Here is a 53498-nt window from a genome sequence, read left to right on the forward strand (position 1 = left end):
CAGCACAGATTTAACATAGTAGCCTTGAATGCTGCTCAGGCAGCTACAGTTGCAAAGCTCTCCAGACACTGCAATTTCTAGCCAGGATATGAAGCGGTTCGCCACAGTAGACACTGAGAAATCCCAAGCGAAAAAAAAAAAAAACAACAACCAAAAAAAACCCCCAAGCAAAACCATGCTGTACTTTTGTAGAATGGTGTACGTGCTAGAATTACTTTTCACTGTATCGTGTGTTACAGGTTAAACCTTGGAGCACGCCAACAGCAACAAGCTCTCCCTGGCGCGACCAAGTACAGTCGCTGGTTGAGGTCGGTAAGGCATTTCGGGCCGTTAACAGATTTCCAGCACTCCCAGCCCCGAGACCGCCCCACGCAGGGGCTCTGCACCCCGGCTCTCTTTGGGGGTTCCTGGTCATGCCTCAGCTTCCCTCCGACGCTGCCCCCCTGCCACGAGCCGCGCTAGCCCCAACCAGCCGTTTACCGCTCTGCCCCGGGAGTTCCCCGCCCGCAGCTGGTTGTACCGGACCTGGGCCCCGCCCCCACCGGCGCGTCGCCTGGCAACCGCAAGCTGGTGCCAGCCGCATGCGCCCTCCTCCACATGTCACTTCCGGCCTCTCCCGGTGCCTTCCGGGTTGCGCCCCGTTCCCGCCCCGCGGGCAGGTCCTCGCGCGCCGCGGGGAAACTTTTCCTGCGGCGGCGCCGCTGGGCGAAGCTCGCGCGCGCGAGGAGGGCGCGCGACCCTGCCATTGCTGCCCTCGCGCCCGGTCGGGCGCCATGGCCGGGGCCGGCGGGCGGGGCCGCGGCCGCCGCTTTGTCCCAGGCGTCGGGTGGCGGCCGGCGGGCGGGCGCTGAGGAGCGGGCGGGCATGGCCTCCCCGCCCGGCGGCGAGCAGCGGGCTCTGCGGGAGCGCGTGGCGGCGCTGGAGGCGGACCTGGGCGCCTGCCGCGGGCAGCTGGAGCGGGCGCAGCGCCGGCTGCGCCGCACCGAGCGCCTCTACCGCGAGGCGCGGGAGGGCAGCGAGGCGCTGAGGCGACAGGTAGGCCCCCGCCCCGGTAAGCGGCTCTCCCGTCCCTCTCTCCCTCTCCGGGCCGGGCGGCACTCGACCCCAGCCCTGTCAGGCGTCCCCGCTGCCGCCACCCGCGACTGGGTACCCCTCGGCCCCCCTCCCCGCTTGCCGACCCCCCCCGGCGTGCTCCCTCCGCTCGGGCTGAGCTCATGGGGCGGGCGGGTCCCGTGCCTTCCGGAGCCCCCAGGCTCGCCTGGCCCGCGGGACTTCGGCGGCCAGAGAAGGTGCTGCTGCTGCGGCTGCTGGCTCGAGTTTGCTGTCCCGAGTCAACGTTTGGCCGGACAGGTGGTGGGGCGGGGGCGGCGAATGGTAGCGTCTTCTCAGCCAGAAAGGTGGTTTCGCAGTCAGAAGGAAAAACTGTATTTAGCAGAAGGAAGGAAGCTTAATAAACATGGTGAAATGAAGGAAGAGTGGAAGAATTGCTCCTCGGATGCTTATGGCAAAATAGGGAAGTTTCCTAAGTGCCACAGTTCGTTACCACAGAACAGTAGTTATTGCTTGAAATTCAACTTTTCAGGGTGGGCATTGTAAAAATAACCTTTGTTAAGTTTTTGTTTTTCCTCCCAAGTGCTTGCCTTTATTATTATACCCTTCGTGAGCAGAAATTATGTTTTTCATTATGCCAGCCATTCAAGTAGAAAATTATCTCCTGCAAAACAAAGATCAATTGAAATAGCTATGATGCAGTTATGTTTTGTTTGAATAATAGAATGTAAAATAGGCTGATATTCTTTCCTGGCGTCGACCCCTAAAATGCAGCGTTGTATTCTGTAACATGCTGTTTTTCTTTCAGGTTGAAGAGCTCACTAAGGAAGTCCATAATAGGAAGGAGAAGGATACATCTAGCGTAGAAGTACAGACAGAGGACTATGCTGCGTGGTCACAAGGAGGTAGAGAGGGTGGTGATTGCTTAAACAGACATCTAGAACAGTATCTTATTTTGAAAATTTTTTAATATAAAATACATTTCGAGTCTGTATCCCTAGCTGCATTAAACTCAGTAACGTGACATTGTCTTTTGGACCATTTCCTATTTATTTAAGCCATTCCTTTTAGAACAGAATAAAAGGTAGCATGGGCTGTAGCAGAATTCATGCCTTAGTAATCTGTTACATAGTAATCTTGTACATTACACACACATGTTTTACCAATTTTTAAAGTACAGTAAGAGTGGAATAAATGTGAAGCGGAGGCACTACCTAATAATTGAATTTCATTAGACTGCTTATATACATAAATTTCCAATTTAAGATTTAGAATCCTTAAACTGCATTGTGCAAAATACTGCTTTGCTAATTTATGCCACTTCAAGTTTTTGTTTCTCCCCCTGCAGATTATTACTACTATGAAAATTATTACAATCATATTGATACTCAAGATTGTGCATCTGAACTGCCAGTGCAGCACAATCATGGGACTGAAGGCACTGAGCATAATTCCACAGAGGAATTGCACACAGGTGCTAGTATTACTTTAAGGATGGATAGCACCGAGGTTGCTGAAGGTGGAGAAGAGGAAAATTTTATCCAGAATTCACAGGTTACAGAACTGTTTGGGGTTTTACCAATTTTGAAGTCAGCACTCTATTAATAATTAATTTCATGAAAAAGATGAGCTTTTGTTCTTGATGTCGTTTTATGAAATGAATTTTTGTGATGGTGTGGTGCTAATGATAGCAGACAAACACCCTTGTGCTTTGAAACTAATTCATTTTGTAGTATGTTCCAAGCATAACATACTCCTAGATTTGTTTTTAAAAAAAAGCACATTCTAAAACATATGTCCTACATAGCCTGGAAGCGTGGCATTTTTTATCAGCAAAATATGTTCAATATGGCCACGCTGACTGTCCTAAAGTATACTGTTTTTTTTCCCTCCATTGATATAAGGAGGCATCATGTAAGGAGAAGAAAGTTGTTGGGGGGTTTTATATGTTTATTTTGTTATGGGTTTTTTTTTCCCTGCTATCCAGCCTTCTCTTAGATCACTCACTTCATCTCACTTGCTTAACTGATTTCATGCCTTAGCATCTAGCAACTAAAATGGAATGGAGAGCAAAAATCTATTTGAGGAATGTACAGAAAGATATTCACTCTGTATATTTTTGACGTGAACCACTTTTGAATAAAGGTTGTGGAAAATGGAAGGCACAGGATGAAGTCTTGGTCCCATTGAAATCAGTAGGAGTTTATCAGTAAACTACAGCTAGATTTTTGCCTTGTTTAATAGTTCTTGAATCAATCCAAGTCCATAGAGCACTAATTTGTTTTGTGTAAAATAGGGCATTGAAAAATGCTAAAGAACCAAGGAGGTTCTTTTTAGAAGAAAATTCAATTTCTTACTTTCTGGTATCAGGAAGCAGAAGATACTTCAGTACCAGAGGGTTCTTTGGCAGAGAGCTTGAGAGCTGCTGCAGAAGCTGCTGTTTCACAGACCGGATTTATTTACGATGAAAATACAGGACTGTATTTTGACCATAGCACTGGATTCTACTATAATTCGGTAAGGGTCGTTTTCAAAACCCTTGGCATTTTTTCTCTATTACAAAGTTTTAGTAGTAAAAGTTGATGTCAGCAAAGAACTAAGAGCCAAGCTGACTTTATGATTTGAAAAACATGTTATTGAAGACAAATAGTAATGGAAGTTTGTTAATTAGTTGTTGAATTATTTCAGTCAAATTAAAGATAGCAGGCTAAGATACAAATTTAGATTTTCATTCAGTTCTTTTTGATGTCTCCTAGATCTTTAACTTGCTTGATGTTGTAGAAATTTTATACTATAGAGCTGCTCTGTAACTCTTTCAAAATTAAAAGCTTGAGCTAAAAGGTGACCTGTTTAGAAAAAGACAGATTGCTGAACTAAGTCAGTGGCCTCTCCACAGTCAAAAGCATGTTGAGAGAAAATACACGAAATATTAGTACTTTTGCTGGAGTATGGTTACCAATTAGTTTGATGTTACGAGAAAGAAAATAGTTCTTTAAAAAAAGATGTCAGATGGTGGATCGGAATTTCATAATGGTTAGTTTCTGCTATACGTTTTTCATAAGAGAGCTTTTGGGGAGGTTTTCTTCTTGTCCTATGAGGTATGTGTATATGTACATGCATATATAGGTAGATATATATACTGTCACAAATCTCAGTGGAACTATTGTGATGAAAACAGAGGTTTTGTTTGCAGCATTATGTTCAACTCAATTAAAAAAAAGTGCATGTGGTACACAAAACTACTTATTTTGTTTTCAGGGATGCTTCTGGACTTAATTTTTTAAAAGTCTTAAATTATACCATTGCTTTTGACATAGTTTGTGGATATAGTTAGATACTATAGGGCTATAGATTACAGTTTATGGTACAATTATACGAAAGAATGTATTTTATTGTTCAGGAAATCTTCTGAACTACAGGAAAAGTTCTTATATTGGGTTTACTGGCAAGGTTTTGGTAGTGGGGACTGGGGCCTGCAGAGGCAGCTTCTGTGAGAAGAGGTCAGGGGCTGCCTGGACATGACCAGTTCCACTGCAGGACACAGCTGAGCCCATCAGACAAGCTGGTGGTACCTCTGTGAAAGCATGTTTAAGAAAGGGCAAAACGCTGTACAGTGGAGTGTGAATGTGGCAGAGCAGGGGAGAAAGGGGGCGGGGAGTGTGAGAAACAACCCTGCGAACGCCAAGGTCAAAGAAGGAGGAGTGGGAGGAGGTTCTCCAAGCACCAGAGCAGGCAATTCCCAGCCGTCCATGGAAGCAGATATCCATACTGCAGTCTATGGAGGACCCCACAGCGGAGCAGCTCCTTAAGGAGCTGTGGCTGTTGGAAAACCCATGCAGAGCAGGTTCCCCTGGCCGGAGCTGTGGCCCGTGGAGGACCCATGCTGGAACAGTTCTTGAAGGACTGCAGCCCATGGGAAGGACCCCTGTGTTTATCCTGACCCATAAGCTTTTCATCTTATTTTCTCCCCCGGTCTTGTTGAGGAGGGGGATTGAGAGAGCGGGTGTGCACCTGGTAGCTAGCCAGGGTCAAGCTACCACAGTTCTTTAGTATGTTTGAGTATTTTGGTTTTTTTAAACTTAGTATGTGGTTCTTTATTAACTGGGTGTTTCTTTGAACAATGTGTTTATTGAAGTAATGATTACATTTCTTGTAAAGGAAAATCAACTGTATTATGATCCGGCAACTGGAATTTATTACTACTGTGATGTGGAAAGCGGCCGATACCAGTTTCATTCACGAGTGGATCTGCAGTCTTATCAGGCTTCTGGTACTCAGCACACCAAGGATAAAAAAGGGAAAAAGAAGAGAAAAGAACCAGAGCGGATTACTGCAAATGAGTATAAGGTAACTTCAGAACTGACAGATAGGAAATGCAAAACATGGGCTTTTTTTCATGATGCAACTTAATGGGTTGTGTAGTTTGGTTTTATGTAGAGGATGTATGCTTATTTTCTGAAGGATTCAACCATCTTTAAACTATATACAGCAGGTTGCTAACATGTAGTTAGTGTTCAAATAATTTTCCTGGTGAGTGATTAAGGATGTAACTTTAAACTTGGATTCCCTCACTTTTATTTTATTATGTTATTTTATTACAATAGAACTGTATAGATGTCTAAAATTGGGTGTCAGTGAAGCCCTCTGATTAGCTAGAATGAATTCAGGGTACTATGCGGACTGGATTTACGTCAGAAATTCAGTGTTACCTCAGTGTCTTGGTTTTAGGGTTTTGGCTTGTGTTTTTTTGTTGTTGGACTTTTTTTTTGTTTAATTCACGTGATGAATCAAAAAATGACTGAAGGTTTTGAAAATGCATACACACGCACCACCCCTTCTCTGTGACTCTATTCTAAAGCTCATCACGTTGACATTTTACTGTATCTCTACCATCATTTGGGATTGACGAAATACCTGTGAAGTTCTAATTCTTTGCATATTATGCTCTCCTATTGATATTTTATTTCATCAATACATTTTTGTTGTCCACAGGGTGTGGATAAGCTGTACATCTTAATAAATGCCCGTTGTAATTAACTTGTATTTTAAGTTATAAAAAACATAACTTCTTTTCTGTTGTTCTGCTTGCTAAGAAAGCATACCATATAGTACATAGTGACTGCCTTGAAAAAAATTACTCACTCCTAAACACCAGAAGTTTTATTGTAACACAGCTATTAAACCTCAAGAAGTATTTTCTTAATGAACACTATTATTGATGATGAATCAAATTTGTATAGTCCTATTCTGCAAATTTATGACTTAAGATTTAATTGAATGTATTGATTTCTCTAGTTTGCAGTGCTCCTTAGTTTGCATTTTTTAAAGCTATTGCTTTAACCATTGCATAATTTAATTTTGTAGGCCTCAGTCAAGCTGATTCGTTGAAATCTGAAATAATTATGCTAGTGTACAGGTACTCTTACATAATAGTTACGTAGCATCAATACAGAGTTTAAAAATTTTGTATCAGGAGTGAGGTCTTCTGAAAGATTTGAAAATGGAAACTTTACATTAAGAGCCAGTGAAGATAGGTTAAATGGACAGTGGTAGTTGATCGATTACAGATTTTATAAATACATCGTGGCTACTGTGGGAATTTCTACTCTTTGAGAAAACTTCATGTGAACCATTCCATTTTGAAAGCTTGAAGTGGATACTTAGCAACACTAAGTATAATGATCCTTTAGACTTAGGAGCGGGGAGCTAATGCAGTTGAAGCTAGGAGTTTTACCAGCTTCCAAGTTCTGGGCATGCTGTGTGCAACTGCTGAATTAGCATTCTGCCACTCTCAAAAGGCATTGTTAATACAGAACTTTGTTTTCCTAACACATGATGAATATCCTGGAAACCTTGTAGGAATGAGCCTTTATCATACAGTGCAATTAAGAAATGTCTTAAATTTAATTCTGTGATGAACTGTTATATATTGACCTAAATCAACAAGTGTATTTATAAAAGTTCTGTGGCATATAGAGCTCTGACCTAAAAAATAATTTTGACTACTTTTTGGGATCTCATCACAATCCACTTCTGTCATCTGATCATACCACAAATAACTACTTGTCTTTAGCTTATTTTATATTGATAAAATATTTTTATATAGATGGTCTTGTTAACAAATCTTTTGTGTGAAGCTTGCACAGTCACAAGGTAGGAGGTAAACATCCACTTTTTTATGATGTGTTTTATTGATAGTGAACTAAGTACTTTGCTTTATTTGTGAATTAATTTGTTTGAACCAACAAGATAACAGAAAAAACATTTAAAACAGATTCTGTGGTGCACAGATCTTTGCATCTGTGAACAGTAAATGAAAGTTAGTGTCATAGTAAGCATCAAGACCTTTTCTATTTTTTAAAACAAAAAAAGAGAGACTACAAAGTGTCTTTAAACTTTAAAAAGAAAAAACTTTAAAAACTTTTTTGTCAGTGCACTTTTATGTAAATGCAGTGTTAGATTTAGAAAAAACAAAGCACCTTACTGTCGTATTTTACATAGCTAAAATACTTTATTCTTGCTGTGTGGTTCTTAGTCGTATAAGAAATTCATCCATTATTTAAAAAAAAAACATGTTACATTAGAATAAAAGATTAAGATTTAGTAGAATAAAAGATTATAGATTTTTCTGTTATAAAACAGAAAAAATAGTTTATAAGCTGCACAATCCAGTTCATAGATGCCTGGTATTTCTTGGCAATTTTATTGTTGTCCAGTTTGGTCTGGTATTGGTAAAGGCACTAATTAGTTCATGCTAGTTATTGTATTATATACATTTTAAAACAAAACCAAAAATATCTGGTTTTAAGTAGAACTCTGGAGTTGAAGAGTTGTCTGTTGAAATGCTTTACACACTTTATGCCCAGCCTTCTCCCTTTCCCTTCCATTCCCTCTTCCACTCTTGACAAAAATAATACAAAGTTAAAATAAAACCTATCCCTGAATACTGATTAAATTATTAAAGTTGCGACAATTATTTTGAAGATTAGTATTTCATTATTGCTTTTCCCAATTGGTTATTAAATTGTGCTGCTAGCCTGAGAAATGCATCCAAACATTACCTAATTTCTTGACCAAAGTAGGTTTTACTTGACTTTCTTCTTCTACAGCCAGTTCAAGTAGGAGAATGGTTTGGTTTATTGCCTGGTCTGTGGACCACTAATAGGGGTAAATAAAGCAATACCAGGGTCTAATTCTGGGAATGTGTCATACACCCCCTGAACATTATTATTCCTGGGTGAAGATGAGGTGGTTTATAAGAATATGCATGTGAAGCGGGGGAAGACAGTGCACAGTAGTTACAGAACCTCAGGTACATGAAACACTTGTTAAACTTGTTTTTGCTCTTTTTCAGTTAAAGGAGTAAATGTAAACAAATATTGATATTTAATATTACTTAAAAGTTGTCAAATACAAGAAATAAGGGAATTTAGCAGCTGCATATGTAGGTTATCATAGCAAATATTTCTACATAGATGGTACCGGTAGCTATATAGTTTTTTCAAAAATCACATGCAATTTTTTATGACTATTTCTGTTTAAACCAAAGTTAATCTTTCTTTAATCTAAAAAAGATGGTAACTGGGCCAATCTGTTAACTTTCTGTTTCTGGTCACAGGAGGGTGTTTTACTTGCGGTTTAGTTTGTAGCTATTGTGAAGAATTTTATGTGCTCAGCTATCTTACATATAGTATCTATTTCTAAGTAGAAATTTGGGATGCTTAACACTACAGAAATGGCAACTGTATTCTCTGCAAATATTGCAGCGTTCTTGAAAAAGCAATGTAAATCTGAGAAGCTAAAGAATAAAATTAATCTGTTGAAATATTATTGTATTTTTAACAAGCTGAATTACTAAACAAAAAAATACTAGTGAGCATCTGCTACAATGAATGTACTTCTAATTGCAAAAAAAACAGTGGAGGGGAACTCATGTGGTTAGTATCTCCTGAGGAATGTTCCTGACTTATACAAGAACTTTCTTTAAAGAGATTATTTCTTTTCAGTCACCAAACTTCTATATTACAAATAGTTTTCTTTTGACTTGTGAAACTAAGCTTGCTGCCCACATGCTTGCTTTTAATAGACGATCAGGAATTTTATTTGCCAGGATGAAGTATTACATAGCCTCTGTGCAGCTCAGATAAAGAGGATGGGTGGATTACTTTGGAACTTTCAGGCATATAGTTCAGTTCTGATATTTTTTTGTAGTGGTGGGCCAAAAAAAAAAAAGTGGGGTGAGAAATACCATAATTATCTCCTATACAAGAAACACCTTTAAATAAGTAAATTTGGAAAAGTTAAAAAAAAAAAAAAAAACACCCACAAAACAAATCACAAGATGGCATCGATGATAAGGTGATCCCTGGCCTAATATCTAGATCGATGCTTCCATACAGGTTGGAGAACAGATGGTGTGCAATAGCGATCATGTAGTTCTACTTGCTGGATTGGGGCTGTTAGAAAATTTAGATGCAGGGTCTGACATACGCTTTTTTTTCCCAGAAATTATTTTTACAGTTTATTCTTAAACTACTGTCTAAAAGTTTTATTTTATTTCAGGGTGGTGCTCGAAATTAACTTCTATCCTATTCTTTTCCATTAGAGATGCATCCTAGATACTTCTGTAGGAGAGACAAGGCTTTTGTAGTAGTATTTCCCATAGAACTCTTGAAGCAGTGATTTTTTTTTTTATCACGTGTAGTTTACTTTTTGCTGATATTCATCCCATCTTTAGGTACGTCAGTTGACAGAAACCATGGCTAATCTGAAGATTTCTTCTTTTGGATTGGCAGCTTCTGGTGAAGGTAGAGTTGAGACACCAAACACATTAGTCCGTGGATGTTTACCTTTAACCTTGATATTTTTATTAAAGGAAAAATAATATCTAGTAGTTCATGTTTAGATACCTATTTTTCTGAAGGAATAATAATTTTTTTTTAAGCTATTTGATCAAAATCAGTTAATCTACAAAGTAACTTTGAAATATATTTGAAACACTGTATAAGTAAAACATCTGAAGAAAACTTTGATGGCAATCTAGAATATTTGGGAAGAGACATATTTAGCATCACTGTATTAATATAGGGTGTCCTGACGAAACAAACTACGTGTTCTTTAGGTAGGGCAAATTTATGTTCCCTGTATTTCAGAGCTGTCCACCAGTGTATAAAATGGCTTCTTTATGATATAGGAAGAGCTTTACTCTTTTTCTGGCTTTTAATTAGATTTTTTGCATTGGAAATTCAAGTATTGTGTAGGGGGGAAGGCAGAAGTACTTGTGAAACAGTTTTAACAAGTGAAAGCTTAGTCATCTGAATGGAAGAGCTATTTTACACTGTTTGAAAATGTTTCTTTAGTAAAATACTGAATTTCAGATTAATATTTCAAATTGAGAGAATCAGTGCTAAAGATCTAAAATTCAGCCCTTTAGGTGAGGGTGCTGAGTACCCATGATTCCATTAAGTCACCTACTGAACTTCTATCAAACCAATAAGCAACAGACTGTGCATTTCGGAAAAGTTGTATTTGTACATATTTGTATGTTTTGTATAAAATAAATTGATTTAGAAAACAATACAGTTTAAACAGTGCATTTCTTAGAATTAAGCTAATTATGCTCACAGTAATTTTTAAATTCTAATTTGTAGGCATGCTGAAGAATTGCATGAACATGCATGTTGATCAGGCATAATACAGAAAAATGTGAAGTTTTGAAAGACACAATATCTTGCTTTGTCACAGTAAAGCAAAAAGTATAGTTAAATGCTTAAAATATTTTGAAATTTTCATTAAAAACACTTCAGTTACTATGATCATTCATGTATATATTGTAAGTAGGCCAATCTGCACTTTAGAAGGTCGTTGTAATCAGTAGTTTGTGACCTATTCTTCGTAAAGCAAAACCATCCATTCCAGTCACATAACATGATTTGTAATTCTTATAAGATCACTCCTCATGGGATACATAAAAAATCCTGATTTCACTCGCACCTTTGGCTGTCTTTGTAAGGACGCAGAAATGTGAACTGAGTCAACCCTTTAGTTAAGAAATAGTTTATTATGGATCAAATTCATCCCACCTTTCAACTTTACTCATGCTTAGTGAGAGAAAAGCCAGAGATCATGTGGTGATACCCAGTAGATACAAAGTTTTTCAAAGCTGAATCACATAGAGGCAATCCATATCCACATATGACTGTTGGGGTGGGTCTACTGACTATTTAGATATATTAGGCAAAGCAACATACAACGAATGTACGTGCCTGGTATCATGGTGTAACATACATGGTTATAATAAGCACGTACTTGCATACTTTGTGTGTTGTATCATGAGTTTGGGATGAAGAGTTAAATATCCTGCCATTGAGAAATGAAGTGCATTGCTCCTATTTAAGTTATTCCCGATGATATGTACTGAATATTCTGTTTATTGCTGTTTCCTGGTTTTTAAGCAATGCCTGGTTGGAGGCAAGGTATTAGGTGCTGTTTGCATAGTTACACTTTCATGCACGCTACATATGTTTTATGTTAGTACTAGTAGTCATATGTAATGGAAAAGGATTTCTTCAGCACAAGACCCTCTCAAATGCTTTAAGAATACATTCATCTTAATGTTTAGGCATTGTCCAGATGTGCATTTTAGTACAATCTGTGAAATCATAAAGGGCTCAAAATACATATACTTTAGGAATGCAATTTTAAAATCCTCGATTTTGTACAAAGATTTCTAAATGCAAAGATTATATTTTTACCATTACTTAACGGAACTATTTAGTTTATTTGCTTTCTTAACAGTTGATTGTAGTAATGGTGGAAAAAAAACAGAAACTGCTGAGAACAGGCTTAATGGTCATATTGGCAGAATGTATTTACAGAATCCTTGGTCTGTCTTTAAGACTGGTTTTTAAAATTCCTGTTTTCAACCCAGAAGGGAGAGTCTACTCTTTAGCACCTAGGCACTGAAACAGCACCTCTTTATTTTCTAATTTAGAATATCTGAAGTGATGCCAAAAAGAAGTATCACTGGGTTCACTGTGGAGAAAGAGCTGAGTGGTCGGAGTATTATACTTGGGCATCTGTGCATCACAGTCATTTGTTGCTTTGCCTCAGTTCTGATTTGAGCAGACTATTAGTTTCTCTGTTTTCAGATTAGATTACTAAGGAGGGCTAGTGCATTAGGGAGAAACCCTAAACAAACCAATAGTCCTTCAGTTAAAACATGAGGTCTTTTGAAATTTGCTGATTATTCCTGAGAATCTGCTGTCTTATTGAAAGTGTTTCAAAAGTACACTGTAAAGTCCTACCCAACAGCTTGACTGCTGAGCTGAGAGGAATTCTTGTGTTTGTCTTACAGCTGTGCCACTGAGTTTTTACAATTCTGAAAAGTGAAAGTGCTTTAAATTCCATGACAATAACATTCACATTAATTCATGTATCTTGAAATGTAAAATGCTCTATACAAAAACTTATGAAAAAAGTCAATGATATTTTTTATTTTAACTGCTGTGTTGCAATATTTGGTACAATTCAGGGCAATTGAATGCATTCATTCTGAATCCGAGATGGCAAATAACTTACAATCTGAGATTTTTTTTTTATTTATCTTTTAAAGCTGTGTTCTTTTTTTTTTTAATTATTATTTCTTTTAAGGTGGTCATCAGGGCTACTAGATTAAGAATTACATTTTCAAGGTACTCTAGAAAAATTAATCTGAAACTTTAGATTTCTCAGTTAAAAAAATGTTGATGATCTTTTTTCTGCTGATAGAATCAAGTGGCAATGGAAGAACCTGCAATGATCTAATCTGTCTGGTATTCAATGGAGAAATTTGTTGCAGCAGAAAATGGATTCTCAGTAGAACTGTTGCACATAGCATAAATTAAACTTAAGTTCTCTACAGTATCTTGATGAAAGGCTTTGTTAAAGTTGCAGTTTTGAAAGGAGGAAGAGCAGGTCATTAGGTGAGCCTGGGTGGGCGTTCCAGATATTCTGGACCATTATGGAAAAAAATGAGAAGACAAAAACAGGAGGAAGATATGATGAAGATCAATTAAAGAACTTTTAAACAAGTTGCAAGAATTAAGTAAGAGAGGGATAGAAGTAAGTGTCATAAAAGCAAAACTGGAAAATATTCAAGATGCTGTTGTACAAGTTTGAAACTGAGGATAAGGATCTTAAGTTTTGTGTGAGAAAAGAGGAAGGAATAAGTGAAGTTTAGAAGAGGAGTGCAGTCACACTTTCCCAAATACAAGATGGTCTCAGTCATGTCTAATAGGATGTGAAAATATTTCTACTGAAATGTTCTGTTGACTGCATGCGCTAAACTTTCTGGAAATTTAACCATTTCTTAATAGTTGTAAAAATAATTCTTCCTAGTGAAGAATTTACTTCCAGGCTGATAGCAGACTTTAGAATAACTCAATCTGTAAAGAATGTAACATTCTATAACTCCCCTCCAGGATCTGGACACAGAAGAGCAGAAATCATCTAACAGTCTGAATTGCTTTTCCACTACTGAGCAAGTAAGTTCTACTGAAGAAGAAGAGTCTCCAAATGTAAGAAAGAAGACTAAAATGGACACAAAACCACAAAACAGTTTAACAGCCAAAGAATCAATTTCTACAGACAGTATAAATTCACATTCATGCAAAAGTACACCAGATACTGCAGCATATACAGATGACAGTAGAACAGCAGACACAGAGAGTGAGCCAGAAGAAGGTGAAATTACAGATACTGAGTGCGAAGCCTACAGCAGTGAGGATGAAGTAACAAGTGAAGAAACTGCTGATTCAGAAGACTCAGAAGATGAAGGTGAATTATTGTGGATTTTATGTATGATATTACTATATTTTTCCAGGAGCCCATTAAGAACAAACTACAAGAAAAAAGTTTGAATAATTGGGGGAGGGGGGAAGCACGTGACTTGAGATACTTTGAATTAAAAAGTGCTATATGTTACCAGTATTTGTTTCCTTCTCTTCACTTGCAAGTAGCCAGAAGTAAGTAGTGGTGTTTTTGTGAAAGCTGTTTAGGGATGTAACTTCCTGTGCTTGTGTAGAAACCTCAGTGGTAGAATAAGATGTGTTTAGGTTATGATAGAAAGAATTTAGGTTAGGAAAAAAGGAAGTCTATTGCTAAAATAGAGGTTCTAGTACAGACCTCCCAGTAATTCTGTGTATTAACTTTCTCCAATTAATGTATAATATTTCTGTACTGTTCATAAACAATCATGTAGAATTCAATGTAAGATGAATCCACTGTGGTGAAAAGGATGACTATGGAGTACTCAGTACAATTTGAAATCCTATTTTTTGTGTATTCCAGTGATAACATTTAAGAAGTGGGTATAGAGAGGAAACCTGTATGGTGTTCTGTACCAAAGAAAGTGTTCTCCTAGGTTCTTAAGACCTCCTCAAGAATTGAATGGTCTCTTGCAAAAAAAACAAAGTAACCTGTGAGAAGCTTAATGCAATCAATTGGAACTATGTATATGCAAAGGATATTCCAAATCACAGAATGAAATACAACCTATAGAAGTCTGTACTGCAGCCTGTGCCCTGCTCACAGTTAAATAGTCAGTTTGTTTCCTCTGTTTTCATTACTTTACATACTCAAGTACTCAGATTCTGAGTGATTAATGGCATTCCTTACTATTTTCTAATAATCAATTCTGCAGTAATGCTGGAGTAATAAAAACTGGAGACAGTTTCTCTCTCCCTAGTACCTTTTGAGCTAGTGTCTTCCCACCTTACCATGTCTATTCCTAGCTGACATCATTGGAGACTGTTTCTGCAAATGTACACCAAGGAACAGAATACAGCTATTAGAATATAATTACTTAACAGATACTGAGGCAAAACAGCATATGCAACTGTAGGCTCATCTATTATTTTTTCTTATCTGTACTGGTGCATAGTGCTAATAAAAATACATTTGACAGAAAATATCAAATATAAAGTTCTATATGCATTAGGTTTGTAATGTGATGAACAAAAAGGTGCTGTCTTTTCTCAAAGTAAAATTGTATTCTAATCTGTTATGACTAGTGGTCCATAAATGTATAATATGCTAGTAAATTCTGTGAATGTATTTATGCTTTATTGCTGTGTAACTAATCAGCTGTGTAAAGTGAATAACCAGAATTAGGAAAACATTTTTAATACTTTAGCATGTAGTCAGAAAGCCTTTGAAATAGTAGTTTCATCAAAGTTTTCTTTCAGATGTGCTTATATATTTCTTTTTCTGAAAGTTGCATAGGATTCAGCCAGATAATGGCCGAATGTGTATCGGTTGTTTGAAAGCTATGGACTATAGGGGTAAAACTGTAATTTGTTGGTAGTAACAGTGGTGGGTTTTTTTCTTGTAATTATAGATGAAGAAAAGATCTGGCCTCCTTGTATCAGAGTAATTGTAATAAGATCGCCAGTTCTACAGACTGGATCACTTTATATTATCACAGCTGTGAAACCTGCTACAATCGGAAGGTAAAACTGAACGCAATTTGTTATATGTGTCTGAAACTGTACCTTGCTTTGAAAGCTGTGGAAGCTACTTCAGGATTGCTTGTCCCTACCCTTCATGCTTGTCGTCCTAGTGTGCAGCAGTTGTGAGGTACTCTTAATTAGGTTATCCCATAGTAAGAAATATAAGTCATGTCACATAATGTCATGCTTGCTGTGGTAAACAGCAAATACAGTTAATGTAGCTCAGCAGTCATGAAAATTTGTTAGTGATAACTTGATCTTGTGTCTAAGTCCTAATAGTAGCATAACTGCAAGTCATTCTTGGAAAACTTGTTTTCTAGAAAGTGTAAACTTTATTTCTGGGCCACTAAGGTAACTTTTTCAGAAATGGAACAATACACTTCAGAAACTCAGAATCACAAAGAAGCATATCCTGAACTTCCTCACACATTCAAATTCCAGTAGGGTTGGTTCATCGTTTTTAAATAATAAGTTGGGTTTTGTGCTACCCTGTATGCATTCTTCCAGTTCTAATATTTAAAAAAAAAAAAATCTGGTTTGTTCATTGTGAATGATTAATTTAATGATGAATTAATGCTTTCTTCCATGCTTACTGAAAACCTCACCCCTTTTCAGCTGCTTCTATCTAATGCTGATAGATGTGTTTTGATTTGCTCTTATAGGTGGAGTTTTCTAGGTACATTCATGTGAAGATTAACAGATGACAATTCTGCTTGCAATTTGCATATAGGTCCTTTGCTAGCTGCATTGCTTCTTCATCCCCTAGTATAAGAAACTAATCTCTTCCTCCTACTGCAGTGTTTTTGACAAAAAAAAAAGAATACTATACAGATTACTCTTCCATTGCTTGTATTACCTGCCTAGTGCTACCAAGAATTCAACTTCAGCATTGAAGACTGATGCCAAGATGCATTGAAGAGCTTGAAGGATGCAGAGTTCAGACTATTATTTACAGGCCTTATATGAGTATAAAAGTTCAGATAGGAATGTCAGGTTTATAGATAAAAATTTAAAGGTACAGCTTTATCATATATTCATTGCCTACTGTGTATAGTTTATAGACGGAAGAAGGGATGTGAAGCAAGTCTTTACATTGTGTATATTGCAACACAGTGTTTTACATCTGTACAGCTCGCTAATAGCTCAGAAGAGAAACATGGTATTAAGGTTCAACTGAAATACACATTTTGTAAGCCACTTATTAGACCTATTTCTACTTTGTTGTGATTTATGTATCAACTTGCCTTTCCAGAGAAAAAGATGTTGGACACACACTTCAGATTCCTGAAGTTGGAGTCAGTAAGGTAACTCTTGTTTCTGTCTGCTGAAAGGTAGATCAGCCTATGAATAAAGCTTTAGATTTTATGGCTTTAAATTTTGCAAAATCTTATGTTATTTTTTTAAAGAACTTTTAGAATGAGGTGTGGGTTTAGCCACATTTGAAGTTAGAAAAAGGAAAACATACAGTATTTTGCTGAATGGGAATTCAATGCCAACAGCAGTGTGATTGCAAAGGCTTTGAGTTTTACTAATTCACAGTGTAAAGCACAGTAAAAAAATCATACTTTGAACCTTGAATTTCTTAGTTATTGAACTTGAGGAAAACTTATTACTCTCTTAAGTATTAATGGTATATAAACTATTGATGTCAGCTAGTTAGAACTTTGTCATAAAGTAATCCAATACTTGCAGTTGAGCTTAGAGCAACAGGTTTTGTTTTATTTTTCTTCAAGGCAACTGTATAAATATGTAAGTGATGTACAGGGAGTACGAAAATTTAACAGAATTTCTTTCAGTGACAGATTGTAATGGAAAATTTTTCTTCTGCTTAAGAAAGATTAAAGATAAATTACGTGCTCTGTTTTGCTAGCTACTTTAACACAGACCATAAGTACAGCACTTTTAATAAAAGAAAATGTAGATTGACGAAGACATGTCATCCAAACAAAAAAAAAAAGATAAAAACATCTGCAAATGCAAGTATCTGAAATACGCTTTACTACGTCTGTTCCAGATGATAGTTCTGATTAATCAGCCATGTACCATATTTCATACTGAACAATTTCCAGAACAAATCTTTCCCTGCTATTAATGACTTCTTCAGGCATGTATTTGAAATCGGGTGCATAAAGAAGCCAAATGGCTTTTATTTTTCTGTAACGTTACCATTTTAGTACTTCACGGGTACCTGAGTGTTTATATAAGAAGTTACTTCACTTTGCAGATAAGGAGTCAAAGGCAGGGAGAAGATAAATGACATCTCCGTAGAAACAAAAAGTTAACTACCAGTTTGTTTTCCTCACTATTCATAGTTGATAGCTGTGGACCACTTTGGCATTTGCTTTTCTTGAGTGTAAAGTGAGATTTAAAAAAACACCACTACACTCTGCAGATTTAGAACCTTTAGAAGAAGTTTGGGTTCATCCTATTCAATGAAACAGAGGTAGAAATTAAATTATCTATTGAATGAGCTAGTCAACCTTTCCACCATTATGGGAGTATTCCTGTTGTAAATGCTAGCCAATCTACAAAATACTATTTTGATTTTTTTTTTTTTTCATTACTGAATGTAGCAACTACTATTGCTCAAAGATAAGGAAAAATTTGGTTTTAAATGAACACTTTCTTTCCAGATTGATTCTTGTTTTTTTTCTCCACTATAGCAAAAGAGATCTTTGCTTGTCAAATTTGAAACTGTCACTTTTTTAGACTTCTGGTTTTTACTGGGAGTCTTAGTAGGCTGCAGAAGTTGAAATTTTGGGTTGCTCAGTGGCCATTTTTGGAGGTAGTGTATATCGTCGTGAATTTGGCCAGGACTTGTGTTTTCTCTGTTCTATGTGGGCTTGGGAGCAATCCTATATAGAATTGCAACAACAAAACAAACAAAAAAATCAGATTGTTAGTCTCAATATCAGAGAGGATATAAAAGGAACAGCACATGATGGCTAGTCATTGTGTCCTGGGCATTAAGATGCAGGTGAAGGTGAATTACATGAAATTTACAAAAGCATGGCATTTACGGAGCTATTTCAGACATGAAAGACCAAGTAACCTGAAGCTGTAGAATGAGATCAGATTTTTTTTTTAATTGAAAGAGAAAAATTGAAAGTGCTGTAACATACCTTACAAGAAAAAAACCTTTTATTTTTAAGAACAGTTAAAAATGCTGTATTACTGAATCTTGCAGTTCATTAAGTAAAGCATACTTGCCACATTGGAAGTATATACTTTTTCATTGGTTTATGGTCAAAATAGTTGTATTACTAATAGTATACTTTAGCTCATGCTGTTGTGGCCCATTCATTTACATTTCACATGGATGAAATCATGAAGTGTGGCATACTCTATTAACTTAGAGTAGCAGAGCCACTCAGTTAAAAGACCTCAAAACATGTTCTGAAATACTACTTTAAAATAGCATATAAATTGTGAAGTATTTGCTTAATAAGAACATTTCACTTAGGCTTCTATTTATCAGTTCCATGCAGAAGTATATTTTGACCACGATTTGCAAAATTACGTTCTTGTGGATCAAGGCAGTCAGAATGGAACAGTTGTTAATGGAAATCAGATTCTCCAGGTGAGTACCTGTTGCTATAACGCTGTGTACATTGCAGAAAACTGTAGTCATGTGGTCATTTAAAATACGTTATGGCAAATCGCGAACAAGGTCATTATGTGGCTTCTTTCATATACCAGTTTCTTCTTTAGTTCCCTTCTGTTTTTAGGGCCACTTACAATATTTCATTTTTGGGTTATATTAGGAAAAATCCACTCTGGTTGCAGTTGCTAGAGTGAAATATCCACTGTAGTAAAATAGTTGCCTGCATTTGTGAGACCAAATTGAATTACTAAGTTATGAGCAGTATTCATGACAGAGTTCATGCCCTTCATTAGTAACTAATTAACATGGCTGCCAAAACTTTCTGTTTCTGTAGCCTAAAATAAAATGTGATCCCTACATCTTGGAGCATGGAGATGAAGTGAAGATTGGTGAAACTGTGCTGTCTTTTCATATACATCCTGGCAGTGATACTTGTGATGGATGTGAACCGGGACAAGTCAGAGCACATCTTCGCCTGGACAGGAAAAAGGAATCTTCTGGTTAGTCATGTTACCATGGGATATGTTTTTTATTATAGCTCTTTACTTTTATAAATATAATAATTACTTCAGTTTTCTTACAATTTTCTTGTCAACTGGGAATAGTTCTACCATACATAATGATGTATTTTCTTCTTGGTATGTGTGTCTGTGTGTAATAAATTTAGAACAAAATTTCTCTCAGTTGTCGTATGTTTCAAAACATTGTTACATTATTAATTAGAAGTTCAATCCTGTGTTCTTCCTTTTAGTTTGCCCAGCACTTAGCAAAGAAGAGAGAGAGTTAGTCAGAAGAAAAGCTTTAAAACAAATACGGGTAAAATATGGTTTACAGGTGAGTTTACAGTAGAAGTTGATTAAGTGTTTGAAGTCTCCATCTACTTTGTGATTCCTATTTTAAGCTATAGACTTCAGTGAATGAGGAAAGTTTTCAAATGCACTCAAATTTGAGCCTGGAAGTTTAACTCAAGCTTGTCTTTTGTTAACACTAAATAATGATTATTTACAAACCTCTACAGAGAGAGATAATGGTAACAGGGCATGAAGGTTCTGCTAAAAGTTTAGGAAAAGAAAATCCATTCCAATGTGTACAAGATTCCTCATCCTTTTGAGGTTAAGATTTCTTAAGGCATTTCTATTTTTATTCCTGCACGTTAAGTTTGCACTAAATTGCAGTGCTATCTTTTATTTGGAAAGGAAAAATAATGAGCAACTGAAAAAATGACGGAAGGAAGAGGGACTTTTTTAAAGTTTTTAAGTCTGCTTTGCCATAGAAGAATGCCAACATGAATGTACGGGCAATATAGTATATAAGTATTAAAGTTACTTCTGTTTTAGAGATTATGGGGTTACAGCTAGCACTTGTAATAAGTATTGGTGTAGGAAACATTGTTTCTCTCAAATTCTTCAGCTACCAAAAGAATATTGATACAGAATCTATTAACATGCTTAGTTCTGTCATCTATTCTGAAGAAATAGTTGCTGAGGAACAGGCTAAATGTTTAAACAAAAAGCCAGTGGCATGTCCATATGGTTTTGTGCTAATATGGAGAGATTGATTATTCGTACCAAGAGAAGATTCAAGAGAATCTGTTAATTTATTTACAGTCTCTGTGAAGTTAATGAATTCGGCAATATTAGATTATTATGTGATGATGGCAATAACATACCTTACCAAGGTATGGCTGTAAGGTGAAAAACTGCTAAATGAGAACTATAGTTTTTTGTTACAAGATTTAGAATTAACGAAATAGGCTGAAGCTGCCTTACTTTTGGAGGGAAGCAGTGAAGTTACCAAAAATAAAGAATTTAAAGCCTGCTTTCTTTGCCTTGATGGAATTTAATCTGCTTATAAAGAACACAGAGTATGAAGACAATAAAGCAGTGAAGAATCCAAAGTACAAAGATAGAGCAGGAAAACGCAGAGAGACCATTGGAAGTGAAGGAACCTTCCAGAGAGATGATAGTCCAGCTTCTGTTCATATGTAAGTTTTTGCGGGGAGGTGGGGGCGGGAGGAGGGGATGGGAATCCTCAGTGTCCTTCTCTAGTGAATCTTAAAAAATAATTATAAAGTATCAATTAGTTACTAGGATACAGTTTGTTAGATTATGAATTACCTGTATATAATGTGTTAGGAGAGGTAGAAAATAGTAAGCTATTCGCACTTCCAGTTCATATGCTCTTTTTATTAACTCCTCACCCGCCATTCAGAATTCAATTTGGCGGTAAGGATGCTTAGATCACTTTCTTACCAACTCAAAAAATCAAGGAACTCTCCAGCTATTGACACCATCAATAATGTCTATTTTTTAAGTGTCTCAACTTCTAGTTTTCCTATCCAGTCCCAGTAATAGTACACATGCAAATTTTTCACCTGCAGTTTTTTCTGTCAATATCCAGCCTATCATAGGATACGCATTTACATGCCTTTTAAATGACACTTACTTTAACCTTCCTCTTTAATTATTCCTTTGCTTCTGTAGTTGCTTTTTGTGTTTTTTTGAGAAACATGAACTTGTAGGCTGTCGTGGTTTAACACACCCCCCCACTCCCCCACCCCCACCTGGTGCAAGCACCACCCAGCAACAACTAAAGCATCAATGGGCCATCAATGCTCCTTTCACACCAAACCCACAACACAGCACACCCCCCAAGCTGCTGGGAAGGAAGTTAACTCTGTCCCAGCCGGAACCAGGACATAGGCGCTTGTAAGTTAGTAAAAGGAAGTGTGAGACAATGAAATACGTGTGTTAGAATGATTTGGTGGTGAGGTAGCAACGTTGCCTTTTCCCTAGTGTAGTCAATTCCCACCCACCCATGCTGTATCTTTTAACTCCTTAAGTAAGCCATAGTTCAGAAGGAGTTTTAAGAAAGTTGGTATTGACCAGAGGCTTGGAATAGCTTCGGTAACTGAAGATATTCATGGAAGAATTTGCAAAAGGTAGCACTAGGGTCTTCTGGATAGGTCTTGATGGAAGTAGGAACAGCATAGTAGTTCTAGTTTCTAGAGCAGCATATTCGTGCACATTTCTCTCCTTCAGTACTTGAGTAGAGAACTGTATTAACTCTTGCTTATCAGTTATCTTAAATTTTCTTCAAAGTGAAATCAGCAAGAGCAACAAAGGACATAAAATGTTGGAGAAGATGGGATGGAAGAAAGGGGAAGGCCTAGGCAAGGATGGTGGTGGTATGAAGGATCCGGTAGGTGTCTCTGGTTTTTGCTTGGAGCAAAAAGGAATAGAAATGTATTTGCAGTGAAAAATGTCTAATTGGAAGCCACTATTCACTTGAAACGTTTCGAAGTTCTGGTTAGGGAGGAATAATCTCAGTAGGACTAATCTCAAATAATTTTTTGCTTGATTAGTGAAGTATTTTGAAATTTTTCAATGATTTTGTTCTTTCAGTGGAAAATGCCAGTAATGTCTGTGTTTGTTAGGAAACTAAGCAAGGGAGGGCAGCTAGCTTCTAGCCATTGAATTAATAGTTTCATATTTGAACACGAAGTCTGGAGGAAGACTGAAATAATTCTAAGTGATGTGAATTCAAGATGGGTTTATGGTGGAATCCTTCATGTTCTCGGAGGCTGATGTAGCACAAAAATCAAGCTAGATAATGGGCCGTGAGAGAGCAAAAGCTGGCTGAAGTCACTGTAGCCACCACGTTCTGGGCCTCCATGTTAGCCCCATTTTTGTCACCAGAGATGTGTTTGTCTTTTGGCAGTAGTGCTACTCAGAGCCGCACCATACCTTTTGTTGTGAAACTATCCAGCACAGGGATCATACACTATTCACTCGATGAGGAGTACTTCACAGTAATGTTAGTGGCAGGTGACATCATTCAGCTCTCTAGATCATAGTTCTAGAGGTGGTGATTTGCTGCATCATTTTAACAGTACTTTAGATGTCTGTGTATGATCTAGGTATACTGGAGCCTTAAAGAGAAGTGCTTGGGGGCGGGGTGTGGAATTAGTATTACAAAATATGATTTAAAGTATTTCGAATACCTAACTTGCAGTTACAACAATATTTAATGTATTTGACAGATCCACCTTCAGTTACATAGGACCCATGCAGGTTTGGGCACCAGTAGACCAGCCTCAATTGAAGATGTTCAGATCATCCACAGCAAGAATAAAAAGAACTGGGATAAAGCAAGAGAAAGGTTTGCTGAAAACTTCCAAGAACCTAAATCACAAAGGGATACACCTAAGATTACGCCTTGGGTTAGAGGGACTGTAGAGTAAAGGATCTAGTCCCACAGCAGGGTAATTCCTATGTGTAAATAGTTGGGAGAGAATTTATTTTTATTCTTTTTTTCTTTTGCCTAAAGCAGAAGCTTGGTGATGTGTAAAATACAGTTGTGGAAAAAATTATACAAGATTAACTCTATTATGTTAATTGGTTTTCTGTAGTCTTCATGCTTTTATAAAAACACATTTTTAATAAGAAATTAATGGAATTTAGGGGGATATGCGAATTTAACTACTTGAAAATTATTCTCATCATGAGCAGGAAGTTTCTTCAATTGTGTTTTTAACACAATTATTCATGGAAAGTCAAACAAAACATCTGTTATATTTAAATATGATACCTTTAACATTTGAACAGTGGTTTAAAAGCAAGCTGAAACAAACAAAAAAAAAAAAAGAAAAAGAAAATCCCCCCGACCCCTACTAACAGAGTATCATATTGCCTTTTCCTCTCATATGTTTATTCACGATTGCCGTGAGATGCTCAGCAAGAGGTACACCACTCTTAAATCCATACAGTTCAGTACTAGTCACATGCCTCAGCTTACCTTAAGGGGGGAAAAAACCTCATTTTTAAATGATTCATCAGTACTGTTCAAAAATAAATACTGTACTCCATGAAATAAACTACCAGCATTGGTGAAGAAAACAATGTTCAGAGATGGCTTGTAGCAAAATTTTCTTCTGTGAAGAACTTGCTTGAGATTTGTTTAGTAAATCTGTATCATGCCTTTAAAAGAGGAGGTATGTTTAGAAAACTGCTGTCTGTGTGTATTATTTATTAACTTCTTGTTCTTATACATCCATTGCTGGCAATGGAGATTATGCCAGAAAAACAACCCAACCAACCAATTTTTGGGGGGGAAGGATTGCCAAACTGAAGCTAAAAGCTTGGTATTTATTGAATGTTCCTGAACAAAATAAATCATTGTCAATTTAAGCAGTGTGCTTCTTGATACTATCTTGTGCATATGCTGGATAGGCGTGCTCTTCTAAAATGAGAAAAACCTCATCCTATTTTAGTCAAGTTAAAGTTCTGGTACTTGTCCAAAGGAAACTTGGTAGTCTCACCATCCTATTGGATCATGCAGGGAACTGTCAAGCACTGTTGAGTAAAACCAGGACAAGTCGTTAGCTATTGATCTTAATCTATCTTTAGATGCATACAATATAAAGCAAAATACTCAATCTATGTTATTTTAGTAATTAAAGCACACAAGTTTTTTTAACAATCTGAAGCACACCTTACTTCAGCAGTATAGAGTTGAAGATACACTTAGGAGCACTCTGAATGCTTGCAGCAATATTGCTTAATTTAATTAAAATCAGTTCACTGTTTGCCTTTTTAAGCAGTTACTTTTTTACTGTTTTAGTGATAGTTATGAATTATTGGCTTACTTTGCTGTTGCATTCCTTTATATTGACAACTTCACGTTTTCAGAGCTTACCTATTTCTAGCTGTGAAAAGTAAACAGCTATGTTAAGTTTTAGTTTGCCACATATCTAAAAAGGCATTTCTGCTATTAGGAGGGAGAAAAATCCTGTATGCTAAAAGAACATTTTTACCTTTTAAAAAAAAAAAAAGTTGACCTCTGTGGTCTTAGTAAATCAAACTACAAATCTTAATCTGAAAGGAGAGCAAGACATCCTGTACATACCTTAGGAGGACCCTTAGCTTTCCCTCTCCCCAATTATTCAAGTAACAGCTCTAAGAAAAGTCAGTCACTGGTTTATTGTTGCCTTGCAAAGAAGAAACTTGAAAGGATTTAACGGAGTTTGCATTTCATAAAGTTTTTGAAGTAAGACATCATTCGCCTTCTGTGAGAGGCATGGTCTCATGCAGTCAGGCACTGACTGCTTTCAGTACTGCAGCTTTCTCTTTCAATAAACAGTTCCATATAAAGGGTTGAAGCTTAGTCTCAGTTTAGCGCTGGTGTGACAAATCCCTTTATCTCCTGATGCTGCCTAGGAAGTGGAAAAAGCAGTGCCATTAGTACACACAGCATTGTTAACAAAACAAGTGAAAATAAGGTCTGACTAATCCTCATCAAGCAGTTGTGTGCCTTTATTGAGTAGGAAGACTTATATTGAGCTAAACAGGGCTTTTCATCCCCTTCCTTAGTGACCTCTTAAAAAGTTTTAAGTACAAATCAGTTAGGTGAAAGCCACCAATGCTGTGCAAGCCTTATGTGCAAATGCAGTACCGCTTTCCCTCATGTCAGGAGGGGAACATGAGTTGCCATTGCACTATTATAATTTTGGAGGCTATAACCAGTAAGATACAGCATAAAGTTTAACTGTCTTACCTTCTCAGTCCTCCAATCATCCTGTTGTCTTTTCCAACATACGATACTTAATATTCATCACTTAGACAAAGTTGCTTTTCTGTACATCCAGAGTCAAGTTTTAGCAGTTTACTCTGTGTATAAATATTGCTAGTGAATAATCTTAAAGCTACATTAGAACATTACATTCATCCATTTATACAAACAAAACTATTTTTTGTAGTACTAATAGTGAATTTTGCAAAGCACCAACTTACCGAACATATTTCTGAAATTGAGAATAAACTAAGAAAAGTAGGTATGTTCCTATCTTCAATATGAACAACCCAGCTGGCAAGTAAAAAGAGGAGTGTGTTCATCATGTGAAAGCCACTGGACTAAACACCTGTGCCAACAGGGGCTCTGCATACATATGAAATATTTTTACAAAACATACCATAGATGAAGTTGGAGTTTCTGTTCTAGCAAGAACAGACCCTTTGCTGCTGCAACTAGTTGTATGAAGTGTACCTGACAGGGGCTTTCAGCCAGTAGATAATAAATATGTAGCACCAGGAAAAGATGTCAAAAATAGCATCCTGCTATGAACAACACATATTTAGATGTGCATATGAACAGATTTTGTTCTATATGGACTTTTTATAGGTGCTGCCTATCTTTGTGACCACAGAAGGTGGGATTTTTTTCTCATCCAGTTGCTGCCTTACAAATGTTTTTCATCTGCATCTTATTTTAATCTGGCTGTACCTCTCCTGCCTACCGGTTTCCGTGGCCCAGCTGATTTCGGTACAGCCCTACGGCGTAGCAGGGCACTGGCTGCTCTCATCCGTTTGCGCTGAAGTGTCTCGGTGTTGTGTCGGGACTGCAAACGGGGCCCGCGCTGCCTCTTCTGCTGCTCCTCAAGCTCCTCGGTTAAGGCAGGGGGAAAAACGAGGGTTACGGCCTGGCGGGGCTCTCCCTGCGCGCACACGCGGCTCTGTGCCGGGGAGGCCGGGCAGCGGGGAGGCCATGGCAGCACTACCGGCCCCTTCCCCCCTCGCCACTCGCCAGCTACCCGCCTCAGCCCCCGCTTCGGAGCCCGGGAAGCCGCGCCGGCCCGGCCCGGCCCGCCACAAGCGATCTTTACCGCCGTACCGGGCCCGCCGCCATCTTGTCTCGTCTCGTCCCGTCCGGCCAGCGGCCGCGGCGCGGCGCTCTCCCCGCGGCGGCACCGCGCCGGGGGGGCCGAGGGAGGAGCGCGGCCTGCCCATCCCGGCGCCGCGGCGGGCTGGGGCCCGCGCCTCGCGTTTGGCCTGAAAACTGCTTCTCCTCCTCCTCTTCCTCCTCCTCTTCCTCCTCCTCTTCCTCCTCCTCCTCCACTTCCCCGCCTGCCTTCCGCCGGGGCCGCGCGTCGGCTGCCCAGCCTCGCCGTGGGCTGCCCAGTCTTGCCGTGGGCTCAGGAGCTCCGGGAAAGGCAGAGAAATTGGATGTTCCCCCGAGTTGGCAGCTGATGTGGTACCCTGCAGCTCGGGAGGAGCAGAAGGAGTAGGGGATCCATCACAGGAGGACAACATGACCAGAGGCCAAACAGCCACAAAAGAAAACGAGATCCATAGATACCAGTTTAAAAAGACACCTATATGACTTTTTTGAACATTCAGGATCAGAAATTACCCTCAGAAAGAATGAGTGGAGTCTCAGGAGTGATCCTGAGAAAGAAATGCCAGCAGGAGCCAGCGCAACCCGCCAAGGGAGCCAGCATAGCAGTAGCCTCAGCCAGTTCGTGGGTCAGCAGAGCGCCTCATCCCACGAAGAGCTGACTCTTAATCTGCCATTCCCTGCCCTTCTACTGTCAATGCCTTACAGCCCCTGCTCCTCAGCCTCCCTCTGCTCTCCCTCTGTGTTCCCTCCCTTTTCTAACCATGGAGGAGGGTGGACTGGCCTTGTCTTAGTAGCCTTAGGTCAAGCCTGGTTGCTACTCCAGACAGCATGCTTTGGCCAAACCTCAACTGTTGGGCTTAGTGAGACTAAAAAGGTCAGGTGGTCAGGCTAGATTTTCTAGCACCTTGAGTCTTGCGCTAACATCTGTTCATCTCCAACCTTTTCCCCCTGCAGTCCTTCACTTTCTTCCTTTTTGTTTCCCCTGGCTAATTTTTTTCTTTTAGATCATCTTTTTTTTTCATTTAGCTACTTTCTACCCACCAAAAAAAAAAATCAACCAAAGTGCTGATTAAATAAAACTGTGATACTTACTTGAGTTAACCACCATCGCACTGCTCACTGGATTTGTTTTTTCAGCCTTTTACCTTCTTTATTCAGCCTGTACCACCACCAGGCAGGAATAGTCTCTAAAGTACCCAGTGATGTTGAATAAGGCTTAGTGTGAATCAAAATTATAGTTGCAGTTCCTTAACTTCCTTGGCAAACCCCTAATCTTTCTGTTTGATTCTTTATCTGCACAATGCTAATAATAATATTTGTTTTCACTCCCTCTTTAGAGATACTCAAAAACTGTCTAGACACGGTCCTGGGTGACCAGCTCTAGGTGGCCCTGCTTGAGCCGGATGGACAAGATGACTTCCAGAAATCCCTTCCAACCTCAACAGCTTTGCAATTCTGTGATTACCACAGAACATGCGGTGAGCAACTGATTAGCAGTTGGATACTGAGTGGTGGAGGCCATAAACATATAGGCAGGCAGAAAGAAGTGTGAACTAATGATAGCAAGAAAACCAACAAAAAGCCCGAGGAGGGTCGACAGTTTAGGACTTAACAGAAAGAAACAATCTGCTGTCCAGTCTACCCTTCACCAGCTCTCCTTGAGGTCAGGATTCATGACCCAGAAGAGGTTAAGCTGCAAGAAGAACAGCAAGCACGTGACGAGTCTGAATGGTAAATATTAAACAGGAGTTTTGGAAAGTACACAAGTGGCTATTCTTTAGTGTAAATGCCTACAGAGTGGAAAGGCCACAACGAAAATCCATCAAACCTTGCCCGAAGCAGTTGGTGCCGCCATGACGGCAGGCGCCGTAGGCCAACACCTTCCTCCAACCTGGCAAGTCCAGCATTCCTCTGTACAGCATAACAAAGAAAGAGTACGTTAAAGAAAAAGGTGATACAATGCACAATGTACAAGCAAGTGGCACAGCGCTGGGCCATTTTGGCTTTTTGAAACATTGTCACATGCTTTATAAAGAGCAATTCTCCGTTGCATGATGTTGTGCAAAGTCCTGGTGCTCCCCAGCTTTTGCTCAGAGGCAGGTCTGGATAAGACTACTATTCGTAGACGATTGCTCAGTGTGATGTAGGTGCACTGATCCTCCACAAACGCAGTGGCAAGGAAAACACCACTGAGGTGTTTCTGAGGTACGTTTTCTGTTTGGAGACTTTTTTGAAAGATTTTCTGATCCGTGTCAGCCAAGAAGTTGGAGTTTTTTGGTTGTGATTGCTGAGGGAGAGTAGAGCTTCTGGCTGGGTGGGTTATTTGACCATTAGCAGTTGTTAAGCTTTCTACCAAGGAGGTCAGTGTGATGTGGAAATTATAACCAGGAAGCACTAGAGACGGGCTTCTTGTGTTTGTTCTGGTTGAGCACAAAATAATGAGGTCGACAAGGCCCCCATCCAGCTTTTTAGAGCTTGTTTAAGGCACGTCACGAGGAGAGTGAGGTTGGGATGTTCTTGAAAAGTAGGATTTTTTTGAGACAGTAGTTCCATTTTTCATTTTACCATATAAATGCTTCATTTTAGACATCTGTCTTTATACAGCAAAGACTCGACTTGGAAATTCTTCACAGTACACACCAGGAGGAAAATCACAAGTTCTTTAAATAGCTTTATCCACTAGATGTCTTTAGTGTCAAATTTTGGAGGTAAACCAAGTTGGCTGGTTCTTCCAAGGTTGTATATTTGGAGTTGTTCAAGGGATGGTGGAACATTGCAAAAATGTTTAAACAACAGTCTACAAAATGTGATGTGAGCCTCACCTGTTTCGTCACTGTCCTGTGACCTGCATTCAGGAAAGTATTTCCTTTCCCCTAGACACTGCTGACACCTGGCTGTGGTAATACTCCAATTCCCAGTATTCGCCATTAAAACTAATGAACTGTTGAAGCCTAGATAAATCACTTTAGTCGTTACAAATAAAGATTAAGAAGGCTTAACTGAGTGTAAGGCTCATTTTTAAAATGCTGCAGTGGATGCATTGTCAGGAGACCTTTAAGTTGAGATCTCAGTACACTTGAAGAGGCCTCCTGTAACAGCTGGCAGGATTATTAATAGCTGCCACAACTGATTTAGGTAAAGAATGTGTTTTCTTGGGGGATTATAACTAATGAGTCACGTCATTTTGTTCACCTTAATTTTTATTTGTTTTGCTTTGAAAGGAAGAAGTTTTTGTTAGACAAACATGGATACAGACAGTATGCCTGGAGTTGAAAGCTCAAAAGAGCAACCTACAAATTCTGGAATATAAAGGCAGGAGTCTCAACTGGGACGTCACTGTGTCTTCAGTGAGTGTGTGCTAACCTCCATCAGCTAATGATCTGGCCCCAGATGCTCACAGGCCAGTGTTAGTAAATAGATAACAGAGTGGGTGCAGAAGTCTACACACATATACACATGCCCTAACTCTGCAAGCTGGAGGAGAAATTAAAATGTTTCTGTCAAACATCAGAACAACATGACCCCAAACTGAGAAATGTGTTCCTCTTTCACAACATCATCCTCCTGCCAAAATCTGTGTCTGGCACCACAGCAATTAGCCAAGGAATATGTTATGATGTCATTCATTTAGAAGCCCTGATATGTTTGCTCACCTAAATGAAGCATTTACCTCCTGCTTGTATTCAGCATTTCAGGTGACAGCTGCACGAATAGTTGGTGTAATCATAGTGCCAGCCAAATTGCAGCAATGTTACAGGTGTCAGGATGCTTGCGTATTTTCAAAACACTGCATATTTCAGATTGTGCACTTATCATTTGAATAATTACATGTTTTATATTCTTTTACGTGCCGTTAAAAATAGTGTAGAGCCTTAAAATCCATAACTCCTGACAGCTGCAGTGACATGATTTTTTACTGGCTTCAGTTGGAGTGACTCAATCATCTGACAATTAGCAATGATTTTACAAACCATATTTTGGAATCTACAAGGCTCATTTAGAGTAAAAAATCATTTTATTCAAAGAGAAGATAGCAGTCTCCACTCTAGGCTTTCACAGTGGGATCTTTTACCAGCCACTCACCACTTTAAGTTTCTGTTGATTATGTAAGAATAGGATATTATTTCATGGATGCTTGCATCTGTTTTTTTTTATGACAGTGCCTCTTTGAGTTCAATGCAGTTGCTTGGAATTTATGCTAGTATTAATAAGAGAGAAATAGGTCCCTAGCCCTAGATAGAATCCTAGAATCATAGAATAGTTTGGATTGGAAGGGACCCTTAAAGGTCATCTAGTCCAACACCCCTGCTATGGGCAGGGACATGTTCAACTAGATCAGGTTGCTCAGAGCCCCGTCCAACCTGACCTTGAATGTTTCCAGGGATGGGGCATCTACCACCTCTTCTGGGCAACCTGTTCCAGTGTTTCACCACCCTCATCGTAAAAAATGTCTTCCTTATATCTAGTCTAAATCTACTCTCTTTTAGTTTAAAACCATTACCCCTTGTCCTGGTCGCAACAGGCTCTGCTAAAAAGGTTGCCCCCATCTTTCTTATAAGCCCCCTTTAAGTACTGAAAGGCTGCAATAAGTTATCCCCAAAGCCTTCTCTTCTCCAGGCTGAATAACCCCAACTCTCAGCCTTTCCTCATAGGAGAAGTGTTCCAGGCCTCTGATCATTTTTGTGGCCCTCCTCTGGACCCGCTCCAACAGGTCCATGTCTTTCTTGTGCTGAGGGCTCCAGAGCTGGATGCAGTACTCCAGGTGGGGTCTCACCAGACTAGAATAAAGGGGCAGAATCACCTCCCTCGACCTTCTGGCCACGCTTCTTTTGATGCAGCCCAGGATGCAGCTCCTCAGAATGGTAGGTAGTAACCAAAACATGGCTGAGAACACTGATACTTACATCATACAAAAAATCAACATGAAGAGTATGTTGTTAACATTGTAGTCAGGCCCTCAAGTGTTGCAGAAATGCAAGAACTACAGTTGCCTGAACATTTATCAGAATTTCCAGCTGTTGAATGCTTAACTGCATGATGCTAACGGTGTTGTTTCAATACAGTTTTCTTGCTTCATGATTTAATGTATAATTATATTCTCATGCCCTCTTTACTTCCAAAGTCCCTCTACAGCTTTTATTGCACAGGAGGGAATGTGCTTAGCTAGCAAGCAACTGGAACAGATTTTTTCTCTTCACTTTTCCTTTTCCCACTCACGACTCCTCTTCACATCATCTGGCCTGCACCAAAAATCCCATGCTCTTCCTTGGACCATCCTTTCTTTTCATCATTAGGATTCCCATGCTGCCTGCACTGCACCATCCATGCTACAGCAACTAGTGCATGAACATGAGGCTGAAGAAGCTGCAGCAACAGTTGCATAAATTACTCTTTTATGACTTCAAATATAAGTACATCAGTCACCTACTATTTTCAAGTCATAGAATCATAGAGTCATAGAATGGTTTGGGTTGGAAGGGACCTTAAAGATCATTTAGTTCCAAGCCCCCTGCCATGGGCAGGGTCATCTTCTACTAGATCAGGTTGCTCAAAGCTCCATCCAACCAGGCCTTGAACACTTTCAGGGATGGGGCATCCAAAACTTCTCTGGGCAACCTGTTCCAGTGTCTCACCACGCTCACAGTAAAGAATTTCTTCCTAATATCTAATCTAAATCTATGCCCTTTCACTTAAAAATAGTTACCCCTCGTCCTATAACTACACTCTCTGATAAAGGGTCCCTCCTCATCTTTCCTGTAGGCCCCCTTGAAGTACTGGAAGGCTGCAATAAGGTCTCCCCAGAGCCTTCTCTTCTCCAGGCTAAACAACCCCAAATGTTTCAGCCTTTTCTCATAGGGGAGGTGCTCCAGCCCTCTGGTCATCTTTGTGGCCCTCCTCTGGACCCGCTCCAACAGGTCCGTGTCTTTCCTGTACTGAGGACTCTAGAGCTGGATGCAGTACTCCAGGAGGGGTCTCCTGAGAGCAGAGTAGAGGGGCAGAATCGCCTCCCTCAACTTGCTGGCCATGCTTCTTTTGATGCAGCCCACGGTACGGTTGGTTTTCAGGGGTGCGAGCGCACACTGCTGGCTCATGCTCATTTTTTCATCCACCAATACCACCAAGTCCTTCTCCGCAGGGCTGCTCTCAATCCACTCATCGCCCATCCTGTATCCATGCTTGGGATTGCCCCAACCCAGGTGCAGGACCTTGCATTTGGCCTTGTTGAAGCTCATGAGGTTCACACAGGCCCACCTCTCTAGCCTGTCCAGGTCCCTCTGGATGGCATCCCTTCCCTCTAGGGTATCAACCGCACCACTCAGCTTGGTGTTGTCTGCAAACTTGCTGAGGGTGCACTCAATCCCGCTGTCCATGTCCCCAACAAAGATGTTAAATAATACTGGTCCCAATATGGACCCCTGAGGGACACCACTCGTCACTGGTCTCCACCCAGACATTGAGCCATTGACCACAACTCTTTGAGTATGATCATTCAGCCAGTTCCTTACCCACTGAGGTGGTGGTGGTCCACCCATCAAATCCATGTCTCTCCATTTTAGAGACAAGGATGTTGTGTGGGACAGTATCAAATGCTTTGCACAAGTCCAGGTAGATGTCGTCAGTTGCTCTTCCCTTATCCACCAATGCTGTAACCCTGTTGTAGGAGGCCACCAAATTTGTCAGGCATGATTTGCCCTTAGTGAAGCCATGTTGGCTGTCCTTTTGGTTATTCATGTATTTAAAGTCAATCAACACACTCTAGTGCTTTGAAGTCCAAAACCATGAAGGCTCTCCTCAGTATATGGCCAATATCTTACTGTGCTGCAGTCTTCCAGAAGAGGTGAAAATCCAAGATCTTAACTTTTTTGGGCTGTTAAAGTTTCCATAAGGTTTTCAGCACACATGGAAGTATTTTGACAAAATTGCAACCTTGAGAATTGCAACTCCATACTAACAAATTTTCCCTGCGCTAAATTTTCTCTGCGCTTTTCATTGTTGCTTCTTGTCAGAAGTGGTCATGCAGCAGCTATGCACTGGCATACCGTTGTCTCATTCCTGTAGGGCAGTGACAGTATTACCAGGAGTGCATGGCCACATCAATGGGGATTGCGATCAGAGCAATGGCACAGAGGAGCGCATCTGCACAACATCTCCCAGGTGCAGAAGAGATTTCTGTACTGGCCTGACATGGGCTGTTATGGGGAGCTGAGCCAGAGGCAGACTGAAGGGGTGCGGAGGGCCTGTTCTCACCAGTCTGGTGGCTTCAACACCCTTTATAATTGCAGTGGCAGCTGAAAATGCAGCTGCTTGTCTAGCTGATGATCAGGGGCACGAGAGACCCGGGTTTCCTCAGGCTGGAAGAGTGACTTATACATCTCTGCCCTCATGCTTCTGTAGAACCAAAGTCCTTGGTCTGCATGTAGGAAGAATGCTAGAAATTCTGCAAAGGCTGATGTCACCAAGCGAATAGCAATGGTTTTCCCAATTATTTACAGCTTCATCTAAACAGCCTGAGCATTCATTTGGCCTTCAGAAACCTCTTTTTCTGTGCATCCCCACCACCACCTTGTACCATGCCATAAGTTGGAAGTAGTCTGGAGGACCATAGCAAGACTCATTAGAGGACTGGAAAACATGGTTGGGAAGTCATGCTGAAGAATTTGGTTTGTTTGTCCTAAAAAAAAGAAGAGTGAGTAGACATGGACAAAGACTTTGGAGGCATGGTGTTGAAGAGGATGGTAACCAGTTATCTGCCGTATCTATGAGAGAAAAATTAGCCTAATATGCAGTAAAAGACGACTGAGTTTGGAAAACTTTCCTCTTCTGTGGGCCAACATAATGAAATCTCCAGGCAGAGTGCAAGTTTATAACAGCAAGTTTGACAGCTGTCCCCAACGAGTCCTCATCTTGTACCAGGTCTTGCCTCCAGGAAGGCAGCCAGCGCAGGTCTCCTGGAGCTTCTTCCAGCCCTATTCTCCCTGCTGTTTAGGGCTGCAGGGAACATGTTGCAATATTGTTGGATCACTTAGGTAGGCATCAGCTTGTAGGTCAGGTAGGCATCAGATCAGTTCACCTCCTGAAGTGCTCTCTACCCTCAATTGTAAATTTTAAAACACTTGTCTTTGAGGCTTTTTTAACTCTGCACTTCATCCTGTTGTTGGTACATCTCTCAGGTTCAGCCATTACAGCCATTTGCAAAAGCAACAGAAGCTTTTACTTTTCTGAAGACTTTTTCAGAGTTAAATGAATTCATATGATTTCACTGGCTTCCATGCTGTGCAACCTTTGCATCTCGATGGAGTTGGACTCCCTGTTTTGCATTTCATTTCAGTGTGTTCTGTGAGACTAACTAGATCTTACTAGGAAATTGAGTTTTTCTAATTTATCTCCTTTGATCATGTTTTCTATTTCTTCTCGGAGTTCACATCTCTCCATGTTCTTGGTCTCAGTTTTTCCTGCTGAGAAGTGCTGACTGCTGTGCAGCATACATTTTCCTTGTAGAAACAGAGCTGGAATGGTAAATGTTTCTTTTCAGTCTCCTCTTTGCCTTAAGGAAAAAAAAAAAAAGCTCTATCTTCATATTAATCAGAAGAGAACGTGTCCCCAGCAGCCTCTCTTCAATCTGAGCCTGACATAGAGGTTGATATAACAACTTGCAGTACTGATTTAAGTGCCACATCTGTTACTGAGAAATAAAAACCTAGTAAATGAGCATCCTTCCATGAAATGTTAACCCTTTTGTAAAGACCTATTTACACATCAAAAACCCCAAAGGCATCTTTAGCTGATGTAAATCAGCATAGACCCAGCTATGCAGTTTTACGCCACCTATTCTCTTTTACACCAAACACTGTCCTTCATATTGGCAATCTTACCTCTGGCTATGCAGAACTATATTCCGTAGATCTGTGGATTGGCAACTGTGGACATGGCCAAGCAATCCTCAGCAGGTCAAAAGCTCCGGAGCAAGATTTTCTTTTTAAGCAGGTCTCTTTCTCCAGACCTATCCTTTAACATTACTCAGTTTTGATGATTAGTCTCTTAAGATTGCTCAGGGTAAACAAATTGAACAAATTTATCTTCTAATAAAGCTACCAGGACTCATGATGCTGAGGTCCTCCAAGAACCCAACACCCCTTCAGACTGTTTACAGAAAACTGGGAGGAAGAGAATTGCAAGCAGGGGTTTTGCACCTATGGTAGCCTGAAGTCCATCACCTCTATAAGACCTGGGAGCAGGTCCTTCAGCCCATAATTGAGGTGGGTTATTTAGAGCACTGTAAGACTATATGCAGACCTTACTTTGGGCTGAATGGCATATTTCAGCATAAGCCTGTGCTTGTCTGACCTAAACCTAATGAAAATAAGCTGGGTTTAAACTAAGGGAAGACTGATTTTTGCTGGCTTTTGCACTAAATCAGCTACACCAGGTTTTAAATCACATTTTGAAAGAAGACCCTGCAACTCTGCATGCAGGCAAGCCTTTAAGCTTCAATTTGTTTGTGTGATGTACGGACCAGAGAGTACAAAGGGCATCGTTGTTCTCCCCCCAGCTTTGATCCATGCATCTTTCTTTCTTTCTTCACTTGTTATTTTCTGCTGGACCCATGAGGTCATCTCTGTTTGATGGTTCATTTGTGACTGCAATAATAATTTTTTAGGAGATGTCACATGTGGTGAAAATACCTAATACTGTTAACAGCATGGTGAAAGACAGGCTGATCTTTACCTGATCTTCTGGGGCTGGAAGCAGACTCTGGAAGTGCTGTTTTCCTTATCTGGAACTGATTTCAGTCTCAAGCCTGTTTGCCAGCATGACATGCCATCAGATTTCCAAAATACTCAGAGGAAGGATTTGCACTTACAGCTGCACACTGCTGAGTGCCCCCTCTGATTCTCTGCCCCCACCTCATTAATATGCATGTCTTCCCTTATTAGTGTTTGTCATTATGTGAACAGCTGGTAACTGTTCTGTTTTCCTTCTCATCAAAAAGAAGGCTTCACAGCCATGAGGAAAATTAGTATTAGGTACAAGCAATTTTTAATACTGACTCCAGGTCCATTAATTTTTTCATTATCGTTATCATCATCATCATGGCAAGGGTGGGCAGGTAGGCTGTGGGCCTGATTCTCATCTCAGTTGGAGGAGTGTAAAGGGAAAGAAACTCTTCCAAAGGCAGCAGGGTTACACCAATGCAAACCAGGGTAAGTGTGGATCAGGGTCTCACGCTCATTACATTTTTTTCATGGCTGCCTTTAAAATATGAGCAGTTTCTCTTCCAAATCCATTTTAACTGTAATTAACTGTAATGAAGATTTTTTTTTTTTTCCTGCTTGTATTTCTCAAATACATGCTTCACCAAAGATTTTAAATGACCCCTCTGGCTGCGTATCTTATGATCAAGGTAAAAATTATTTCTCTCACGTATGTAAGGAGAAGATGAAAAAGTAAGAGATAATTGGAAACTAGACATATTTGCTGGGGTCCTCACTTTGATTTTTCCCTCAGAAGATGACTGGTTAAGATGGAATATGCATTTTTAGTGGATCATGGCTGTATTCAGGACTCTGAGCAATAGTCAGGTCACAAGACTTTGTGAACTGTCTGAAATATTCCAGAATTTAGATCTCCACCTTCCAGGTTGAAGACAGTTTTGGAGTGATATTTTACCCGGGACTTTTTAATTACTTAGGAGAGTAATTATCCTCCATGCCTTTCATCCAGGACATAACATCTTTTCCGTTGTCTCTTCTCAAGCCATAACCCTGAGAACACGTTTATTTTCCATAAGAATCAACAGCAATATACTCACCAACAATTTTTTCCCTGGTGTGAGAAGCTCGGTTAGGTAAGGGGTGGTAGAGGTGGAGTGTATTTTCCACACTGCCCATAGAGGAAAAAAAAAGAGGGGGTGGAAGCAAGAGTCTCGGCACTGAGGACAAAGCCTGTTGAGGGTAAGGGATGTCTTCAACTATGTGATTTAATAGAGGTACGCCTCCATTCACATGACCTCACACAGGCCAGGAGCCCTTGGTGACGTGATCTGACAGAGCTTCCTTTCCCCTTCTGAAGCCACCATTTTTTGTTATTGCTGGCCAAATCCAGTCACTTGGCAAGACAGGTGCCCAAGAGAGATATCTCAGCTTCAGAGAGCTTTACCTGTGATCCTGTCTTTCTTCGAGGAGCCTAGGCCCTGCTGTGGGACTGATTTGATGCTCCAATGTGTTAAGCCTCCCCATAGTTACAGATATCCGTCTTCCTTGAAACTGTTCCCTTCACGTAGGCTAGTGCTGCCATGGAGGAGATCACCCACAGTCCCTGAGGTGGAGACTCAGGAGAACATAAGAGCTGAAGTTTTGTCTGGCACCACCAGTTCGACTCTTCCTGATGACAGGTGCCTTCACTATGGCAAAGTCTCCAGGAGTAATGTCTGGTGGACCTAGAAATGTTGTACGTATAGGAGATTTCCATAGGAAATAAGAGATCTCCCGCTATCGGGGATGAATGATTTTTTTACAGTAGAAATAATTCATAACTATATCACCATGGTCTTAATAGGGTACACTTCTTGTATGTTGAACTCAACTGATAACGGACTATCAGTCAAAACAATGTGGAAAAGAGCAAACATGAAGCATATTCTGTGCATATATAAAATTAAGTTTAAAATTTTCCTGAAAAACATTGAACTATAAAGGTATATAAAGCTGTGATGTGTGATCACTGCATGATGAGATCAGTCTCCACTCTTTTTCCAGGTTAAATACAAGTGCAAAATAGTGAATAGCTTTGTCTTCAAACCGATACTTCAGTGTGTATCTGCAGTTAAGTTAAAATATACCTTGGTGCCACAGTGATTGGAAATCAGTTGGATTGACTTCTGTTCCCTCCATGTATTGTTACACTGGCTTATTATTTTTCATTTGACTCTAATCTCCCATTCCACAGAAAATTAGTTTAAAACAAATAAATAGAATACTTTTAAATGAACAAAAGCCTTTAACCAAAAAGAAAAGAGATGACATAAAAATTAAGGAAGTGCTGGGAACACAATGCCAGGAGATAAATAACAGAATTGTTTTTGAATGTTGAGTTACTTCCCTGTCTTCCAAATGGGAACACACATACAAAGTTAATGAGACACTACGTCTTCTGCTTAGTTTTTTCCCCTACGGGATCACATTTTCATCTCTGGAGCTGTTTATTCTCAACCGTGTACCACTAGAGGGTGCTCAGATAGCAGTATTACTGGGAATCTATAAATAATCGTTTCTGCGGTTTTGGGCTTTTATGCAGCTAGTTGTAGCTTTAATTCTCAGCTTCCTACTTGCTCTGGCTGGTTTGTTTGTTTGCTTGTTCGTTTTCTCTCTATCTATTTAGAGCTTCTGCAAGCTGAGAGACGCTTGCTGAATGAGTTAGTAGTTCATCATCTTGATGCTATTTTAATGGCATTCGTCAGCACAGCACAAATAGTCTCACTGCGTTGCTCCTCACATCGTGGCCAAACATGACTTACCACACCACAAACGTGAAAGCAGCATTAAACAACAGCTTCCATTAAAATACATATGGTAGAATCCGGGAATCTAGGACCATTTTAGGCTAAGCAAACCTGTAGTACTTGGCTGACTCCCTCCTCTGTTCTCTGCCAAAACTAAGCATATTTGTATTCTCTGGACTTACCAACTTCCATTTCCCATGCAAGGAGACATTCCATATCCTAAAATTACTCACTTTGTCACCCATACTAAAAAGTCTAAGCAAATACACACCACTTGCATAACCCTCATGCATGATGAGTGTTGCAACTCTTCCAGTAAGTACATTTCACTGTGCTATGTAATATCACCATCCCATGTTAAAAAACCTCCACCAGGTGGGAGCCTTTGTGGTGACTCTAAAAACCTTGCATGTAGACTGTTTATACACTCTCCAGGAGCAAGGAGAGGAAATTTTCTGTAATCAGAAGAGCTGAATAGCTAGCAACCAGCCTTGTAGCTGAACTAGGCTTTAGCAGTGATTAAGTAATCTGTGGAACACCACATACCTACACAGTGCCAACAAAACCCAAACAATGTTACATTTTTCCATTTCTGCTCCAGTCTACAAGATAGGTTGAGACATGGTAAAGAACAATTCTTTAATTAAAGGCAGGTTTGAGAGATTACAGCTGAAGAAAACCAAGCCCACCTTTTAGGGGATTCCTGGAATGAATGGATTGGAATGAAAGAGAGCACCAGATGGACAAGAAATGCGTGTGTGACTCTAGGCCATTCACAACATTCAGATGTTGGTCGGAAAAAGGAGATAAAGTCTCTGTAAGTAAGAGGTCAGGAAAAGTGCCTGACCACCCTGTGGATACAGAACTGAGTGCCTTTGCTGTATACAGCTCTGCAGGCATGTTGTGGATGAAAATGCTCCAGAGTAAACCAGAGTTTTTACTTATTTGGGCTAAGAATGTAATCTTTCAGGGACAAAGACAAGGAGTTTTCTTGGAGTTTCAATGAAGTCAGTCCCTTTGATACCGGACCGTACCTCTGATCCTTTTCTCCATTGCATCTCTGTAGAACAGGGTATCACATTTCTTCAGGGAGGTTTTGTTGACCTTCTGCTGACGCAAGCATATCTGTATAATGGTGGTCTTATTAACTACTAGCTGATGCTAAACTACTCCTTGTAGAAAGGATGATGAGAAGGCAATCCATCTGCCTTCAATATTTCCTATCACCAGATTCATTTCAGAGCTATGTGAGTAAAAGAGCAGCAGTAGCTGTAGATTATGACCTTCTCGCAATGGACAGGAGTATCATATGAATGCTGTTAGATTCATTTCAGATCATCCTGCTACTCTTGGCCATGAGATAGGATGAGCATACGATGATGTTCACAGATAGGAAGAGGCAGAACTGCTTCGGGATAGTTTTGCTCCTGTGGTTTTATTTGATCATTCCTTGTTTCTAGTTGATCTTTCCTGTATGTAGAATCGTAGTTCTGGTTGTGCTGAGGCGACCGAGCAATCCCGATTGCCTTGTGAGTGAATGGTCACTATCGCTATTTACTCTTCCAGCAGTATGGGGGACTCAGATAGATTGACAACATGATCAGCCTTTAAAAGAACAATTTGGTGGGAGAGAGACAAAGCATAAGCCAGTGACCTGATTTAAGGGGTGATCATTTAATTACAGGAAAATTAAGCAGAGAAAGCATACAGCATAGTCCACAATCTTAGAGGTGAGAAAAGGATGGTGAGAGAAGGCAGTAGTTTGAAAATCAGTTATAGCCGAGAAAAAAGGGGGGGTTGGAATGGAAGACCAAGGTGTATCCCTGTAGGCAGGTGGGGGAAAAGGGCAAAAACTGTAAGAGAGAAACTGCTTAAAGAGAGAAGAGGCAAAAGGTACAGGGGAAGGGAGAAGTAATGGGATTAATTTGGAAGTTGGAAGGGAAACTGAGGCAGGATAGTCTCTGCAAAAGCACATCTCTTTCTTAATGAAAATTAACTGGTCCTGTCATAAGTCTAAGGCAGTGTGATTTTTTCCTGGAGTTTGTTTCCTTCTTTAGCTGAAGTTGTGGTATTCATTATTATCTGAAATTACCCACTATGGAAAAATAATCACTCTCATACAATGCACTGAGAAACCCATTATGTCATTTTAAAGGTCAGATTTTAAAATAGATTTGAACTTGGTTTATTGATATGAGCCTGGAAACGTTGCACACAGTGATTTCTGACTGCAAATAAAGAATATTTTACCTACCTGACCTGTGGTAGGTAATGGTCTGAGTCAGCAAACAAGTTGCAAATAGCTGTATATTGTTGCAAATGATCGTGCACTCTAGATTACAATGGAGAATGAAAAAGCCTGGTTTTTTCACATTTGGAGTTCTAGAAGGTGTTTTCCAGAAGTCAGTAGGACTGCCCTCTGACCTGCGATTTCATGTGCTCATTCTGTTACCAGATAAAGAGTTGGGGAGGAGTTGGGGAGCTTTCGTACCCTTTGTCCTTACATTGGAAGCCTTCACTCAATTGAGTAGTGACTTCTGTGACTTCTGTCAGGAGTGCTTTGCTTCGGAGATCTCACAGTCTGTGCGGTATGACTAGCATATAACCTTCCCAACCTAAGGGCCCTGTGAGCAGGTTGGTCAGTACGCCTCTCCTAAAGGAGGACATAAAACTGCTGTATCCAGAGCAGCCGATAGAGCCCAGAATGCTCTGCCATCTTCCCAAGAAGGAACCAGATATGTATCTCTACTACACAGCCATGTAGAGCACATACAGCAACCCAGCACAATGGCAAAGAAGGAAGCAAGGTAGGTAGAAGCTGATCGCCACCACTCCAGCGATTCATCCACACTCCTGTGGAGTCTGCAGGTTGGATGAGCCCTTCGCTTGGTGCCACAGTTACGGATATCACATTGCCACTTCGTGACTAAAACTGTTGGTATGCAGCCGTTCATTGATCCGCACTCCCCAGGTTTATGAATTTCAGGCTGCCTTCAGGATGGAGGGACTGAGGTGCTGTGCATGGGGTGACTGCACCTCTTTGTTGCTGCACTTGCAGCACTGTGCCTTCAACCCACCGCAGTCTTTTGTACTCTCTTTTGCCCTGTGTGAAAGACTTCTCTGCCCTTTGTACAGGTACAATTTTAACACCCCTACTACCACAGCTGGGAAGAGAGGCTAAGCTGTAGTGAAGATTCTTGGATGCTTCTTGGAGGACGACACAAGTCATCTTCGTTGCTTGTGGAAATTAGCAGATTGCAGCTGCTGTGCCTTGGACAGGGCTGTGCAGCTCAAAGAAAAATGTGTAGTTCTGCCACCATGTCCCTTCAGGAACTGGTATGTTTTATTATGACTTTTTTTTAAAGTGTTGCTGCTTTTCTATTCCTGATCTGGAAATTGTTTTTCTCCAAGCCTTCCATAACTACAGCTAACTTTGTAGACATCATGAGACAAGCATAGGTATTATAATAAAGGATATATAATTTCATTGACACATGAAGTAGAACGGTTCAGTGATTTTCTTTCTGTCAACTGCTGGATCTAGCGGATCTTCACTACAAGGTTTTCTAAAATTAAATTGCTCTAGTTATTCCTAGAGTAATGTAATGTTACTCTTTCTTGTATATGCTTACACCAATTCATCCACATGTATAATAGAAAGCAAAAGGGCTAAAAAGAGGGTCAAAGTTTCTAAACTGAGACTGTTTGTAGACAGCCATGACTTGCAGATCTGAATACCAATATTTTGGTGCAATGGCTCTGGGTTAGACACTGGCATGCAAAGAAAAGGATTCTTCTGCTGTGTCCGTCTCCTTGTTGTTCAGGAGTAATTGTGTTTGTGCAGGTTCGTTGCATTATTGCAAAGAGATAAAAAAATCAGATTATTTCTATACGATGAGCTGGGTAATGGTTTCTCAGAGCTATAACACTGGAGAGGTTTCAAATGCACCTGTTAAAATATTTGTATTTTAGCAGGTGCAGAAGCATCCATTTGTAAACACCATATTAACACGTTTTGCACATATTTGCATATTGTCTTTTGTCCCATAACCCCAATGAGCTTTACAAATTTTAGTGACTCATGTAAAGTTTGTATTCATCATAGCTGCCTTAGCATAAGTCCTGTGCCTCTTCATCCATGCATGGGTGTTGCTCAAGTACGCAGTCTGTGATGTAATCATCATCTTTGACAAAGGGTTGCTTGCAATATAGTCCTGCTGTGGAGTGCTCTAAAATAGTGGAATTCATGTTTGTGTGTTTGAAGCATTACCCTGAGAGTTTACAGGCACATAACTGTTCATGTTGCTTCCTTCTTTTCTGCCCTGGCCAAGTAACGGGGTTCTGCCAACTATTGTAGCTCTTGAAAGCCATACTCATGTCTTTCCAGGAGGGAAGATATCTTCAGTAAGTACACAGCCTGCCAAAAGGAGTAGAAGAGGAACTTCCCTGTGATGGCTAAGATGAATACTCCTAATACTATTTTATAGCAAAATTTATGTCAATGGATATTCAACAGCAAATCCCCAATGGTATTATTTAGCGTTTGTTTGTGTGAGACAGTAAAAAGGGTAAAGAACTTTGCTTGATCTAGAGAAAATTTTTATTTCACACTGCTTTTAATACGAGTTTGCTCTGCAATGCCTTATTTTTTGAAGACAGAGCAGTATAAGTCAGGAATTACTGGGTTCCTTAAGACTGTTTTCCAATTAGAGAATGTGTCCTTCATCTGGTTTTGTTAGTGGCACAGCTTATTCCAGAGTTAGGAGAGGACCATATGATCCACCAAAGCCTTCTGTTGCCCCATGAGGAGAGAAAAAGACAATGTCTTCATGTGAACTTCACTGACAAAAGGACCTGCCCTTAGGTGCCCTAAATATACTCAAGAGAGAGAAAATCTCATCTGAAATACGTGATGAGGTGTATGTTCCATATTCTAGATACAAATGACGTAGTGCAGCTTAATTCTGCTAGACTGGCTCCTTGAGTTGAGTCTTTCAGTATCTTTAGTTCTTCTCCACAGCATGGTGTAGTGTTCTCCTCTGATTTGTGGTAAGTCTAGAGAGAAATGATATCCCTCATGAGTGTTTGCTTTGTGTGATGTTTGCGGCTTTCTGGCTTGTGGTTTACAAATTTTCCTGTGCTATTTTTATACTATTTTTATAGTTCATTACTTTTTATTTACTTTGTAAGAACATGAAAGAGTCCAATCAGACTATCAGTTGAGGACACATTTAACAATAAATTGATTGTCTACCAACCAAATGAACCACTCCAAGCTACTGGACATATCAACTGATGCAATTTATAGCATCAGCTGATACATACTTAAAATATTATGGCATTGACTGCATACAAAGTTTACACTGTGAAAGATTAACTAGGGCAAATTAAGTAATTGATACACTCTGAAGCCTATATATAACAACAGGATTAATGAAGGATCTTGCAGACTTTTGCTCATGGTAGCAGTCCCAGCAAAGTCAAAGGCTACCAGGACTATCTGAAGCCTGCTGGAAACTCTTTGAACTGAGACCTCTCACTCTCAAGTGACCAGTGACCATTTTGTGCCATCCTCTTTTCGGCAGGCTGGGCTCAAGAAGTGGCACTGGGAGTGACTCAAGTCTTTTGTGCTTTTTTTTTTTTTGGTCAAAAAGTCCATGGAGATGGGTGGCAGTGTGGGGCAGAATTAGCCCTTCACTTCCCCTGAAGGCTTTTGAAACAGCATCAAGCAGGGAAGAGCTTGGAAATACAATGTGTGTCCAAGAACCAGGCACCTAAAATGGAGCATAAAGCCCACAGCTTTATCGGCTTTATCTTTTATATAAAATGGCAGTGAATTGTTCAGGAATGCAAATCTATTACTATTGTTATAAATATTTATTATCATTATTATTATTACTATTATTGAATGACACTTCCTTCTCTAAAGATTGGTTCTTTCTTAGCCAGTGACAAAAGCAACGCTTTTTTGACTACACATCACATGACAAATCTCTGTCAGGCAGTGTCCTGTTCACCCAGCTGTGCTCTGCCAGAGAGTATTGTTAGATATGTATTTGCCTCAGCTTCTAACATCAACCTTTAATGATTTTTTTTCTCTTTGTCCTTGTGATGACCTGAAAACCTGAGGAAAGATAGTGTATAAGGATTGGATAAAAAAAATAACGAAACTGTGTTCTGTGCTCCAATTTGGCTTGCAGTCTGGCAAATCATGGCCTTTTCAGGATTAATATTCTAACCTACACGTAGGTTATATATGTTCAGAGATGAAAATTGTTTGTTCATTTTAAGCACTGCTAATTTTAAATGATTTCTTATCTATTGAGATCTAGCAGCATTTTCAATGCTGGCTAAGTATATAAAAGAAGAAAGCTTCTTGTCTAAGTGGCAAAGACATCCTACTCCTGCCTACTGTGAGATCAGAGGAGGAACTTCTGATGGCAGAGAAGTGAGTGAGGGTGGCATGCATGGGACTGGGTCCGTCTGCAAGACCAGGAATGTTTTATCATGTGCTTTGCTAATGCCAAACAAACGGTCAAGTGCAAACTTAATCTGAGCTCTGGGGTTTGCCTGAGCCTAGGAGGACCAAGCTCTGGTCCTTGCAGTTGGGGCAGGAAGGAGTGTCTGGGCAAGCACACCTCAGCCTGACCACCAGCAGGTACCTAGATCTTGTCTCTTCGTAAACTACATTGTGGATGATGTGAACTGAAGCTACAGCCAGGCTGCAGCCAGCTAAGGAGGCAGAAATAAATTATGGACTTTGCCGTACCCAGACCTACTGGTCTGCTGCTGGAGTTTGTCATTTGCTTCCATGGGCTGGGGAATTCACGCAACAAAAGCAGTATCCTGGGTCTTATCTGTGACATGTCTTGGATACCTCTTTCAAAATTTCCGGAATCATGGATTGGGCATTTCACTTGCATAAGAAACATGAACTGTATTGCTGTCAAAGTAAAATTCAGGCACAAACGATGTACTCAGAAAAGTCAACTCAGAGGCATACGCAAACACCCACTTCCTTACTATTTGTATGATTGTAATAACGTCTCAGGAACGGGCCCCTCACAAACAGGTTTGTGGATGAGAGAAATTCTAATGGCAGATTTTTGCACAGCAAAGAAAATCACAAAGGCCAAATGTTCAGAAAAGGCCAAATGTTCAGAACCTAACTGGTTGTGTGCAAGAAAGAGCAAAGTGAACAGCATAGGAAAGAAGCGAGGGACTTCCAGAGTGATAAAAATGTAGAAAATTACCTCCTTGATACAAACAGAAGGAAGTCCCAAGAAATTAGCATGAAAATGCAACCTGAAGGCGAGTTTAAATCCGTATACATTACCCACTAGGAGGCACAGTGTTTGCATACTAGAACTTAAAGATGTCATTCAAGACACTGGAGTGTACTTATGATGTTCTCAGAACACAGCAGAAACGAATTAAGAATTATGACATAGATTAATAAAAAAAGGAATAAAAAAGCTATAAAGTTCAAATGAAGGGCCTAATTCCATCCCTGTTAAAATATAAACAGCCACATTCCCATTAAATTCAGTGGGAGTAGTATACCGAGCCTGAAGTGGGGTCCTTAGTGCATGCTAAAATCTACATGCATGCAAAACATACTAAAAAAAGCAGACAATTTACTTTTTATTTTACTTCTACATCTAAAAGAAAAGTAGGCAGAATACATTTGGGCTGTTTCTCCAGAAACAAAGACCGAGTTATTTTTTATCTTCTATAGCGCTGTAGCTAATGCCAGCAGCCCGGTCCCGAGTCACAGGTGAATAAAACGTGGGTCTGTGCCTGTGCTCTTTGCTCAGGGAAAGCCTTGCTGACAGCACGGTCGCTGCAGGATGGCGTCCTCCTTTTGGAGTGCCTGCAAAATGCCGTTTGTCTGCCACACACAGAGTGTGGTTGTTAGCAATGGGGCTGAGCCTTCTGCGTTTCCTATGTCAGCTTCTCAGTGCTTGCAAAGAATTGACGCTCTGGCTGGTCTCAGCGTTCCTTCAGTGAGTCCTCAAAAGCCACGTCAGCTCAAAGGGGATGATGCAAGGAGAAATGCAGGGAAAGGCCTGTGTGGGAACTGCAAAAAGTCTGTGTGGCTGTATCCAAAACTTAGCTCTGTGGGCACTTCTGACCTGTTGTGTCCAGGGGAGCACCTTGCCCTGGTCATGATGCTGTGTCTGGGTGAGATCCTTCCTCCTTCTCCTGGGTCTTTGTTGGGAAGGCAGCCTGGCTGCACCGAATGGCAAGACTAAGAGGCATGCTTTGATTAGTCCCTAATTTGTCCGCCTGGGCAAAGTAGAGTCCCAGGGCAGGCTGTGATGCTTGCTTGTCTGACAATCCTTTGAAATAACTGGGCAAAGCTGATTCTGAGGTTTGCAGTTAAAGGCTGGTTGACACCTGACACTTGTGCAGCGATACTGAAGAGGAAAGGTTATACCTCCTCTGAGACCATACCAGGGCTGTGGTCCCAGGTGTCCAAGAACGTGGCTGTGTGCAGCTGATGCTGTAGCAAACCTCCTGTCCACCTCATCCATGCAGGATCAGGACCTTTGAGAGAGTGCCAAGGACATGAGCTCCCAGATAACAGCTCTTACAGATGGGGGGATGTTCTGATCTGCTGTTGAGGACATTTCAATATGTGTGCTGTCTAGGGTTTCTGGGGAGCTCAAAAGGATTGTGTTTGCTGACTGTGTGTCTTCTCCCCTAAAAGTAGGGCAGCTCTTCACAGTCCCTCGCCTCAATCTGACATAACTTGCTGACCCATGCTGGTTCTGCTTCTCCTGCCTAGAACTGATTTTCTGCACAGGTTCAGTGCTTTGGCTTTATTTTGCCTTGTGGTCTGTGGGTTTTTGAGTTTTTGGCTTGGCAGCTGCTATGACTTGACTACTACTTGTCCCACAGCTCCCAGTCGTCTTTAACGTTGCTCTACTTTGGTGACATTCACATGCTCTCCACTATCTTGTGTGCAAGCTTTTGACTTTTTGGGGGAGGGATTATTTTTTATTATGTTTGCTGAGTATCTTGTACAGCTCTCTCGTTGAGGCCTTGGGTACCACGACAGAGCAATGACAATACTGACAATATTAATGAACTCCCAAGAAATAGCAACACTGCAAAAGGAAAAACAGCAATAACCTGTTCTTAAAGCATGAAGGAGAGAGAAAAGAAGTGAGGGAATCAAGTCCAGTCAAGCCCAAAGATGTTATTCCCAAGATGATGCATTCCACCTGCCTGGTACATGCTGCAAGCTAGAATATCTCAAAGATGAAAAAAGGTTGTTTGAAGTATGTCTTTGGTCCCACCTCTGGCAGTTGAGATTTTCTCCAGGTCAGGGTCATGCTGCCCTCCCTCAACCCCGGGCATTTCTCTCCCCTCTCCTCGACTGTGAGGCTGGATTTTACCTGAGGATCCTGAAAAGCACCAGCAATGAGCTATCTGCTCAGTGGGTGGATTTACCACTCTCTCCAGGAGATGTAAGGGTTTGCCTTTTTCCAAAAGCTGTCTAACTATTTGCATACTGGACCAAGCCAGGCTCAGAGCACTTGGTTCACCTTACTTTCCCCGAGCGGTTTTCCCCATGACTATGTTCCCGAGCAGGGCAGAAAATTATCTGTACGGGGCACAGGCAGGGGGAGAGGCCGGGGACCAGGACGACTCGGGGAAGCCGGTTCGCCCTCCTTCCCCAGCGGAGCCCCGGGGGCGAAACTCATTTTCCTGGAGCGCTTCCAGCCCAGCCGGGCCGGGCGCGGGGCGGCGGGGGAGCTCCAGGGGGCCGGGCCGGCCCCGGGGGAGGCGCCGGCGGCGGCGGGGCCCGCCCCGCTCACCTGGGCAGCCGCGCCGGACCGCCCGTCCCGCTCCCTTCCGCTTCTCGGAGGATGAACGGGCCGGGGAGGCAGGTAAGAGGAGGCCGAGCGAGTCGGGGGGCAACGGGGCGATCCCGAGGGGCTTCCCCCTGCTCCGGGGCGGCCAGAGCCGGGGCGCAGCGGCGTCGGGTGCTGACACTCTCCGGGTAATCTCCCCCTCCGGGCGGCACCCCGGGGGCTGGTGGAGATGTGTCCGACCGCTGGTGCTGCCAAAACCTCTGCCTGACCCCGCTCAGCACGGCTCAGCTCGCCGGGAGCTGTGTTCAGCGGTGCCCGGTGCGCAGAGGCAAAGGCTTCCTGTGAATGCAGTGACCATCCGAGAGGGATTTGCTGTGCAGATACTCAAATATTCCTGCAGAAGAATAAATCAAGGGAGATTTATGTGTTATTAAAGTAATAACGAGCAAAGAACAAGCTTCTTGTGAGGAAACGACCACTGAAGTCTTGCTGGGGGACTTTTCGGTGCTGGTGGGAGCCAGACCGCAGTCGCTTTTCTTAACTTTGAGTGCCGTGAAATACTTGATTCAGTCCTACTCAAAGGCAAAGCAAAGCGTTTGGTGGAGAGCAGAAGTCTAAGATCACTGTTGTTGTAGAAAATCAGCTTATAACTAGAAGTATCTGGCCACTGTCCTGCCAAAAGTTGAGGTCCTCAAGGGGAATAATGCTAGCACATAATGCTACTGCTGGTGGCTGAAGCCTGTAGTTACTATGTATTTCTATATGTTACTCTTCCTCTTCAAAACAGTGTAGTAAAACATTGCTGTGTCTCTCAAGAATATGCTCATATGAAGGACAGTGCCAAGTTGGCCCATTATAGGGAAAACGACTGCCAGTGTCTGTCCCCAGGAGGAAATCTGTGTCCCTGGGGCAGCTCATCACTTGTCAGCAGTGAGGAGCAAAAGCCCAGGACTGCATCTTCTCCTGCCTTTGGGGAAAGAGAAACAACTGTAGACAGAGGAGGGCAGGAACTGCAGCTCCTCCTTGCTCGCACACAAAGGGGTGGAGAAGGTACAGAGTGGATGAAGGCCCCTTCCCCTCCATGCACTCTCAACATCATTTGTGCCTCGTGGCATTTACAGCGGCACGGGCTGCTAGCGGAAAGGGAATGAGACTGAGTTCCCTCTTCAGCTCTGCTCCCTTGAGTGAGCTTGGAAACAGGCTTCTCCGTGACTCAGTTTCCCCACTTGTAAAATATCCATAGTGCAAAGTATTTTATGAACTTCTGGGGAAAACTGAGATAGCTGCATTGTCCAAGCCAGACAACATCTGACTGTAAAAGAAGGCCAAAGTCAGGTTTTAGGGTGTGATTAGCAAGCAATCCCAGCAAACTCATTCTGTCTGAGCAATACCTATCTGAGGGTATCTTATTGTAGAGTGTTGCTATTGGGAGATTGTTATTCACAGCACTGACAGAATTTAGTATGCAAACACAGTGTAACAAACCCATGGTAAAATAAACCACAGTTTTGCTCAATGAATGATTTTTCAAAGTTATGAAATGAAAGGAGTTTTGGGCAGGGGAAAAAAAAATAGGACTTGATTTTGCTTTTTGGTTGAGTTGGAGAAAGGTCATTGCTTTTAGTGAAGTTACTCTTGATTACATTGGCAAGAGAGTCATCGGATTTGTGGACTGAAAAATACGTTCTTCGCTCTTCCTCAGGCAGAAGAAATAACCTTCACCTCTTGTATTTAATATCTTTCTGTTTTCCAAGCACCATCATTTCTTGTATTGTCAATGAGTAAAAGCACGAGGTTAGCATTTGATAATCTATTATAGATTTGATAATCAAATTACTATAGAGGTGGGTTTTTTAACAAAACAGAGGTATACAGAGAAGAGTTCTATTCTAGCTGCCATGATTATTATTTTCCTCATATCTATTTTAAGTTAAAAACACAGCATGTAGTCTGGATAATTTAAATAATTTTTAGGTATTTATTTTGCTCTAATCTAGGTATGCAGCATGTTAGTTTTTACTATAGTTTAGAAATCTGTTGGACCAATATGAAAGGACTGAGAAACTATTGAGCCTCCTAAAAGCCTAGTAAATTTTTTTTGTACAGGCTTATTTATACATTCTTAAACTGGTTTTACAGTAAATGAACCATGAATAGAGGTAACTGTCTTCAGTAGCTGGTTGTCAAGTACCAGATTTTTAAGTCTCTGTAAAATGCGACCTCTGAAGTAGTATATTCTTACTGCAATGAACTGGGATTTACAGATGTTACTTCCAATAATGCCAACATAAACTTACCAATCTACTGGTAACACAGAGTCTTAATATTGAGGTCATAGTGGCTTTGGAAGGGATATAAAGTTTCGAGGAGTATATTTTCTTCATTGTGGAGGGATTTGCAGGTGTAAACACCATAGAGAATGTATATTCACTGTTTTTTACTGGAAAAAAAGACGAGACGCTTCAGGGTTCCACTGACAGCTTCCAGAATCACTCATATGCTTAAATTCATCATGCTGAAATTAGTCATGTGTAAGAAATTGGTTTCCTGTGAGCATAAAATTTGCTGGGATTTATACAGTTGCAACTAAAGCCAGTGGAGGCTCTTTAGTAGTGGAAAAACTGGTGCATGTGAATATCTTCCAGTGGTCGGATGCACTGGCTTAATTCTGGGGCCATACTAAATATGCATTTCTGAGGGCAGAGTCTGCTTCAGTACATTAACTGTCCCTCCTGTAAGTCCCTGGTTGAATTAGTCCGTGCAGCTCACAGTAAAGCCTTCTGCCGTAGTGGGCATCAGTCAGGGCAGACTGCAGCAAGATGGCTGCAGGAGCATGACTTGAGCGTGCCATAAGAGGCGGTGCAAGTGTGCGTGCATGTGTTTTAAATATTCCCTCTTCCCCCCCAGTAAATCCATGGTTGTCTTCTCATAGGCAAGATGCAGGAAGAATACCGATGCTAGGGCAAGGCATCTTTAACTTCCCATTTCTTCACTCCCTTTTTCAGTGTCAGACAGTCGTCCTTCTCCTCTGCACCCAGTCACTCTGCCCCACTCTAGCCTCTGCTCGTGCTAATCATCAGTTGTTCGTCTCTCTAAGTTTCTTCTGAGCACTGTGCATATGAGGAGAAGCTGAGAGAGCTGGGACGGTTCAGCCTGGAGAAGAGAAGACTCAGGGGGATCTCATCAAAGTATATAAATACCTGAAGGGAGGGTGCAAAGAGGTTGGAGCCGGACTCTTTCCAGTGGTGCCCAGTGACAGGTCCAGAGGCAATGGACACAAACTGAAACATGGGAGGTTCCCTCTGAACGTCAGGAGGGAACTGTGAGGGTGACTGAGCACCCTAGGTTGCCCAGAGGGGTGGTGAAGTCTCCATCCTGAGATATTCAAAAACCGTCCAGATATGCCCATCCTGAGCATCCAGCTCTAGGTGGCCCTTCTTGAGGGCAGGGGGGTTGGACCAGATGACCCTTCCAACCTCAACCATCCTATGATTCTGTGATTCTGCTGTCAGACAAAGCATAACGTTACTCTCCCCACTTTTCTGTTGCTTTTCAGCAGTCCATGTAGTTCCCCATCCTGCAGCCTTCAATCCTCTCAAGCATTCTGGCACTTTGCACAGGCAGGCTCATCCTCTTCAGTGGTGGTCCTTCCCCATTGCCCCAAAATCAACAGCATGGGGCGAGCTACTTGAGAGCTGCATTTAGCAAAGGTTCTCCAGCGCTGTGACTTCTTATTCCTACAACTTATTCTCTGACATCAACTCAAATGTTATACCTAAGCAAGGGAAATCCCTGTGAGAATGGGCAGGTGCCTGCAATGCTGTCTGAAATCAATAGCAAAGTTGTCACAGAATTCAGTAGGAACAGGATGGAAACCCAAGTACTGGGATGTTAAGGAAACCTAGGTATTGACTGACAATGAAATAACTTATCACTGATACCAATTCAGAAAAATGGACTGTGAATAGCTAACCAACACAGTTTAGGGTGTGACATGACATTTTCACCAAGCTCAGCCTGCAAAGTCAAAATACGGTTTACATTCACATGCTTTATTAAAATTCTAGATGCTGTTGATACCTGGGGTGGGTAAATTCCTATGAACAAAGTCTCAAACTAGATAGTCAACAACTCTTAGAGGTCTTTTGGGGCAATGTCAATTACACCGATGTATGGGTTCTGAGTGGCATTCCTGAGCTCCTGGCTCTGCTGCAAATCTCAGGTGTGGTCTAGGGCAGATAACTCAAATTCCCAACTTTAGTTTCCCAACCGTTAACAGAAACAAAGAGGGACTTGAAAATATTGCAAGGAATACATACAACTGGTTGGTTTTTTGTTATTAAATGCAGCTTTAGGAC

General features: G+C 40.8%; 1 protein-coding gene, 1 long non-coding RNA gene and 1 other non-coding gene across 4 annotated transcripts; 1 reads left to right on the forward strand and 2 right to left on the reverse strand.

The window, feature by feature from the left end:
• The first annotated feature begins 834 nt into the window (after nucleotides 1-834).
• On the forward strand, nucleotides 835-24150 carry AGGF1 (angiogenic factor with G-patch and FHA domains 1). Of its 2 annotated transcripts, none has more exons than XM_075137626.1 (14): nucleotides 835-1035; nucleotides 1859-1955; nucleotides 2399-2604; nucleotides 3421-3567; nucleotides 5209-5397; nucleotides 13512-13866; nucleotides 15428-15539; nucleotides 16792-16843; nucleotides 19018-19119; nucleotides 19478-19643; nucleotides 19895-19977; nucleotides 21000-21127; nucleotides 22245-22344; nucleotides 23186-24150. In XM_075137626.1, exons 1-14 carry the CDS (start codon nucleotides 865-867, stop codon nucleotides 23384-23386), a joined length of 2109 nt encoding a protein of 702 aa, XP_074993727.1. In that variant the 5' UTR covers nucleotides 835-864; the 3' UTR covers nucleotides 23387-24150. The 2 variants fall into 2 exon arrangements, with proteins under 2 accessions (XP_074993727.1, XP_074993725.1); XM_075137624.1 differs by lacking the exon at nucleotides 13512-13866 and adding an exon at nucleotides 9788-9857 and having other exon boundaries at nucleotides 842-1035.
• Nucleotides 24151-24251: 101 nt separating this feature from the next.
• LOC142075768 (uncharacterized) lies at nucleotides 24252-26584 on the reverse strand. Its single transcript, XR_012671019.1, has 3 exons — nucleotides 26438-26584; nucleotides 25051-25357; nucleotides 24252-24497 (listed from the first exon to the last, which is right to left on the reverse strand). It is a non-coding gene; the product is annotated as an uncharacterized LOC142075768 (long non-coding RNA).
• On the reverse strand, nucleotides 25585-25713 carry LOC142076112 (small nucleolar RNA SNORA47). The gene has a single exon (XR_012671117.1). It is a non-coding gene; the product is annotated as a small nucleolar RNA SNORA47 (small nucleolar RNA).
• Nucleotides 26585-53498: the final 26914 nt, after the last annotated feature.

Source organism: Calonectris borealis, chromosome Z (genome assembly GCF_964195595.1).
Source record: "Calonectris borealis chromosome Z, bCalBor7.hap1.2, whole genome shotgun sequence".
NCBI classification, from domain to species: domain Eukaryota; kingdom Metazoa; phylum Chordata; class Aves; order Procellariiformes; family Procellariidae; genus Calonectris; species Calonectris borealis.

Coding starts and splice junctions, on each gene's coding strand:
- AGGF1 (XM_075137626.1), top strand. CDS start 865: ATGGCCTCCCCGCCCGGCGGCGAGCAGCGGGCTCTGCGGGAGCGCGTG. Junction 5,398..13,511: donor TTACTGCAAATGAGTATAAG/GTAACTTCAGAA, acceptor ACTCCCCTCCAG/GATCTGGACACAGAAGAGCA. Junction 16,844..19,017: donor CTGAAGTTGGAGTCAGTAAG/GTAACTCTTGTT, acceptor TCTATTTATCAG/TTCCATGCAGAAGTATATTT.